The sequence below is a fragment of the Xenopus laevis genome, chromosome 7L, assembly GCF_017654675.1.
Source record: "Xenopus laevis strain J_2021 chromosome 7L, Xenopus_laevis_v10.1, whole genome shotgun sequence".
Lineage (NCBI taxonomy): Eukaryota > Metazoa > Chordata > Amphibia > Anura > Pipidae > Xenopus > Xenopus laevis.
This window is the reverse complement of record NC_054383.1, coordinates 123,665,563-123,737,651: the sequence shown is the minus strand read 5'-3', so window position 1 is coordinate 123,737,651 and position 72,089 is coordinate 123,665,563. Positions and strand designations below refer to the sequence as shown.

Below are 72,089 nucleotides of genomic sequence, written 5' to 3'. Positions count from 1 at the left end.
AAGGGAATGTTCCAAGGATGGGCCCTCTAGGGCTGGGCGTTCCAATACAACCGTGTCTATGGCCACCTTCAGCAAAGTGTCAAAGAACAAAAATATACAGAGAAGGCATGTTCTGTGTACACCTCCATACTGTATTGTCTGAGTAATGACAACTCCCAGCTATTTTTATATACACATCTATACAGGGATGGAATGTTCTGTTCACAAGCTAAGTTATTTAAAGAAAGAAAAAAGACTGAACTAAGCAATCTGATATACAAGGGTTAATCTAAAGGGGAAAGCCTGCGCTCCCCTGCGGCTGAATGGAAGAAAGCGCAACGCAGGGGAGCGCAGGTAAAACCGCCCGTGTGTAAGAGCCCTTAAAAGCGATACTGATTCCTTGCCATGGGAGCAAATTTGACCACTGTTGATGAATGACCCCCCATTGCCGTATCGCCCAGTGAAACAACCTATATAATACAACATTCATTCCCACAATTGCAGCCTACAAAATTTGTTTTTGCAACAACTTATATCTGTCCTGGTGCAAAAGTTGCACCTGTTTCATAACTTAGGTTCAAGTTCCTCTGTATCATGTATGTGGCTGTTACAGGGGGCATGCTGTCTATAATTAGGGATGTAGCGAACGTCGGAAAAAAAGTTCGCGAACATATTCGCGAACTTGCGCAAAAATGCGAGCGGTTCGCGAACGGTTCGCGAACCCCATAGACTTCAATGGGAAGGCGAACTTTAACATCTAGAAAAGACATTTCTGGCCAGAAAAATGATTTTAAAGTTGTTTAAAGGGTGCAACGACCTGGACAGTGGCATGCCAGAGGGGGATCAAGGGCAAAAATGTATCTGAAAAATCTGCCTGTGTGTGCTTGGAAGAGATAGTGTAGGGGGAGAGCTGTTAGTGATTTCAGGGACAGATGATAGTAAGCTTGCTGGCTAGTAATCTGCTTGATACTGCTCTGTATTGGAGGGACAGAAGTCTGCAGGGATTTGAGGGACATTTTAGCTTAGGTAGCTTTGCTGGCTAGTAATCTACTGTTCTCTTTAAACAACTGCCATACGTTGACCTTGTAGGCATTGTTTGCCCAGTTTTTTTGGACGCAGCCACTGAAGCACAGTTGCCAGAAAAAATATGCCATATAAATGCTGAAAATAGTAATTTTTCGCCATACGTTGACCTTGTAGACATTGTTTGCCCAGTTTTTTTGGACGCAGCCACTGAAGCACAGTTGCCAGAAAAATTATGCCATATAAATGCTGAAAATATAAATTTTTTTGGTTGCAGCCACTGAAGCACAGAGGCCAGAAAAATTATGCCATATAAATGCAGAAAATATGCATTTTTTTGGTCGCAGCCACTGAAGCACAGTTGCCAGAAAAATTATGCCATATAAATGCTGAAAATATAAATTTTTTTGGTTGCAGCCACTGAAGCACAGAGGCCAGAAAAATTATGCCATATAAATGCAGAAAATATGCATTTTTTTGGTCGCAGCCACTGAAGCACAGTTGCCAGAAAAAATATGCCATATAAATGCTGAAAATAGTCATTTTTTGCCATATACGTTGAGTCAACGTATGGCAAAAAATTACTATTTTCAGCATTTATATGGCATATTTTTTCTGGCCTCTGTGCTTCAGTGGCTGCGGCCAAAAAAACTGGGCAAACAATGCCTACAAGGTCAACGTATACACTACTACAGCGGTGGATACGGATTACGTAAAATATATTATGGCTGCTTGAAAAAAGTCACTCCGGTGTTTTTTCTGGAGACGGTAATATTATGGATATTTAGACAGAATGTGAACAAGGTCACACAGCTAGATGGCGGGTTGAAGAAAACAGTGTGCAAATAATGCCTACAGGGCAAATAATGCCTAAAAGGTCAACTTATACACTACTACAGCGGTAGTAAAATAAAAAAAAGTAAAATAAAAAAAAATGAATATTAAAAAAAAAAAATTAAAGTTGGTGCTGCTGAACTACTAGGAGCAGCAGATTAGCACACCAGTCCCACTCCCCAACACTGCTAGACTAATAGCACTGGGCTCTTATAGTAGTAGTAGTAGTAGTAGTAAAACAACAAAAAAATAAATAAAAGCAGTCCTTACAAGGACTACTGTTATTGCAGCAGTCAGCAGATGAGATCAGAAGCAGGACAGCTGCCCACTGCAGCTACATACAGAGCACTGCAGTAGAAGGTAGATTACTAGCCAGCAAAGCTACCTAAGCTTAAATGTCCCTCAAACCCCTGCAGACTTCTGTCCCTCCAATAACAGAGCAGTATCAAAACGATTACTAGCCAGCAAACTTTCAACTGTCCCTGAAATCACTAACAGGCAGCAGCTCTCTCCCTACACTATCTCTTCAGCACACACAGGCAGAGTGAAAAAACGCTGCAGGGCTTCGGTTTTTATAGGGAAGGGGAGTGGTCCAGGGGAGAGCTTCCTGATTGGCTGCCATGTACCTGCTGGTCTGGGGTGAGAGGGCAAAAAAAAGCGCCAACAATGGCGAACCCAAAATGGCGAACGTCGCGCGACGTTCGCGAACTTCCGGCGAGCGCGAACACCCGATGTTCGCGCGAACAAGTTCGCCGGCGAACAGTTCGCGACATCTCTATCTATAATGCTGTTTGCATGCAATTCATCTTGTGCAAGTGGATGCAATTATAGGTGCAACATGCAATGGAAGCCCTGTTCTTACTGTTTGCTCAAGTACAAGACTCCTTAGTGCAAGTGTACATGGCACCTTCCATCTTATTCTGCAAAGTATAGAGAAGTGCATACCGACACAAGCACTTTTCTGAATGGCAATTTGAAGGTTCTCTGCCCACTTTTGCACCTTTCACTGTGACTTGCAATCGTATAGTCTCTATATGTTCTTCATGGATTTATGTATGTTCTCCCATGGGATTCCACACTGATGCTAGAGTCCATGGCTGGACAACTGCCCTTTCTGCCCATATAAGGAATTCTGGAGTCCTTGTGTATGGTCTTAATGGGCATGTAAAGGCAAAACAATAAAATCCCATTTCTACTTTCTTTAATGAAAAAGAAACCTATCTCCAATATACTTTAATTAAAAAATGTGCACCGTTTTTATAAGAAACCTGACTGTATGCAGTGAAATTCTCCCTTCATTTACTGCTGTGGATAGGAATTGTCAGACGGTCCCTAACTGCTGAGCAGTGAAACAATCATACTTATGAACAGCAGGGGGAGCCCCCGCCTTACTTCTCAGCCATGCAGAACTCAAGCAGCTTTGTTTATGACGATCCCTAAGCAGCCCAGACCAAACTGAGCATGTGCACAGTCTTAGTCTTGCAAAGATGTTTAATAAAGTTACAAGATGGTGACCCCCTGTAGCCAACTATGAAAGCATAAATCATTTGTTTGATTAGGCTTGTGGTGCAGTAAGTTCATGTTTATATTTAGTATACAAAATAAAGCATTTCTAGCCTTATTCTATTTTAGACTTTACATGCCCTTTAAAATCTGGCTAATGTGCTTATCTGCAGCTGTCAGAGGATTATTGCTGGCTGTTTTGCCATTGGTGTCTGTGTATTTCAAGCTAATTTGGGGATTCTCAGGGGAACTGGAACACCAGCTGGGCCAACCCTTCTCTGATGCACCTCTGAACATGTGTTATGAGTTGTCACTCCAGCTCACTGCTCTCTGACCTGCAGATAAGACTTCACCCTCATGCAAACACATGAACAGACACTGGTATATCCCTTGGGAGAGCTATTTAATATCTGTGTATGTATGCGCTCATCAGAAGCCATTAAAGGGTTGGTACATCTTAAAGTTAACTTTTAGTACGTTATAGAATGGCTAGTTCTAAGAAATTGTTCAATTAGCCTTCATTCTTTCTTTTTTTTATAGTTTTTAATTATTTGCTTTCTTCTTCTGACCCTTTCCAGCTTTCAAATAGAGGGGTTACTGACCCCATGTAAAAAACAAAAACAAATCCTCTGTAAGGGTAAGGTCCCACTGGGAGATTCGGGTAGATTTAGTCGTCCGGCGATTAATCACCTTTTCTTGGGGCGACTAATCTCCTCAAACTGCTTCCCTCTATCTTCCGCCTGCACGAGGAAACTTCGGCGACTTTGGAAAACGAAGTGCCGTGAGTGGAATGCCGCAGGCAATTTTTCATTCTAGCAGGTGGAAGACGGGGGGAAGCAGTTTGGGGAGACTATCTGCCCCAAAGAAGAAGCCATTAGTCGCCGTGTGACTAAATCTTCCCGAATCTCCCCGTGTGACCTTACCCTTAGGCTACAAATAATGCACAGTTCTTCTAGGTCGTTGTCCCATTGAGATAATTCTAATTTTAATTAGAAAGACCACTGACCTGGCCTTTGAGGCCACTGGGAGCAACATGTAAGGGGTTGGTGAGTAAGATGTTGCTCACGAGCTACTGGTTGGGGACCACTGCCCTATAGCATGCTGTTTCTCCTCCAAACCCTTCATTTAAAAAATATTCTTTGGGGCCCCAATTTTTTTTTACTTGTATGGGGGGCCAAAAAAACTTTTATGGGGGCCCTGGCGCCAATGGGTTTTTTTTAACTTATAGGGGGGCCCTGGTCACCAATTATTTTTTTTAACTTGTAGGGGGGCCCTGATCACCAATTTTTTAAAGGGGCCCTGAGCATCAATAGCTTTTTATAGCTGGTGTGTGTGGGGGGGTTGCCTTTTTAGCGGTGATGTCTGTGTGGTCTTTAACTGTGGTGTGGGCGGGATCTGGGCTGGGGCTCGGGGGGGCCGCAGTGGACTGGGCCCAGGGGGCCCTGGAAATTTTGTTGTACGGGCCCCATGATTTCTAATGGTGGCCCTTCCCAGCAGAGAACCTAATATCCACAAATTCTCTCAAAACAATTAGATGGAAACAGAGCCCAATGTTATAGAAGTTATACAGATGTAAGGTGGAAAACGGGGCCTGGACTGGGGCCTGGACCCCCCAGAAGATCCTTTTGACAGATCCACTTGTTCTCATGTTGGTAAATGAGTCTTAATATCTTGAGTATGACGCTCAATGTATTCTAGGGTGATTGTACCCATAACGACAGACAGGGATAGTAGGAGCATACTGTACATATACTATCACCATTCCGCCTCCTGTATTGTTACTCTTGATATCTTAATAGCTCATTTATCTCCCTTGTGTTTCCCCCAGAGGTGAGAGGACATAATGTCTGGAAGTAATGTCTGCCAAGCGCTTTGTATGAACTCTGCTTTCATTTCTTTTTGCCTCCCTAATCCTAAATGTGTTGACAGTAGTAAGCATCACGATATGCTTTCCCAGGATGAAGCTGGACAATTATCTGCATTTTGTTGTGGAGTGGATCATAGAAAATATATATTGTGTAAGGACCCCCTTCAGTTATCTGTTTGTCCCAATCAGGCAAAGTCCAGCTGGTTTAAGTACTTTACAGTGGTGTAACTACATGTTATTGGTCCCCACAGCAAATTAATTTTACAGCCCCCAATACAGAGGTTGTCTTGTTTTGCCAATATATATTGAAATTGCTCATTAATAAGGGCCTCATGGGGCCCCATATACCTCCTGGGCCTCCCAGCAGCCGCAGGGTCTGCTTCCTCTATAGTTACGTGCCTGGTACCCTATACTTACCTGTATATGCCAGCTTTTCTATATATGACTTTTCCATCTTGGACTACACAAACAGAACGTACTATCCAGATTACTATCACATCACACTGGTAAACTCTTAAATTTAAACATAATGAGGAAAAAAAAGAACACACTGGACAGAACATGTACATCGAGGGCTAGAACCAAGAATTCCAAGAAAGTGCATGTGTGCCAGAATTCTATTGGATCATGACCTGGATACCTGAAGCCAGATTAGCCAGATTAGCTATACTGATTGAGTAGTAAATTCCTGCCAGCAGGCCCGGACTGGCAATCTGTGGGTTCAGGCAAATGCCAGAGGGGCTGCTATAAGGTGCCATAGAAAGTCAATATTTAGTGGGCTGATGGGGGCTGTTTGGGCCTCCTTGTGGGCTGATTGGGCCTCCTTGTGGGCTGATTGGGCCTCTGTGTACCTAAAATGCCAGGGCCTATTTTAATTCTCAGTCCGGACCTGCCTGCCAGTGAGGGTATTTATATTGCTATAGAGCAGTAATAAAGGGCATGAATCCGTGGCGTTTATTCTCTTCCAATTGACTTTTTTTTTAAATCCATGGGATTGTGAACTTTGGGAGTGGCATAATCAAAGACAGTATTAATGAAATATAATAAAAGACACAATGTTGACTCGAGTCCAGTAAGCCACATCAAGCACTGAGATGGTTGCTTTCACACAGCTGTTCAGTACACCAAATTGGAAATTCTGGTTCAGCTGTAGGCTCCAGGTTGGACACCACTTCCTTCTGTAGTCTTTATTTATCATCTTTCCTGCATTGCATTGGCCCCACTTCATTCAAATGCCATCCCTGTTTTCATTCTATGACCGGAAGCTGGCAAACTGGGAGACAGCCAATTTATCAGTATATCTGATGGTCACACTGGGCTCACCAGACCTCCATCCCTGTCTGTCAGTAATGTATAGAGCTCCACTATGTCGCCAGCTGGAGAGGCGACAACACATCACTCTTGTTTATAAACTCTTGCTGGCTTTCAGTTACAGTAGACAAGACATTTGTTTGTTTGGAGATGTTATGGGTCTCAGCAGGGCAGGCTCTCATTACGAGAATGACTAATGAATGCTCTTGACTTGCCTCTTCCCTTTCATTTGGAATCTATGAACTCTAACCAATCTAACATGGTCTGGTGAGATGTTCTGTGGAGACACTGCAATGAGGTTCCTTGGTAGGTTCTTCAAGGCCTGAACTAGAATTCAAAATAGGCCCTGGCATTTCAAGTACACAGAGGCAAAAAGTTCCTCTATGGCATTTACAACAGCCCCTCTGGCATTTGCCAGAATCTACAGATTACCAGCCCAGGCCTGGGCTCTACCATGGTTGTGACTGCAGCTGAAGCACTTGCTGGTATTCCCAATCTTTATTATATGTGTGTATATACGTATATATATATATATATATATATATATATATATATATATATATATATATATATATATATATATATATATATATATATATATATATATATATATATATATACGTATATATATATATATATATACATAGAAAAACGCTTGCACTCAGATCCAGTCTTGAAGATACTGTGGGTGCTGGGTCAAAGCTTCAGCATACAATCATTGGATAAGGACCCGCACTCCAATATTTCGTGAAAAAAGATTTTTTTATTTTAACTTGTGCATCCTGGATGCACAAGTTAAAATAAAAAAATCTTTTTTCACGAAATATTGGAGTGCGGGTCCTTATCCAATGATTATATATATATATATATATATATATATATATATATCTATATTTATTTATTTATTATGCTAGCAGTAACTATGGAGCATTCATGGGTTAACACTATAAAGCATTATTGCTCCAAATACAAACATATTTCTATTAGTGGATATTAAAATATTACCAATAATAAGTTCCAATAGGTGTGGGCAGGGGCGTAATTACAGAGGAAGCAGACCTTGCAGCTGTAGGGGGCCCCATGAGGCCTTAATTAACAAGTTATTTTCCTATATTGGTTTAAAGGAGAAGGAAAGTCGTTAACCACTTGGGGGTGCCAAATGTTAGGCACTACCAAGTGAATGGATTTACTTACCTGAAATCCCGGGCCAGTGCTCCTATCAGCAGAAAACTGCATTGGCCCGGGGTTATTCCAGTGAGCACCACGGAGAGCTTCTCTTCTGGCTTCTTCTGGCTTTAAATTTCCCGGGGCAGACGCATGCGCAGTAGAATGAAAAAGCTGATTTTTAGTTAAAGTTCGGCTTTTCACTCTAATGTGCATGCGCACATCCAGAAGAAGCTGGATTGGAGGGCTGTGTGTATGGATGCTGGGTTTCATTTGGAGGGGTTGAACTTGATGGACTTTGTCTTTTTTCAATCAGATTTAACTATGTAACTATGGAAGCTAAGCTCTCTGTGGTGCTCGCTGGTATAACCCCAGGCCGGTGCAGTTTTCTGCTGATAGGAGCACTGGCCCAGGGTTTCAGGTAAAAATACATTCACTTGGGGGTGCCTAACATTTGGCACCCCCAAGTGGTTAACAACTTTCCTTCTCCTTTAAGATGTTTTATCGTGTTAGCCATTGAAAAAATGCAGAAACTGTAAAGTTTGGTGATACCTTTTATTGGCTAACTGAATAATTGCAAGCTTTCGGAGCACCCAGGCCCCTTCGTCAAGCAAAATGTATTTTTCCTGTGTGCTCCGAAAGCTTGCAATTATTCAGTTAGCCAATAAAAGGTATCACCAAACTTTACAATTTGTGTATATATATATTGGTAAAACAGGACAACCTCTTGATATTTTTGGGCCCTAAAATTATTTTGCTGTGGGGCCCAAGTAACATTCCAAGATTTCAAAGAGCATCATCACTGTTAAAATCCCAGCATCCCTCCCATGGGTCTGCCTGGCGACTGTTTAATCAACCAGCTACATTACACCAAGGAGACAAGACCCTTAAAGCAACGTCTTCTGTCAATGCTCCATCTTTTCACTTAGCACTGCATTCATAAAGAATCCCCAATCCTGTTAACATGATGTAAAACGATACATATATATATACATAATTTGCTGCGCTGTGGCTGGCGGTGCGAATATGATCCCATCAACATGATAACGCTGCGTCTGTGCCAAGTACCTGCGCAGGCCAAGTCAAACAAACAGCAGCAGTGATGACATAATTACACACGCATTTATTAAAAATAAACAATGGGACGAAAACGACAGCCAGCTGGTTAAAATTTACACCGAAATAGGAACCAGGACACGAAGAAGGGATCATTTCCCCAAAAGAAGACATCTATTCTTAATGACAAATCCCTTCTTCCTCTTATGATCTTGTATAAATAGGTATGGGACCTGTTATCGAGAATGCAAGGGACCTGGGGTTTTCCGGAAATAAACCCAATAGGCTGGTTTTGCTTCCAATAAGGATTAATTATATCTTAGCTTGGATCAAGTACAAGGTGCTGTTTTATTATTAAAAAAAGTAAATAATTTTTTTCAAATTTGAATTATTTGATTAAAATGGAGTCTATGGGGCAGATTTACTAAAGGGCGAAGTGGCTAACGCTAGCGACTTTTCGCCAGAAATCTCATCCGCTGGGGTAATCGCCAATTCACTTACAGTCGCAGGCGTCAATTCACTAGCGAAAGAGACCTCCACTAGCATTCGTTTGCACTCTTCGCACTGGTGAGCGGTCGTTACTCTGCAAATTCTCTAAAGTGCGGATTTTACTGAACGTTATCTTTGTCACCTGAGTTGATTTCACCACCTCAGACCAGGCAAAGTGCTAAAAAGCAGCTAGATCCTCCTCAATCTTCTGTCACTTACATCATATCCAGTGAGCCGAAAATGCATTAAAGTTCCAAAAACGCTGGAGACTTATCCTTTTTTAAAGCGGAATTGCCTGCAAAAGTACTGACAAACTTTTTTTGGGTAACCGGTTTTCTCCAAACATTTCATAACATATGGAACATTCACTATACAGTGGGCTCATGTGTAGGGCATTATAATAACTCTCTTGTCTTCATTAAGGTTCCCTGGACTTGTGTAATAAAAAGTGGTAACTTCAAGCATTTGCACCAACATTTATAATAAAGACGTCCATACAACTTTAAATTACCCGCCGTATGCAAATTGACCTAAGCGCCAGGTCACTAGCGAATTTTCACTAGGCACAAACGAACGCCAGCGCATCTTCACTATGAAATGCTGGCACTGCTGAAGTAACGCTAGACAAAAGTCGCCAGCATTCGTTGCCCAGGGCGCAACTTGAATTAGCGCAGTAGTAGCGAATTTGTGCCTGGCGATGTGTGCGAATTGATCATTACCAACAATTTGCCCCTATGGGAGATGGCCTTTCTGTAATTTGGAGGTTTCTGAATAATGGGTTTCTGGATAATGGATCCCATCACTATAATTTTTATATACCTTCCCTATTAATCATATTGCCATTAAGGATCTTCTCTATGGGCCAATAAAATTCTAGTCAGGTGACAGGTAGCAGTTTATACAATGCAGCTGGTTTTCATTTTTTTTATATATTCTTGTTTACTTTTAATAAATGTCTGTGTAATTATCTCATTAGTACTGAGATTTATTTTACTTGCAGAAAATAACACAACCCTGTTCATCATGAAAAGCGTAACATGCTGCAATAATGCTTTTCTTTCAAGCACTTCTTGGACCAATTCCATTTTGTGGTCCAGTATTTGCAGAGATACAGAAAGATCTTCAATAAGACCATCATTAGGGATGGGCGAATTTTTTCAGTGCAAAAATGACGCCCATAGACTTGTATGACATCGCGCGACAAAATTTTTTTGATGCCGGCGTCATTTCGCCGGCGGCAAATTTTTGGCGAAACAAAACGGGTCAAATTCGCCCATCCCTAACCATCATGCTATACATATAGATAGAGAATATCAAGGGCAAAAAGAGAGAAGTCGTCAGAAATAACTGGTACATGGGGCATTTTCGCTGCTAATATAAAGCTCTTGCACAACTTAAAGTTTAAAAAATCATTTTATTATTCCAAATACAGGTATGGGATCTGTTATTCAGAAACCTGTTATCCAGAAGGCTCTGAATTATGGAATGGTCATCGATCACAGCCTCTATTTTATCAAAATACTCCAATATCTTTATAAATTATTTCCTTTTTCTCTGTAATAATAAAACAGTAGCTTGTACTTGATCCCAACCAAGATATACTGCAATTATTCCTTATTGTTTTATCTTTCATGTTTCAAACTTTGATCTTTCTGTAATTTGGATCTTCATACCTTAAGTCTACTAGAAAATCATGTAAACATGAAATAAACCCAATAGGTTTATTTCATTATTTCACAGAAAAAGGAAAATATTTTAAAAAATTTGGATTATTGGATAGAATGGAGTCTATGGAAGACGGCCTTCCTGTAATTTGGATCTTTGTGGATAATGGGTTTGCTGATAATGGATCTCATATCTGTAATACATATTTACAGCATTTTGTCTGCTGACTTATTTAAGCCACTTAAAAACTGATCTGCCTTGTTTAAAATATTTATTTGATTTTCACATAAACAAGAAAAATCAGTATGACAGCATATACCATGCAGACTTAAGCTGGCCATAGACGCAAAGATCTGATCGTACGAATCGAGGATTCGTACGATTTTCGGAACGTGTGTGGAGAGTCCCGACATTTTTTGTCCGGCGGAGATCGGTCGTTTGGTCGATCGGACAGGTTAGAAAATTTCTGTCGGCTGCCGATAATATCTCTGCGTGTATTGCCGATCGTACGATTTTCAGTGGGAGACTGTCACCAGCTTTGGTTGGACATAGATATTGTACGATTGCTGTCAGGGGCAGAACATTGCTGATCTGTTCTTTAACTAATCTGACTGGTAAGACTTTTATCTGAATGGTTAGTGGAGGGTCGGGAGATGGGAAAGTCCGATCGTACGATGATTCGTACAATCGGATCTTTGCATCTATGGCCAGCTTTAGAGGATGTGCTGTAATAAGTACAATGGCATGTCATTTTCAAAACCATTGACTACCAACCAACACCAGTAGTGATGGGCGAATTTTTCGCGGAAAAACCATGCAATCGGCAAGATTATGAAAAATCGTGAAATAAGACAGTTCACGAAAAAATCGTGAAAATCGACGCAGACAAATTTTCACAGGAGATTTGCAAATTTATTTGCCGGCTGCGAAACGCAGACATTCGCTGCAAATCCGTGCCAGGCGAATTTATTCGCCCATCACTATACACCAGCATTAGTCAGACAGTCAGTGGGAGGGGTCATCGGCAGTTTTGGGCATTTCTTCATTTGCTGATGTCATAGCTCTTAGAATGGGTCTCTCCATTTACTACTATGGTGGGGGCAGACTCACAACAAATATTCTACAGGTATGGGATCCATTATCCGGAAACCCGTTACCCAGAAAGCTCCAAATTACGGACAAGCCATATCCCATAGACTTTATTTTAAATAAATAATTAAAACATCATTAAGGGAAGGGCACACGCTACCATTCAGGTAGATACAGTCGCATGGTGACAAATCGCCTCTTCTTCGGGCGACTAATCTCCCCGAAAAGCCTTCCCGTCAACTAGAATCAAAATCGCCGGTGGGATGGCACTCGGAGCGCTTTGTTTTCCGAAGTCGCCTAAAGTTTCCTCGTGAGGCAACTTCGGAAAACGAAGCACTCCCCCGTCTGCGAAGTTTCGGGCGACTTCTGAAAACTAAGCACTCTTAGCACTCCCGCCGGCGATTCTGATTCTTGCCGACAGGAAGGCTTTTCGGGGAGATTAGTTGCCCGAAGAAGAGGCAAATTGACGCCAGGCGACTAATCTCCCCGATTCTTCTCATGGGTCTCTGCCCTAAACGATTTCCTTTTTCTCTGTAATAATAAAGAAGTACCATGTACTTGATCCCAACTAAAAATGAATCCTTTTAGGAAGCAGAATAATCCTGTTGGGATTAATAAATATTTAAATGGTTATTTAGCAAATTTAAGATATGCAGATCCAAATAACAGAAAGAGCCCTTATCTGGAAAACTGCAGGTCCTGAGCAGGTCCCATAGTTGTACAAACAAAATCTGATCTTCACTCCCATTTTTTTACCAAAAGGCTGATGTAATGTCAACAATGTCAGAGTGGGAATAAAATATGATAAAGATTGCAACAGACTGAGGTAAATGGTTTGTGGGGCCCTCCCTCGCCCCAAATTCATTGCATCATGTGACTGATCATACAAGCCCTTCTGAACAGGAATCGCAAGGTGACACCGGCAGCTGTTGGAGATCGCTGCAAGCTGGAGATTAGCAACAGATGGAGAGCCACATGTTTATAGATCCCTGTCCAACATCCATGGCAGTAATGGTGATATTTGATGTTACCATGGTAATTTGCGTGTAAAATATATATATATATAGATATATATATATATATATATATATATATATATATATATATATATATATATATATATAACACACACATATATATATATAAAACATATGAACATTTGCAAGCTCATTGGCACCCCTTAAAGGGGTGGTTCTAAGCAACTTTTCAATTGGTCTTCATTATATACTTTTTATATTTTTTAAATTATTTGCCTTTTTCTTCTGATTCATTCAAGCTTTCAGATAGGAGTCACTGGGGGTCATTTATAAACACTGGGCAAATTTGCACCTGGGCAGTTACCCACAGCAACCAATCAGATGTTTGCTTTCATTGTTTTGCTTGCAGCTATCTGGTTGCTATGGGTTACTGCCCAGGTGCAAACCCAGGTTTATTAATGAGCCCCACTGACCCCATCTAAAAACAAATGATCTGTAAAGCTACAAATGTATTGTTATTTTTTATTACTCTTCTTTCTATTTAGGTCCTCTCCTATTCATATTCTAGTGTCTTATTCAAATCAGTGCATGGTTGCTAGGGTAAATGGGTTGTTCACTTTTAGTATGTTAAAGAACGGCACATTCTAAGCAACTTTTAAATTGGTCTTCATTATTTATTTTGTTATAGTTTTTTAATTCTTCACCTTCTTCTTCTGACTCTTTTCAGCTTTCAAATAAACTGACCCCATCTAAAAATTAAATGCTCTGTAAGACTACACCTTTATTGTTATTGTTACATTTTATTACTCATTTTTCTATTCAGGAATCTCTTATTCATATTCCAGTCTCTTATTCAAATCAATACATGGTTGCTGGGGTAATTTGGACCCTAGCAACGGATTGCTAAATTTGCAAACTGAAGAGCTGCTGAATAAAAAGCTAAATAACTCAAAAAATACGAATAATAAAAAATGAGAACCAATTGGAAATTGTCTCAAAATATCACTCTCTACATAGTACTAACATTTAACTAATGGCAGAGACATACGCTCAGATTCGGGGAGATTAGTCGCCCAATAACAAATCTCCTCTTCTTCGGGGCGACAAATCTCCCCGAACTGCCTCCTGACAGCTAGAATGTAAATCGGTGGCGGGATGGCAATCCGTGCACTTCGTTTTCCGAAGTCGCCAGAAGTTGCCTCACAAGAAGACTTCGGACGACTTTGGAAAATGAAGAGCCATACTGTCGGCGACTTAGATTCTAGCTGGCGGGAGGCAGTTCAGGGAGATTAGTCGCCCCGAAGAAGAGGAGATTTATCGCCGGGCGACTAAATCTGCCCGAATCTAAGCGTGTGTCTCTGCCCTAAAGGTGAACAACCCCTTTTAAGTATATGAAAGGTCACCTGACAATTGTTCGATGGTTCATACAAAGAGCGGGAACGATCAATAAAGCAGAAAGGGAAGTGGAGCTGCAGAATCATTTGAAGTTGCTTCAAAAAGTTGAAGACCAGGTCCAAAGTTGCCAGGAATAGGTGGTGATTTCCAGTGTTTCGATGTCACCTTTGAGCTGGTAAAACATTTTTAGAGAGGAATGTGGTCACTTGGTACAAATTGATGTGGGAAAACTGCACTATTTTTGTAACTCATGTGGCTGGTCTCAAAGTACAAGTATGGGATCTGTTATCTGGAAACCCGTTACCCAGAAAGCTCAGAATTACAGGATGGCCACTTCCCATATTCGCAATTTTATCCCAGTAATCTAAATTTTTAAAAACTATTTCATTTTTCTCTGTAATAATAAAACAGTAGCTTGTACTTGATCCCAACTAAGATATAATTAATCCTTATTGGAAGCAAAACCAGCCTGTTGGGTTTATTTAATGTTTACATGATTTTCTAGTAGACTTAAGTTAGGAAGATTCAAATTACAGAAAGATCGATTATCCGTACAGCTGGTATAGGATCCATTATCCAGAAAGCTCCGAATTACAGGATGGCCATCACCCATTGACTCAATTTAAAATGATTTCTTTTAACACTGTAATAATAAAACAGTGCCTTGTACTTGACCCAAACTAAGATATGATTAATCCTTAATGGCTTAAAACCAGCCTGATTATTTAATGTTTAAATTATTTTCTAGTAGGCTTAAGACCCAAATTACGGAAAGATCAATTATCTAAAAAGCCACAGGTCCCGAGCTTTCTGGATAACAGGTCTCATAACTGAGTTTCTTGCATTCTAAGACTAAGGGGCAAATTTAGTAACCGGCGAAAATTAGGCTTCGCACTGATCAAACACTTCGCTAGGCGAACATTCTAATTTACTAAAGTGCGAAGTTTTGCTAGCGTTACTTCGGCAATGCAAGCAAATCAAAGCGAAGATGCACTAGCGTTCAATTCTGTCTTGCGCTCAGGCGAATTTGCATACGGTGGAAAATTTTAAGTTGAATGGACCTCTTTATGTCAGATGTTGCATCTAATAAATTACATTTACACTGATAACTAGACATGCCAAGGGAACCCTAATAAAGTCAATTGAGTTGTAATAATGCCCTACACATGCTCCCACTGTAAAATAATGTTCCATATGTTATGAAATGTCTGGGGGAAACCGGTTACACAAAAAAAAAACAATTTTAAGACTTTTGCAGGCTATCACCCTGAAAAAAGGAAAAGACGCCTGCATTTTTTGAACTTAGAAGTTTTTCCCAATATGAAGTAAGTAACTGAAGATTGAGGAAGATTTATGTACTCCAATGCACTTCGCCTGGTCTGAGCTGGCGAAGGCAAGTTTGGCGACAGAGGTAACGTTCAGTAAAATCCGCATTTTAGAGAATTTGTGGGGTAACGTCCATTCAGCAGAGCGAAAATTTGCCTGGAGATAGAGTGTGAAACAGCGCTATCGTCTATCTCCTTCGCTAGCGAAGGGACGCCTGCGCCCGTTATCGGTAAAATCAGTAGATCGGTGAAGTCCCTGTGGCCGGTAACGCTGGTGAATCGTTGCCAGCGCTAGTCACTTCGCCCTTTAGTAAATCTGCCCCTATAACTGTATCTAGCTACCAGTGTGGCCTTAGCGTAAGAAGAATTGCAGGGGTAAGAAGCAAGAACCCTCATCCCCTGCCTGAGAAACAATATCACTTATATAAATGAATAAAACTGATTGGGATGTGCAGAAATGCAGAATGACTTTCCAACTCACACTATAGCAATGTGCAAACTCAGACTCACTATTGCTAAAGAATGGCTCCTCTGTCTTTCTTCTCTTGATTGTATGAAATTTGGGACACGTCTGACGAAAGAATGTGACACACTTAGCCGCCCCGACACCCGCGCTGAGTGTTACTGCCCTTAGGGTCACTGGTGATGCTTTACTGATTATTCACTTTTATGTAATATTTGGGATTGAAAGCATATAAATGCAGGGGATTGTAATAACTATGCGTGATCAGCACAATGCCGGCCTTGTCAGGGACATTATACAAGTCGGGTAACAAACGTTGAATTGCTGTGCTGGTGTGTTACAATTCATACGGTTATATTTAATGCATAAAACATTTCTTTCAATTCCATTTGGCAATTGACGCAGGCAAAAAGCATATTATTCAAATGTCGACTACACAGTTACCATTTCATAGAACAAGGAAAAACCTGTGGATTTGCTATTGGCAACCAATCAGATTTTTTTGCTTTTGTTTGTAACCAGTAATAGACATATTTAAAGTAGGGATGCACCAAATCCAGGAGTCGTATCGGGATCAGGCCGAATCCTTGTGTCTGGACGAACTGAATCCTAACATATACAAATTAGGATTCAGATTCAGTTCGGTATTTGGCCGAATCATTAGCAGGGTCCTAGCGCCCATTAATTTTGCACGCCACAAATCTGGGCCTGCAAATAGTGGATTCGGTGCATCCCTAATTTGAAGCATATTGCTGATTGGTTGCTTGTGCAACTTAAGACAGTAACTAGATATTACTGGGCCCACAGCAAATTATTCTTCAGGCCCACAAAATGTCTAGAGGTTCACCTGTTTTACCAATATTTATTTATATTGTATATGAATTAGGGCCTCATGAGGCCCCTATACCTACTGGGCCCTCCTGCAGCCGCTGGGTCTGCTTCCTCTGTAGTTACGCCCCTGCTGCTGTTTATTATAACATTAAAGGAGAACTAAACCCTAAAGTTAAAAAAAACCCTACCCCCTACCATACATATACCTCCTGCCCGCAAGCCTAAGTAATACTCCGGGTAAATGCCCCTAACTTTTTACTTACCTCTCTCTGCAGATTTAGGCATTAGAGTTTGGCACCATCTTCAGCCACTTCGGTAATCTTCGGAATGAGACCGAAGTGAGTTTCGTGAGTTTTGGCACATACGCAGTTGTTGCAAAACAGAAAATTGCTCCAACTGTGCATGCGCCGCCACGCCGGTCTCATTCCGATTTTTAAAGAGAAGAAGATGCCGCCCGTGAACTCTAATGCATGAACTTGCACCGAGGGAAGGGTCGTACTGGGCCGGTGGGACGCCGAGAAAATACCCGGTGGGCCCCGGCTCTAGTGGACCCCGCTGGCCCAGATCCGCCACCTGGATCTCTTCCCGGGGCTTTTGCCTCAGGGCCTCCCGTCCAGCAACTACGAAGCTGCTCGTGTGTGCAAGTGCACACTCAGGCATGCGCGTCAGCACAGCTTTTTGCCACGACCAAGCAGTGCGTGCAAATATGCGCATGTGCGCACACGAGTGGTGGGGGAGGGTTGCGGGATGGGAGGCAGTGAGGTAGCATCCCTCAGAGTCTGGAGGGGGGCCCTGTGGCAGAAGTGGGCCCCGGGCCCCCCAGTCTGACCCTGACCAAGGGGTAAGTAAAACGTTAGGGGCGTTTGCCCGGGGTAACACTTAGGCTGGGGGGAGGAGGGAGGGGGCTCTATGTAAGGTAGGGGGGTAGGGTTTTTTAATGTTAGGGTAAGGGCACACCTGGAGATTCGGGGAGATTTAGTCCCCCGTCGACTAATCGCCTCTTCTTTGGTGCCATACATTCTTAGAAATCCTTGGATGCCATACAGCACCGTGATTGGATGAAGAAACTGTCGTTCATCCTCTGAACAAATCATATTATCATTTTCCTCTTGGGAGTATCTAGTCTTGTCTTGTATGCAGATGTACAGTATTTAGGAACAGACATTGGCACTTAGAGGGATTCCTGACGAGGCTGCCTGGGCATTCACTGTAGACTTGGCACAGTTTCAATGGCACCATCTGGCTTGGCGGCCATGCCTGTAGGAATGCATACATTACATGCGCTCGTTCCCACCATGGGCCCCGCTGTGTTTGTGTTAATTACTCATTGTATGTCTGAGCTGCACTTCTGTAGTTACTAAGGAGAATTATAGCCGTACTGTATTTATGTATTTAATGTGTTTGTCCATAATGTAGAGAAGACTCTTGCTAAAGTCAGCCATATACAAACTGACAGATGGAGAGCATTCAAGGGGCCACACACACTATGGCTGCCTTTCTATTGTCTCAACCGATTAAACCTGCTCGACCACCGCCAATACACATAGAGATAATCTTATCTGTATCTGTAAATTGTTTAAGTGGGCCTAACCCTCTTGAAGAACTCTAACTTCATGAAGGCTATTGACATCTTCAAATGGTTCAAGGGGCCTCTGCCATTGACTTCTACATGACCTTGACAGGTTTTAGATGGTGTTTTTTCAGACTCAAGCTATTTCCATGGTCGGGTATAAACAATCTCTTTTTAATTGATTTTTGACCAAAAAAAACATCGAAAACTCAAATTTTCATTTAAAACAGAACTTGACCATGAAGAGCTGCCAAATAAATAGTTCAACAACATGAGGAGGGCCACAGATTAACCAACCCTGAATAAGAAGTATCTTTATTTAAACCAAGCTATAACCTGTATAGGCAAACTAGGAGGTTACGGCAGCCATGAGGTTAGGTTTTAGGGCCCTAAAAAAATCAATGTGTTGTACTGTTTATTTACAAGCGGCCACTTTTATGCACAGAATGGTGTTAATTCATAGGAAAGGGAGCTGCCCTACTGGTTGCTGTGATTGAGGAACAGAATATATCAACAACTATAATGTTGGTGAACCACTTGTGTGTCTTTGCTAAGCATTAACCACAGAATGCAGCATCACTGACATAAGGAAGTCCCCTCTCGATAATCAGCAGAAAAAGATGTACAAAGCATTTATTGTTGTCTAAATCCGTAATTGGCCAATATAATGTCCCTTTAATCTTCCTGCGCAGGATAAGCTGAAATGAACATGATAGGCAACAATGAATTCTGTCAGCCTCCTTATCTTCTCCTGCCATGCTGTGGCCCTCATCATAATCGGACAAAAAAAGGACACAAAGGAGCAGATGCAATGGGCAAATCCCAGCGGGGCTCATCCTTGCAAGAGTGGTATCCTAGCTGGGCTATAGAGACTGGGCTTAGGCTGGGGCAAGTGCTGGAAGCCAGTGGTGCGCATCTTTACAAGACAGGTCTCCTAGCAGTACTACACAGACAATGCAGGGCTTAGATGGGGAGGCTAAGCAAAGGATTCGCCCAGGCGTGGCTACATGGGAGGTCTCCAATGGAACTGGGCTTCATCACCTTCAAAGATATCTTTTTCCATGGCTTGAGATGTACGTATAAGTGCATAATGACAAAGCTGGCCGTGCATAGGCCAATAAACGGAGCCTCCAGATGTAGTCGGCTGCTAAGTGGGGGCCCTTGCGTGGGCTTGTCTAACAGATATATGGCAGAAAATCTGCTAGGCATCTATCTGGCTGACTGACTGCATTAGCAAATTGATAGAGTCCTCGTCTGGTGTCTCCATATGTCCATATGTCATTGAACCTGGGCCAAACTAAACAAATGAGCAGAACTCAAGTGTGTATGAATTATAGGTTTTCCAAGTGGAGTGGATAGAACTTTTTCATCCTGGCCTACAGCATGGGAGCCCCTTGTATAGACCCCATCCTCAACCCTGACTTTTTTTCATCTTGGTGTCACAGCTGACTGAAGGTGGCCATCGCTGATCATACAATCAGCAGTTTAATGGCTTGTGTAGGGGGGGCTTCCCAACTATCTGCCAACCATCTTGCTGAACATCATTCAGATATCTTTAGGGCGAGTAAGACAATCAAGTCAAGTGAGGACCCCACTGCTGTAGTGATGCCGTCCTCTCCAGACAGGTCTGCATAGGTCCATAATGGGAACCGATCAGCCATATTTGGTAAAAACTATGAGTTGAGTGGGCAACCTCATATCTTCCAGAATATATAGAACAGAAAAAACATATTCACACTAATCTCACACTAATTGCCCTGCAGCCCTTCTACCAACTGTTATGTGGTCCCAAACATTGGAAGCCTTTTGTATAAGCCCAATCCTCAACCATCTGAGGCATCACTAACAAAATTAGAAATAGGGCAGTGACAAGTGGCATTTTGTCTTCTGTATTTGGACAACCTAAGACTCAGGTTACAGAGAAAAAATTTCCAATGTTCAGCTCTCCAGCTCTACAACTACAAGTCCCGACAAAAAGCCCTTAAAAAAAAAAACGGGCTGTCAGGGTCAAAACCAGACAGGTGGCACTGGCAACCCTATGCTGCAGACAAGTTGGGTCTTTTTTTAATTAACTTAAAACTGTAATGCTTGACTTTGCCCATGCTGTGGAGCAACAACACCAACATCCTATCCAATTGCAGTTGGTCTGTGGAAACTAAAAATGTCAAGTGCCGGTCTGACTCAATTGGGAGTCAGACCCTGCAACTGCTGGGTGCCCAGGAGATATAGGGGCCCAGATGGGCACTGACTGATTTCAGTTTCGATATTTGTTTCTGTAAAATAATTTATTCCCAAAATACATGGGGTTTTTAATATTAAAGGGGTGGTTCACTTTTTGTATGTTACAGAACGGCCAGTTCTTAGCAATATTTAAATTGGTCTTCATTATTTATTTTTTATAGTTTGTGAATTACTTGCCTTCTTCCTCTGACTCTTTCCAGCTTTCAAATGGGGGTCACTGACCCCACCTAAAAACAAATGCTCTGTAAGGCTACACATGTATTGTTATTGCTACTTTTTATGACTCTATTCAGTCCCTCTCCTATTCATATTCCAGTCTCTTATTCAAATCAATAAAAGGTTGCTGGGGTAATTTAGTTGACAGCAACCAGATTGCTGAAATTGCAAACTGGAGGGCTGCAGAATAAAAAGCTAAATAACTCAAAACCCACACATAATAAAATATTAAAACCAATTGCAAATTGTCTCGGAATATCACTCTCTACGTCATGTTAAAAGTTAATTTAAAGGCAAACAACCCCTTCAAATCATAAACCATTGGCCAAATGTACTAAAGTATCTGTATTGTCTGGTATTGGTCTGTATGAACCATCCTTTCTTCTCTCTGCAACTCAGACATGGGTCTGGGTTCAAATTGGTTAAGCCTGGGCTCACTATTGGAACAGAAAGTGTATAGTTAATATTTCTAATTGGCTCTTGGGTTCCAGACAGACACAACATACGCACATGCTTTCTCACACCTCTTATCCAGTCTCAGTATGTGCTGTTGGCGCCAAGCCATATACACTACTCTTCGTGCCATTCCTACTCTGGAACTTCCAAAAATGCCATCCGGCATAGGGGCAGATTCATTAACCAGTGAAAAATTGCCAGCGTCCACTTCGCACCCAACGCAACACTTCGCCAGGTGCAAATGCACTCAAACAATGCTAAATCACTAATATGCGGAGTTTCTTCCTGGGCGCCGAACGCTGGCGACTATTTGCTAGCAGTACTTTGGTAATGTGAGCATTTCAAAGCGAAGATGCGCTAGCGTTCATTTCTGCCTAGCGAAAATTCGTAGTGATCTTGCGCTCAGGTCAATTTGCATAGGGCGGCAAATTTAAAGCTGGACATCGTTATTGTCAATGTTGGTTGAAATACTTAACATTTCCACTGTTAAACCACATGCCCAGGGAACATTAATAAAGACAAGAGAGTTAATATAATGCCCTACACATGAGCCCACTGTAAAATTAATGTTCCATATGTTGGAAAATGTATGACGGAGGCCGGTTACAAAAAAACATTTTTTAGGACTTTTGCAGGCTATCACTCTGAAAAAAGGAAAAGACGCCAGTGTTTTTTGAACTTAATGCATTTTTGGCTCACTGGATATGATGTAAGTAACAGAAGATTGAGGAATATCTAGCTGCTTTATAGCACCTGTCTGAGGTGGCGAAGGCAACTCTGGCGAAAGAGGTAACATTCAGTGTTATCCGTATTTTTGTGAATTTGCGGAGTAACGTCCGTTCGTCAGAGCGAAAAGTCATCATGGCGATAGAGTGCGAATGACCGCTAGCGATGGTCCCGTTCGCTAGAGGATTGGCACCTGTGCCTGTTACTAAATTGGCGATGTCCCTGCGGGTGGCAACGCTAGCGTTAGCCACTTTGCTCTTTAGTAAATCTGATAGAATTACAGGCCTGGCACTATGGGAGTAAAGAGCTGGCCACACCCACATTCCGTAGCTGCTGCTCTGTTCTGATTGGAGGGAGACGGAGAATGTTATTTGGAATAGGATGTTTTCCTGGAGCACCTTTGTCTAAAAATGGGGATGCAGCCAGAGCTATATATCCCTAACCGGGACAATATCCGGTGTGAAGACCTATTATTTATATTATATTATAATATAGTCAATAAAGTACCCCCTCTTGTAAAATATAAGGATATTATAAGTTACCGAGGAGTTTCATGGCCATATAAAAACACGAGTGTTTTTATACAGGTCATGGAACTCCGAGGTAACTTCTAATATCCTCATATTTTACAACTGGGGGTACTTTATTTATTATAATACACAAACTTCAGTGAGTCATGTGTCAGAAATGACATCAGAACTCACCGTTTATAACTGATGACATCAGAATTCACCATTTATAAGGATATCATTTACAGGATATTCATGGCTTTTGTGTATTATATATATATTATATCAAGACCAGCATATATCACACTGCTTATAAAATCCTTATAACATAACCTGCCTCTATGTTTTTGAAGTGTAGGAAGAAACCAATACAGCTACATACACCTTGCAGATGTAGGCTCCTGCCTAGCGACTCCTCCACCATAGTGCACGCTGCTATTTTCCAGCTGTTACTGAACTACAACTTCCAGCATCCGCAGATAGTGTTTAGCTGCATATCAGAGATGAATGTAGGTATGTATAACTTTATTTGTAAAGAGCTGTTGAGGAGCAGCACCGCCGTACAATAGATAAAAGTACAATATAAATAAAAGTACAGACAGGGAGGACAAGTCAGACAATAAATATTAAAATTACATAGAGCTCGTACAAGGACATAGAGTTTAAGTGTGATGTGGTAAAAGACACAGTAGGAAGAGGTCGCTGCCACATGGAGCTTACAGTCTAAGTGGGTGGGGGGGGGGGTGTCAGTGTATTTTCCAGCAGCTGTATCTATTCTAGTTGCTCTATTCACAGTCCCTTTCCACTACATTTTTCCCAATCTCAATCAACCTGTTCTGTTCAGCACACGACTATGTGATACATTTGTCCAGGTTCCAATGGCACAACCCATTAGCCTGTATTCCACCCTAGTTTCCTAATGTTTGTCCTAGAATTTGCTTGCCACGCTCCTCTCTCAGATCAATTGCACCATCTAGTGGCAACATTTCATTACAGCCTTTCTGGCAATATATAAATGCTAGTGATGTGCAGGCTGACCTGCAGCCAGCCAGGCCTCGACTGGCAATCTGTGGGTTCTGGCAAATGCCAGAGGGGCTGCTATAAAGTTCCATAGAAAGTCAGTATTTAGTGGGCTGGTGGGATATGTTTGGGCCTCTGTGTGGGCTGATTGGACCTCTGTGTACCTGAAATGCCAGGGCCTATTTTAATTCTCAGTCCGGACCTGAGTAGCCAGCGGTGGGTTCCAGTCAACTTCTGCACAAAGTTTGCGGACTGTGGGCAATTTTAGCCTGCGCCCAACTTGCCAGCAGCCTCCTAGTGCCCCACTTCTGTCAGACGCGTTCCTTTTTAGATACTTGCGTGCCGGCGTGCCCCGTCCACTTCTGTGTCGTCACATCGGGCATATAAATAGGAGCGCACATCGGTTTAGGGTCGGGTGCGTAACGAGGTGTTTTGGCCCCACATATCACTAATAAATGAAAATGGAAAAAATCCAGCAGCACACTGTTGAATTTGCAAAAGTGCTCAAATGCAGAGTTTATTTAGCCCATAGCATACAAAAAGGCAACCGTTTCGAGCCTACCAGGCCCTTCATCAAGCCCTATTGATAAAGGGCCTGGTAGGCTCAAAACGTTGCCTTTTTGTATGCTATGGGCTAAATAAACTCTGCATTTGAGCACTTTTGCAAATTCAATAGTGTGCTGCTGGATTTTTTCGATGTACTGATGTGACCCTAGGATAGGATTGGGTCTTCCGGTTCAGCACCTGACACCTGACACAACAACAGTGTTTTTTCTGGGAGGTGAGCGCTCCATATTCTGTGGCTGTGTAATAAATGAACATGGGCGTGTACTTGCAGCAATGGGCTGTTTTATAGCAATCTGTACAGAAAACACTTAAAGTAAGTGAACCGTTGATGCGAGTGCTATTCAATGTACTTTTGCCATTGAGATTCATTATTTTTTTTACTTCCACGATATTAAAAGATACATGTACTGTTGATATAAATTTTGTTACAACAGTGCCACCTACTGGTCAGTTTCTGACCATTCTGACCACTAAGTATGTGTGTACACTATGGGGCAAATTCACTAAGTCGCGAAGCGCCGAACGCTAGCGTTAATTCGCTAGCATTTGGCATTTTCGCTACTGCGCAAATTCACTAACGAACGCTGGCGTAGTTCCGCTAGTGTTACTTCGCAACCTTACGCCAGGCGAATTTTCGCTAGCGACGAAACTACGCAAATTCACTAACTTGCGCAGTGTACTGAACGCTACCTTTTACGCTAGACTTCCTTCGCCACCTCAGACCTGGCGAAGCGCAATAGAGTAGATAAGGATTGTTTAAAAAAAAGTCAATTTTTTTTCTAAGTCCCAAAAAACGCTGGCGTGTTTTCTACATGATGGCTGATAGGCTGAAAAAGATCGAAATTTTTTTGGGGCTCCCCTTCCTCCCCCCTACATTTCCTGACTCATGGCAACTTACCTAGACAGTGGGCACATGTGTAGGGCAAAATAAAAATTTTATTTGCTGATTTGAAGGTTTTCTAGGCATTTGTAGTGCAGATACGTGTTCCTCCATTGAAATTTGAATTTCGCGCCGTATGCAAATTAGCCTTCACTAGCGTAACTTCGCTTTATATAGCGAATCAACGCTAGCGCAACTCCGCAACCTTACGCTACCCCTGTGCGCAACTTCGGATTTTAGTGAATTTGCGGAGCGCTGGTGAAACTACGCCTGGTGAAGTGCGGCGAAGTGCGGCGAAGTTGCCCCTATATCTTTATTTGCAAAGCGAAGTTAGGGAGCCACAGTGCCTTACAATGCATCAACGTACAATATATAGTGAATAAAGTACCATCTTTTGTAAAATATAAGGATATTATAAGTCACAGAGGAGTTCCATGACTATATAAAAAAATGACATCACTAGTCACCGTTTATAAGGATATAATACGCAAAAGCTATGAATATCTTGTAAATTATATCCTTATAAACAGTGAGTTCTGATGTCATCAATTATAAACGGTTAGTAGTGATGTCATTTCTGTCACATGACTCACTGAAACTTGTGTATTATAATAAATAAAGTACCCCCAGTTGCAAAACATGAGGATATTAGAAGTTACCTCGGAGTTCGGCCTTGTGTTTTTATATGGTACTGAAACTCCTCGTGACTTATAAAATCCTTATAATTTACAAGAGGGGGTACTATATACACTATATAATTTACAAGATATTCATGGCTTTTGTGCATTATATAAAAATACACACAGGGAGGACAAGTCACATGATAAATACAATAAATATGCACAGTACACAGAGCTTATAAAAGGACATCAAGCTTACGTGTCAAAGGAGAACTAAAGCTTAACTAAAGAAGTAGCTAGAAATGTTGTACATTATGTTTTGAGCTTCTGTACCAGCCCAAGGCAACCACAGCCCTTTAGCAGTAAAGATATGTGTCTCCAAAGATGCCCCAGTAGCTCCCCATCTTCTTTTCTGCTAATTCACTGCACATGCTCTGTGCTGCTGTCACTTACTGAGCTTAGGGACCCACTCACAATATACAGTACACATAGAATAGAAATGTCACAATATAAGGCTGATTAGTAATTAATACAGATAATTACTGCATGGCAGCACAGAAACCAGTGCAATTAGCATCAGAATTTAATAATCAGCAAACCTGTAGCATCAGCTTATATTACAGGGGAAGCTCATTTTCTGCTGGATAATTAGTGACGACCCCTAAGCTTAGCTTCTCAACAGCCAATCAGAGCCCACTGAGCATGTGAGTGTCACAGACACTTTCCAAGATGGTGACCCCCTGTGACATTTTTGAAGTCCTGGATCATTGCTGCTATTGACAAGCTGTTGCAATAAATTCAGTATATAAAACATGGCATTTTTAGCCATATTCATTTTTAGGGTTTAGTTCTGCTTTAATGCCATAAAAATATCCTCCTTTCTGGTGTAGGTCAGATAGATCATGAGCAAGAGGAGCTATAGTTTTATTCCAACACATATGAAGAAAGTTTTCCTGATGCCCCTGACCCAAGGCATTTTCCTTTTGAAAAGATATACCATTTGACACAGGCACATTAGTAGGATCAGCTCCATCTGCAGATACATGTTTTATTACAGATATTAATATTAGTTTGGCTCTGGTAACACATGGCTTAGAAATACATTAAAAGAGTTTGGAAGAGGTTAAAAAATAGCTCAAAATAGATGCAAAAGAAGGGATCCCAATTTAATCCATTTTAATTGCAGGTTGTAACACAATAACATCCAGAAAGGCTCCTCCGCACTTTTGCAATTTACAATCATTTTCTATTTTTAGCGGTTCCTGAAATATTAGCAGTTTCAGGCTTTTCAGCAAACAACTCTCTCAAAGTCAGCACCCCTAGAGTTAAATGACTATACAGATTTGCTGACTCTGTGACCTTCAAAACGACCCGTTCAGCTGAAAAATTTGTAAGACCAGTGTAATATTGCTCAAAAAGTACTAAAAATAGAAAAATAACGCACATGAGTCCTCAGAGGGCCACTTTGAATAATTTTACAATAATTAATTTTTTGGGGTTTCGATCCCCACTAATCATTTGCCATTTTCTAAACCGTCACTGCCGTTTTCCCTTCCCAGGAGCAAGTTTGTTGAACGACTACCAGTGACCATTTTTAAAGATCCAGAGCCAGGGCTGCCGTTTAAAATGACGGGGCCCTGTACAACAAAAATTTTTGGGGCTGCCTGGGCCCTGCCCATCCCGGGCCCCCAAGCCCCACCCCAGATCCCGCCCACTCCACATCATAGTTAAAAGACCACACACACACACACACAAGTTATAAAAAGCTATTGAGGACCAGGGCCCCTCTATAAGTTAAAAAAAAACATTGGCGCCAGGGCCCCCCATAAAAGTTTTTTTAAAAAAAGCATTGGTGCCAGGGCCCCCTTTACAAGTTAAAAAAAATTGGGGCCCCAAACAATATTTTTTAAAAAAACGTAGGTGCCAGGGCCCCAAACTATTTTTAGACTATTTTTTAAAAAAACATTGGTGGCAGGGGCCTATAGAGTCTTAAAATAATACATTGGTGGCCAGGGGATTAAAAAAAAAAAAAAAAAACACCCATTGGTGTTCGGAGGAATTGAATTTGCGGCTACAGGACTTCAACTTCTCCTCCTTTTTGGGACTTCGGGTCTTTTTGCCTTCTTTTGGGAATTCGGGTCTTTTCACCGCTTCGGGACATTGGGTCTTTTCACCGCTTCTGGGCTTCAATACAGCTGTTTCCATGACTTTGGGTGTTTTCGCCACTTCAGGACTTCAACTTCAAGTGTTTTCGTGACTTTGGGTCTTTTCGGTGCTTCTGGACTTTGGTTTCGGGTCTTTTCGTGGCTTTGGGTCTTTTTCGCTGCTTCGGGACTTTGGAACTTTTGGCACTTCCGCATTCCGGCTATTCGGGACTTCGGAAAAAGGCAGCATGGCATCGGCGCTGTCAAGAGGGGCCCGACTCTTTCGAAAAGTTAAGCCTTGCCGGGCCCACTTCAGGCCTGGGCCTGGTACACTTGTACCCCCTGTGCACCATGACGACGGCCCTGTCCAGAGCTACAGGCTTTGCACTGCCAGTTCTCAGAATAAGTTCCTAGTTCAGTGCCCGTGTGCAGGGAGCAGGCACCTAATCTGCACAACCAAAGCCTATTCTATAAAGTTTTGCCTTTACATTCTTGCACTATATAAAGTCTACAAAAGTAGATCAGAACATATTCATTCTCCACCTATGTTAGAAAATCAGACCCAAAATATCTTATATTTAGAACCAATATGTTGTAGTCTATTTTGACCAGTAGATGGTGCTGCTGTTCAGAGCTTTTACTATACAGTATTTACGTATTTTTATTATTATATACCGTTCTTATATAAAAGAATAAAACTGTCCCAACCAGGGGCGTAACTACAGAGGAAGCAGACCCTGCGGCTGCAGGGGGGCCCAGGATGTATAGGGGCCCCATGATGCCCTAATTCATATGCAATTTCAATAAATATTGATAAAACAGGTCAACCTCTAGACATTTTGGGGGCCTGAAAAATGATTTGCTGTGGGGCCCAGTACTGTCTAATTACGCCACTGGTCCCAACAGCCTCATTGTTTCTCCGGAACTTGTTACCTGTTTTGTCAGTGTCGACCCTTAGTTTAAAGAGTTAGTTAAACTGGATGCCACCTTCTGACTCTACACCCGTGCCAATGAGCTCTTATTTGGCCATCGTGCAGGCTGTTTAGTTCTTTCAAAATTGTCCCAAATTTATCTTACAGACCCAAAATATCATATTCAGAACCAATATGTTGTAGTCTATTTTGACCAGTAGATGGTGCCGCTGTTCAGAGCTTTTGCTATATTTACATACATTTGATTATTATATACAGTTCTCATATAAAAGAATAAAACTGTCCCAACAGCCTCATTGTTTCTCCGGAACTCGTTACCTGTTTTGTCAGTTTCAACCCTTAGCTGAAAGAGCTAGTTAAACTGGATGCCACCTTCTGACTCTACACCCGTGCCAATGAGCTCATATTTGGCCATCGTACAGGCTGTTCAGTTCTTTCAAATTTGTCCCCTAAATAAAGCCGAGAAATATAAACTGGAACATTTCCTCACCCTGTGCTTTGGCTTGTCTTCCTACACTTTAATTAAGAAATGTTTCTTCCTAAGGATGTTGTCATCTGGCAGCTGGAAATATACCATTTCCATGATTAGTCAGGAGAAGAGGGGGCCCTCCTATGAAAAGGGGGTGATTGATAAATCAGGAAATGTCAGATTTGCAGTTTTAAGATGATCTACTGCTCCCAGAATCCCCCACAGCTCGGGGAGCTTAAAGGTTAAAGAGGTCACATTGTAGAGAGTGATATCCTGAGACATTTTAAATTGTTTTTCTATTTTTTTTTTTTTTTTTAATATTGATGGGTTTTTGCTTTGTATTGAGCAGCTCTCCAGTTTGCAATGTCAGCAATCTGGTTGCTACGGTCCAAATTACACTAGTAACAATGTATTGGTTTGAATGAGAGGCTGGAATATGAGTAATAAAAGCAATACAAGTAATAATAACAATACATTTGCAGCCTTACAGAGCATTTGTTTTTTTTTAGATGGGGTCAGTGAACCCTATTTGAAAGCTGGAAAGAGTCAGAAGAAGAAGGCAAGTAATTCAAAAACTATAAAATAGAAAAAATTAAATCCAATTGAAAAGTTGCTTTGAATTAGCCATTCAATAACATACTAAAAGTTAACCACCTCTTTAAAGAACCCTAATATACAGTATATGTAATACATTTTTGGACTATCCAGGCCAATGGGGTTAACAACCAGCTAGTATACTAGAGCCTGGGTTACACTAGACTCTATCATTTAAGGCAGGGCCTTCGCAAAAGGGAAGTATTGAAGGTGCAGTGTAGAGCAATTAGCATATATGCATAGAGAAGGGACATACTGCAGATCAATTAAAATTTATGGTATTAGAAACGATACCTCCGTTAAAAAGAGGGGGAGATGGAGAGCTGAAATTGAAAAAAAGGGAGGTGTGGTGGATTAACAAACTTAAATCGTTACATCCAGCAGGTCTAAATAAAGATTATGACCTCCTTTTGTATTTATAAATGCATATATGCTAATTGAGTGTGATACAAGCTATGAGGTCATTTCCTTTCCACTGTCTTAAATATGTTTCACCCGTGTAATGTTGTTGTTCATTTGGCTTGAGAAAGGGCACATAGTTTGTCCGAAACGTCGCTTTGTGATGTTCTGAATTTTAATACACTTTTTGCATTAATCGAGTGCTGCTTCATTCATTCCTATGGTGTGTGTATATATATATATATATATATATATATATATATATATATATATATATATATATATATATATATATATATATATATATATATATATATAGACAAATACAAGAGTCCTCAGCACTCAACCCATTATCAATATATTTAAGACAGAGACATTTTGTGCATACTGCTACTGAAAAATGCCTTACCCTTTAAACAAAACAGGGATTGTTTGTCCATATATTGCAATATATTTAAGCTGGTCAAATACGTCAAAGTCATCCCATATCTGGCAAGTCCTATGCTTAATTTTATCTGATTCATTAAGAATTCTATTGCTTCATTATACATTTTACAAAAGGGACTAAGTTCTACCTGCAACATATATATATATATATTTTACATTTTATTCAGGCATTATATCTCCCTACTATACCTGCAACACTTACAGAGACTAATATCCCACTGTTACTATAGGCACCATCTCTCCCTACTATACCTGCTATCCCACAGTCACACTCCCTTCCCAGAGACTATTATCCACTGTTACTATAGGCACCATCTCTCCCTACTATACCTGCTATCCCACAGTCACACTCCCTTCCCAGAGACTATTATCCACTGTTACTATAGACACCATCTCTCCCTACTATACCTGCTATCCCACAGTCACACTCCCTTCCCAGAGACTATTATCCACTGTTACTATAGGCACAATCTCTCCCTACTATACCTGCTATCCCACAATCACACTCCCTTCCCAGAGACTATTATCCACTGTTACTATAGGCACCATGTCTCCCTACTATACCTGCTATCCCACAGTCACACTCCCTTCCCAGAGACTATTATCCCACTGTTACTATAGACACCATGTCTCCCTACTATACCTGCTATCCTACAGTCACACTCCCTTCCCAGAGACTATTATCCCACTGTTACTATAGGCACCATCTCTCCCTACTATACCTGCTATCCCACAGTCACACTCCCTTCCCAGAGACTATTATCCACTGTTACTATAGGTACCATCTCTCCTTACTATACCTGCTATCCCACAGTCACACTCCCTTCCCAGAAACTATTATCCCACTGTTACTATAGACACCATGTCTCCCTACTATACCTGCTATCCCACAGTCACACTCCCTTCCCAGAAACTATTATCCACTGTTACTATAGGCACCATCTCTCCCTACTATACCTGCTATACCCCAGTCACACTCCCTTCCCAGAGACTATTATCCCACTGTTACTATAGGCACCATCTCTCCCTACTATACCTGCTATCCCACAGTCACACTCCCTTCCCAGAGACTATTATCCCACTGTTACTATAGGCACCATCTCTCCCTACTATACCTGCTATCCCACAGTCACACTCCCTTCCCAGAGACTATTATCCCACTGTTACTATAGACACCATGTCTCCCTACTATACCTGCTATCCTACAGTCACACTCCCTTCCCAGAGACTATTATCCCACTGTTACTATAGGCACCATCTCTCCCTACTATACCTGCTATCCCACAGTCACACTCCCTTCCCAGAGACTATTATCCACTGTTACTATAGGTACCATCTCTCCTTACTATACCTGCTATCCCACAGTCACACTCCCTTCCCAGAAACTATTATCCCACTGTTACTATAGACACCATGTCTCCCTACTATACCTGCTATCCCACAGTCACACTCCCTTCCCAGAAACTATTATCCACTGTTACTATAGGCACCATCTCTCCCTACTATACCTGCTATACCCCAGTCACACTCCCTTCCCAGAGACTATTATCCCACTGTTACTATAGGCACCATCTCTCCCTACTATACCTGCTATCCCACAGTCACACTCCCTTCCCAGAGACTATTATCCCTCTGTTACTATAGACACCATCTCTCCCTACTATACCTGCTATCCCACAGTCACACTCCCTTCCCAGAGACTATTATCCACTGTTACTATAGGCACAATCTCTCCCTACTATACCTGCTAATCCATGCCAAAATCCCTTTTCAGAGACTATTGTCCCCACTGCTACTATAGGTGCTGGTGTATTAAGATGTAATTATGTAGTGTAATGTTTACTGTATTTTACTATTTCATTTTTGTGCTGTTGATGCTGGTCCTTTAAGTATAAAAAGGGAACATGAGAAAATATTTGTGCAATAATAAACAAAGAATTCATTCTACAAGTATAGAAAATCATTCTTTTCAGAATTCTTCATCCTTGACAAGCAGCGTCCGTGTGAATGTGCCCATATAGTACAATATGTGTCCTATAAATGGCCTCGGGCTGAGTCATTGTGTTGCTTTGTGCATGGAATAACCCTGCTGACAGAATACTGTGTAACTAATTGTACCTGCATTTTATCCCTTTAATGCCGGGAGGGCCAGAGTTCAAGACTGTTTGTTTACACTTTTCAATAATGGAACCTGGATAGAGGAGCGGCTGCAGCAGTCATAATGTGTCTAGCAAGGTGAGATACTTCCCTATAGGTATCAGACTGATTCACACAGTAGCATTTTATCACTTATTACATGTATGGCTGGGAGAGGATGGAGAATAGGCTCTTCTACTTGTCTTTCTGAAGCTTACTAGACTACAACTCCCAGCAGCCTCTACCAGTTAGCAACTGCAGGATAGTGTGCATAGTAATACAGGATGGTGTCAGGGGAAGGGGCTACAACAGTGGTATAATGTGTATAGCAAAACACAGGGTGTTGGGGGCAGGGGCCATATTGTGTAAAGTAAGACAACATTTTGTCAGACATTGTGTTGGTGTGGGATATTGGGGCAAATTCACTAAGATTCGTAGTTGCGCCAGCGTCCGCTTTGCCGCGCTTCGCCACACTTCGCCAGGCATATTTTCGCCAGCACTACGCGAATTCACTAAAATCCGAGTTGCACTCAGGGGAAGCGTAAGGTTGCGAAGTTGCACTATCGTTAATTCGCCAAGCAAAGCGAAGTTACGCTAGCGATGATAAATTTGCATACAGCACCAAATTGAAGTTACAATGGAGGAATATGTAGCATCACTACACAAGCCTGGGAAACCTTCAAAACAGCAAATTAAATTTTTATTTTGCCCTACACATGTGCCCACTGTATAGTTTAGGTGCCATGAGTTAGGAAATGTAATTTTCGATGTTTTTCAGCCTATCACCCATAAAAAAAAAATTTAACTTTTTTTGAAGCAATCCCTATCTACTCTATTGCACTTCGCCTGGTCTGAGGTGGCAAAGGAAGTCTCAGTGAATTTGCGTAGTTATGTCCGTTGCGCAAATTCACCAGGCGTAAGGGTGCGAAGTAACACTAGCGAATTTACGCCAGCGTCCGTTAGTGAATCTGCGAATTAACGAAAATGCGCTACGCAAGCGAATAATGCGCTACGCCAGGTGCTTCGTCCTTTAGTGAATTTGCCCCATAGTGTATAGTAAGGGGCTGCAGTGGGAGGCAGGATCAGAGGTGTTCTTTGTTATACCTGCAGCACAAACAATGAGCTAAGGCAGATGATACTCGCTGGTGCCAGTATATACACCACTATATATATATATTTTATAAATCACACACTGATGTTTATGCATGCGGGCACTGAATCACAGCGGCGACACACCTGTGCATGTATTCTCCCTGTCCCACTGCACTCGCCCATAAAATGGACAGACTGGTTGTGTGCGATGCTGGGAATGGGAATATATGACCACATTTGGGTTACACAGTTCCAGTTAGACAGGAAAACCTGAAGTGTTCTCTAACTTCCCTGTCTTCTAATTACAGAAAGAGCGGGCATGTGATATTCAGCCCTGATCTGCACTGAGAGCTCTGCTGGTGACGTCACAATGTAAATGAGGCATTTTCTGCTTTCTTGTAAATGAGGGGTTTGTGAAGCTTGGGTGCTCAGGTATTAATGACTCAGAGACAAATTGCTGTTTGTAAATTATAGACTCAACACTGGAACAATGAGAAGCCACAATACAAGAATGAAATCATTTAACATCTAAAAACTGTCCCCTCAGTGGGACCCTATACCAGTTTCTGAGACGGTAACAGTTCTCCATCACTGACACCTCAGTAGAGTAATAAACCCGTGTACCCAAGTGCAAAGGCCAGACTGAAAACGATCCTCTAAAAATATAGCAAGGCTCCGAAGCATGACCAGACAGAAGTCTCCAAACACATTCAGACCAAGTCAGTAGCCCACGTATGGGGCCCTCTCAAAATTGGCCAGATGTTGACTGATCGGGTTTACAATTCCCGTTGCGGTGAGGGCCGAATCTGATGATTCATGTAGTTCACACCCTGGTGGCCTGTGATCAAATCGTTTAGGTCTCGCCCAATATCAAAACCGAAAAACCTGTCAGGTCAAAACCGAACAGATGGCAACCTTACATATACCAGTCCCACATGCCAGACCAGCCAGGAGCCAAAATAAACAAACAAGATTCACCCTTCATGTACCCCGGCCCAAAAGCCAGACCAAACAGAACCCTATAATTATGCATCCGTGCGCAAGAACCAGACTGAAGAGAATTCTCCTAGAGACCCAGAGGCCAGATTGAAGAGTATTCATACCAGTTATCCAGATTCAGAGGCCAGTCTAGACAGAAATGACTGTCCATGTTATTGACACCCAAGAGCCAAATTGGATTCTTTAAAGGAGAAGAAATGTCCTCCTGCACAGGGGGGTGCCAAATGATAGGCACCCCATAAGTGATTGTATTTACTTACCTGAAACCCCGAACTGTTTGGGGAGCAACATGTTGCTTACTAGCCACTGGTTGGGGATCACTAATATATAGAGAACTTAAGTGGCAGGTCGGGAGATGGGGACCTGCGATCATTCGTCCGATATCGGCCACCTTTAGTTTAAACTTTGCCAGCCTGCACCAAATTCATAATCCATAAATAGTTTGACCTATATATATATATATATATATATATATATATATATATATATATATATATATATATATATATATATATATATATATATATATACACAAATTATCGATCTGGAGCACTCCTTATATATATCAAATGCCTAGGTGCAGGTTATATAGTAAATACAAAAATAACAAATGAACCGCACTCTGGGTCTTTATTGCTGTTTATTCCAACGTTTCGGCTCCTAACTCAAGCCGTCGTCAGGGAGTGATTACAACACAAAAAAACACAAATTTAAAGCTTGAGATGGCGCCAAATCACATGACGTCATCCTCAGGAAGTGCATCACATTAGTAGTACATTCTATGAAGTGGAAACCATAGTAGTGCAGGGAAGTATGTAATGTATAACTGATCCAACTCATACTGTCCAAAATAGTATATTTATCTGTGATCTAAATAAAGAATCTTTAGTGCCTTTATTAGGTGAATAAGTGTCATTAAGATCAAACATGTGGCTTAAAATCATTGCTTACCGCAATCTTCATCGTTCATAACCCCTCAGGACCTTACGCATTGTTTATTTATCTTATGTCGCCTATTTCGCGGAACTTGAGCAGGAGATCTGTGTAGGAGTAAAACCCGTTAATATCCATTTCCATCTCCAAGCGCCCATTAGCAACAGGCAGGTACGGTATTGTAGCGTCATATGTGTCCTCTCATTGGTGCGAAACCCTATGTCACTCAAGTCGACCGGCTTCTTTTAGCTCTATTAGCCTATGTTAGCATTACCATATTCCGACAACTCATCCCGTATGTAGAACCGATTAGTGCTCAGCCCCGGATACCTACAGGCACCAGCACTCCACACCATTTAGTCCATTCTGGGGGTATAATTAGGTCAATATGTATTGCGGTCATTTAGACTTTCTAGTGACAGGCACCTAGTCATACTTCTGGACGTTCGGGAAGTACCATCGCTGGAATATTTCACTTGGCGCTCGGATAGGCATACCACTCTCTGACCTTCAATGGGGGGGGGGTTTCTCTTTTTTCTCCTACTCGGCGGCACTTGTTTCCACTTTAGGCCGACCTTCAATCGCAACCCTTCCTGGTCCATCAAGGGGAAAAAATTATAGAACCTGAGAATCAGTTAACTCACCCTCGCTACTGGTACATACACTGTATCCATTTATGTGTATCGATCTACAGCCAATTATCTTATACTAATGTATCATTATGACTCAATCTAATCAAAAGATAGCCCTGTAAAGGGAAATGAGCCTATTCCAAATATTGTTTCAATAAAAAGAACGTGACAAAGTAGCATCTTCAAGTGTCCTGTTGTTAATTATAAAGTTGCTTATACATAGTACTTTTCTATCTCCTTTATAAAGGAGTCACTGTATGTGTTGTAGAACTTTAATAAAAGGGAGACATAGGAAGCGTTTAATTCAATCCATAAGGCACTAGCGTGTCCAATTTGTAAATCCACGTGGCCTCTCTCTGTAACAAAAGTAAGTCTCTGTTTCCACCCCTCCTTGGTGCAGGTATATGGTCAATTACCATATGTCGGAACTGTACTTTATGAAGTAACTAGTGTTTAGAAATGGGTTGGTCCGCCTTTCCAGAAGCTAGGGCCAGCCTGATGGCACTCCTATGGTTATTCATCCGTTCACGGTATGATGTAGAGGCTTTTCCTATGTAATGAAGTCCACACGGACACCATACCATATAGACCACATGGTCTGTCGTGCATGTCACTCGATGGGTAATGTTAAACCTGTGTCCAGTTCTTGGATGAATAAATTGGGAACCCTGTAGCATCCCATTATACATGAGGCAACTCCCACATTTAAAGCAACCATTTTTTAACGGTCTGTTCAACCATGTTGTTCCAGCTTTAGAGGTGTCTGTTAGATCTTTTTTCAACAGTAGGTCGCTTAAGCTGCGGCCCCTCCGATATGCCACCAGGGGTACCTTCTTCCCAAAAAACGGTAAACTGGCATCAGACTGTAGAATCTCCCATCTGTTCCTCAGGGATTCCTTCACTTGTGCACTTTTATCAGTCCACTCCGTAACAAAGATTAAATCAGGATTAATTCTAGGACCAGGATTCTCTTTATCCAATAAATCCTTCTGTGTGTAGAGTTTAGATCTTTGTAACTGTTCATTGATCAATTTTATTGGATAGCCTCTGGAAACAAATTGTGACACAAGTGTAGAGAGTTGTAGTTCAGCAGTCAGTCTATCAGAGTTGTTCCGAATAACTCTCAGAAATTGTGAGAACAGGACCCCTCGGGACATGTGTGGCGGGTGGTGTGAGTGTGCATGTTCAGGGTCCCCAACCTTTTTTTTTACCCGTGAGCCACATTCAAATGTAAAAAGAGTTGGAGAGCAACACAAGCATAAAATAGTCCCTTGGGTGCCAAATAAGGGCTGTGATTGGCTATTTGGTAGCCCCAATGTGGACTGGCAGCCTACAAGAGGCTCTACTTGGTACTATACTTAGTTTTTATGCAATAAAACTTGCTTCCAAGCCTGGAATTCAAAAATAAGCATCTGCTCTGAGGACACAGAGAGCAACATCCAAGGGGTTGGAGAGCAACATGTTGCTCACAAGCTACTGGTTGGGGATCATAACTAGACTATTGCGATCAGTGGGTTTCTTGTACAACGAGGTGCCCACCTTATCACCCTGTTTGAAAATATTAATGTCTAGAAAATGTATCTGTTTAGAATCAAAATCAAGACTCAATTTAATAGGCGAATCCAAATTGTTTAGTGTTTCATGGAACGTTCTGAGTGCCTCTTCCGTGCCCTGCCAAATGATAAGCAAATCGTCAATGTAGCGTTTGTAAAAAAAATATATTTCTTTTGCCAATGGGAAGGTGGCTTCAAACTGTTCCATAAACAGATTGGCAAATGAGGGGGCGACATTCGAACCCATGGCGGTCCCAGCTGTTTGCAAAAAGTAGACACCTTTGAAGGTAAAATAATTGTGTGACAAAATTAAATCAAGTAAAGAAATCAGAATATAGGAGGTGTGTCTTGATGGGTTCTAATTAAAGCCTCTCTACATGCCAAAATGCCACTATCGTGAGGAATCACCGTACACAGACTTGACACATCCATCGTGACCAATAAGCATTCATCTGGTATTGTCAAGTCATTTAGAAGCTTCAGCAAATGAAGACGTATCCCTGATGTATGATTCCATGGCTTGTACTGCAGGTTGTAAATAATAATCTAAAAATTTGGCCACAGGTTGAAATAAGGATCCCATTGCTGAAATGATCGGGCGACCAGGGGGCGCACAGAGCGATTTATGAATCTTGGGCAAAGTGTATATGAACGGAAGTCTGGGAAATTCAGTGGTCAAGAATTGATATGTCTTTTCATTAATCCACCCTGAATCCAGGGCCAACCTGTTTAGAGAATCTAAAGTTTTTTTTATAATTGCTGGTGGGATCACCTCTTAGTCTCGTATAGGTATTAGTATGAAGATTGCGGTAACCAATGATTTTTAGCCACGTTTGATCTTAATGACACTCATTCACCTAATAAAGGCACTAAAGATTTTTTATTTAGATCACAGATAAATATACTGTTTTGGACAGTATGAGTTGGATCAGTTATACATTACATACTTCCCTGCACTACTATGGTTTCCACTTCATAGAATGTACTACTAATGTGATGCACTTCCAGAGGATGACGTCAGGCCCGGATTTGCGGCAAGGCCGCATAGGCCCAGGCCTAGGGCGGCAAAAAAATAGGGGCGGCATGCCGCCCAGCCGCATTATGGGGACGTGTGCATCCCCATTCAATTACAGCAGCTGCGCCGCCATTTTTTTGCCGGCGCGCTGGGAAGGGCAGGTGAGGTGGGCGCTAGGACCACGCGGCCTAGGGGCGCCCATCATTGAAATCCGGCGCTGGATGACGTCATGTGATTTGGCACCATCTTAAGCCTTAAATTTGTGTGTTTGTTGTGTTGTAATCACTCCCTGAGGACGGCTTGAGTTAGGAGCCGAAACGTTGGAATAAACAGCAATTTTTTCAGCTCAATGTAAATGCAAGGCTGTCTGCCATATTGCATATCTATTCTATTGCTGATCTTTGCCTGGGGCTTGGCTACGAGTGCAGAAGCCAGAGTAAGAAGCCATAGGCAGCAACTTTGTTTGCTTTACTCAGTGACTTCTAATGCCTTTGGAATTCACAGTAGGTTTCCTTATTTCAATAGTGTCACCCTGTGTTGTTTGACAGTTGGGCTGAGTTGTTTGTTCTGAATAGGAACACTTAATGGGAGAATATTTTCACTTTTTCAAATTCAGAGAGGGAGCTGTCATATTGCTTGCTTCTCCTAAGACTTTCTCTATAGGCTGCAAAAGCCACACCTAAAGTTTCCATATACTTTTACATTAAGCCTCTTAAGTCTATTATTAAAGTTATTGGGGGTCATTTATCAAGACTGGGCAAATTTGCCCATGGGCAGCAACACATGACAACCAATCAAATTGCTGCATTCATTGTTCTACTTGCAGCTGGCATCAAAAGCTAATCACTGATTGGTTGCTATAGGTAACTGCCCATGGGCAAATTTGCCCAGTGTTGATAAATGAGCTCCAATTATTCACAGCCAACATGCTGTTTGCAGCCAACTTTATTAGCAAACCCCCGAGTCTGAACTGCTGCATGTCACAGCCAGCCAATGGCATATCTGCCTTGTGGTCTTTATTCTTTAAAGGTGGTGACTTACCTTTACAAATACAAATACTTTAGTACATTTGACCAATGGGTTATGACTTAAAGGGGTTATTCGCCTTTAAATTAACTTTTATTATAACACAGAGAGTGATATTCTGAGACAATTTGCAATTGGTTTTCATGTTTTATTATCTGTGGTTTTTGAGTTATTTAGCTTTTTATTCAGCAGCTCTCCAGTTTGCAATTTTGGTCCAAATTCCCCCAGCAACCATGCAGTGATTTGAATAAAAGACTGGAAAATGAATAGGAGAGGCCCGAATAGAAAGACAAGTAAAAAAAAAAAGTAGTAATAACAATATATTTGTAGCCCTACAGGGCATTTGTTTTTAGATGGGGGTCAGTGACCCCAGTTTAAAAGTTGTAAAAGTCAAAAGAAAAAGGCAACTACTTCAAAAACTATAAAGAAGAAAAAAATGAAGGCCAATTGAAAGTTACTTAGAATTAGCCATTCTTTAACATACTAAAAGTGAACTTAAAGATGAACCACCCTTTTAAGGCTATTTGGTATAAGATATTATTTCTGTGCCCTATACTGGGGCAATTGTTCATGAGAGAAAGTAGACAAAGAAGCCCCCTAATAAATGTATAAATGAAGTGAATAAATATCGAGTGATAAATGACGTGACTGTGACAAGAAAAGTGATTATTAAACATAAAATAACATTTACGTTATGTACAGTAAAGCTGGCCCTGTACAGGTTATTTTCTGGACCCTACAACGAACACAAGTTTGTAGTTCAGGTATGGGACCTATTATCCAGAATACTTGGGACCTGGGTTATTGCAGATAACGGATCTTTCCGTAGTTTGGGTCTTCATACCTTAAGTCTACTAGAAAATCATGTAAACATGAAATAAACCCAATAGAGTTGTTCTGCTTCCAATAACTATTAATAATATCATAGTTGGAATCAGGTACAAACTACTGTTTTATTACTACAGAAAAAAAGGAAATCATTTTTAAAAATGTGAATTATTTGGCTAAAATGGAGTTTATGGGAGACAGCAATCCCGTAATTTGGAGCTTTCTGGATAATGGGTTTCCGGATAATGGATCCCATACCTGTATTGTTGCTCTTACCCTTTGCGCAACAGAAATGATCATCTATCAGGCAGGTAGGTGCTGCTGGGATAAAAGGTTGAACTGGATAGATGAGTTTGTGCAACTATGATACTGTAAACCCACAAATTGTTTTACTGAAAGTATAAGTATAGGGGAAACAGTCCCTGCAGTGCAGGAGGGCCCTGGAACCTTAGGGGATCCATTGGAACTGCGGGTGACTTCGGAAAACGAAATGCCGCGTGTAGGGATGTAGCGAACGTCGGAAAAAAAGTTCGCGAACATATTCGCGAACTTGCGCAAAAATGCGAGCGGTTCGCGAACGGTTCGCGAACCCCATAGACTTCAATGGGAAGGCGAACTTTAACATCTAGAAAAGACATTTCTGGCCAGAAAAATGATTTTAAAGTTGTTTAAAGGGTGCAACGACCTGGACAGTGGCATGCCAGAGGGGGATCAAGGGCAAAAATGTATCTGAAAAATCTGCCTGTGTGTGCTTGGAAGAGATAGTGTAGGGGGAGAGCTGTTAGTGATTTCAGGGACAGATGATAGTAAGTTTGCTGGCTAGTAATCTGCTTGATACTGCTCTGTATTGGAGGGACAGAAGTCTGCAGGGATTTGAGGGACATTTTAGCTTAGGTAGCTTTGCTGGCTAGTAATCTACTGTTCTCTTTAAACAACTGCCATACGTTGACCTTGTAGGCATTGTTTGCCCAGTTTTTTTGGACGCAGCCACTGAAGCACAGTTGCCAGAAAAAATATGCCATATAAATGCTGAAAATAGTCATTTTTCGCCATACGTTGACCTTGTAGACATTGTTTGCCCAGTTTTTTTGGACGCAGCCACTGAAGCACAGTTGCCAGAAAAAATATGCCATATAAATGCTGAAAATAGTAATTTTTCGCCATACGTTGACCTTGTAGACATTGTTTGCCCAGTTTTTTTGGTTGCAGCCACTGAAGCACAGTTGCCAGAAAAAATATGCCACATAAATGCTGAAAATAGTCATTTTTTGCCATATACGTTGAGTCAACGTATGGCAAAAAATGACTATTTTCAGCATTTATATGGCATATTTTTTCTGGCCTCTGTGCTTCAGTGGCTGTGGCCAAAAAAACTGGGCAAACAATGCCTACAAGGTCAACGTCGTTGACCTTGTAGGCATTGTTTGCCCAGTTTTTTTGGCCACAGCCACTGAAGCACAGAGGCCAGAAAAAATATGCCATATAAATGCTGAAAATAGTCATTTTTTTGGTCGCAGCCACTGAAGCACAGTTGCCAGAAAAATTATGCCATATAAATGCTGAAAATATAAATTTTTTTGGTTGCAGCCACTGAAGCACAGAGGCCAGAAAAATTATGCCATATAAATGCAGAAAATATGCATTTTTTTGGTCGCAGCCACTGAAGCACAGTTGACAGAAAAATTATGCCATATAAATGCTGAAAATATAAATTTTTTTGGTTGCAGCCACTGAAGCACAGAGGCCAGAAAAATTATGCCATATAAATGCAGAAAATATGCATTTTTTTGGTCGCAGCCACTGAAGCACAGTTGCCAGAAAAATTATGCCATATAAATGCTGAAAATAGTAATTTTTTTGGTTGCAGCCACTGAAGCACAGAGGCCAGAAAAATTATGCCATATAAATGCAGAAAATATGCATTTTTTTGGTCGCAGCCACTGAAGCACAGTTGACAGAAAAATTATGCCATATAAATGCTGAAAATATAAATTTTTTTGGTTGCAGCCACTGAAGCACAGAGGCCAGAAAAATTATGTCATATAAATGCAGAAAATAGGCATTTTTTTGGTCGCAGCCACTGAAGCACAGAGGCCAGAAAAAATTAAACCAGTAGGGTTTGCACCCTAGTTTGTAACGGTGGCGGAGGGAGGAGGAGGACGCTAAAGGACAGCTGTGTGTGGAGTCATGAGGCTTGAAGAGAAGGACAGCTGCATAGAAGTCAGAACAAGTCTTCCGGCGTGCAGTAACCCTCCGAGATCCACCCCTCATTCATTTTAATAAAGGTCAGGTAATCGACACTTTTGTGACCTAGGCGAGTTCTCTTCTCAGTTACAATCCCTCCTGCTGCACTGAAGGTCCTTTCTGAGAGCACACTTGAGGCTGGGCAAGACAAGAGGTTCATGGCAAATTGTGACAGCTCTGGCCACAGATCAAGCCTGCGCACCCAGTAGTCCAGGGGTTCATCGCTCCTCAGAGTGTCGATATCTGCAGTTAATGCCAGGTAGTCCGCTACCTGCCGGTCGAGGCGTTCTTTGAGGGTGGATCCAGAAGGGTTGTGGCGCTGCCTTGGACAGAAAAACATTTGCATGTCTGACGTTACAGACTGGCCAAAGGGCTTTGTCCTTGCAGGTGTGCTCGTGGCAGGATTACTGGCACCTCTGCCCCTGGAATGTTGATGAGTTCCTGAAGTGACATCACCCTTAAAAGCATTGTACAACATGTTTTGCAGGCTGGTTTGTAAATGCCGCATCTTTTCGGACTTGTGGTATGTTGGTAACATTTCTGACACTTTATGCTTGTACCGAGGGTCTAGTAGCGTTGCGACCCAGTACAGGTCCTTCTCCTTAAGCCTCTTGATACGGGGGTCCTTCAACAGGCATGACAGCATGAAAGACCCCATTCTCACAAGGTTGGATGCAGAGCTATCCATCTCCGCTTCCTCATTATCAAGGACTGCATCATCCACGGTCTCCTCCCCCCAGCCACGTACAAGACCAGGGGTCCCAAAAGGTCACCACTAGCCCCCTGGGAAGCCTGCTCCTGTTGGTCCTCCTCCTCCTCCTCCACAAAGCCACCTTCGTCCTCTGACTCCACTTCTGGCACCTCTCCCTGCGTTGCAGCAGGTGCCTGGGTTCGTTCTGGTGATTCCGACCAGAAATCGTGCGCTTCCAGCTCCTCGTCACGCTGGTCTACAGCCTCATCTGTCACTCGTCGCACGGCACGCTCCAGGAAGAAAGCGAAGGGTATTAGGTCGCTGATGGTGCCTTCGGTGCGACTGACCATATTTGTCACCTCTTCAAAAGGTCGCATGAGCCTGCAGGCATCGCGCATAAGCACCCAGTAACGGGGGAAAAAAATCCCCAGCTGTGCAGATCCAGTCCTACCACCCAGTTCAAAAAGGTACTCGTTGACGGCCCTTTGTTGTTGCAGCAGACGTTCCAACATAAGGAGCGTTGAATTCCAGCGAGTCTGGCTGTCAGAAATCAAACGCCTGACTGGCATGTTGTAGCGCTGCTGAATGTCAGCAAGGCGTGCCATGGCTGTGTAGGAACGTCTGAAATGGGCCGACACCTTTCTGGACTGGGTGAGAACGTCCTGGAATCCTGGGTACTTGGAGACAAAACGTTGGACTATTAAATTTAACACGTGCCATGCAGGGCACATGTGTTAAATTGCCTAGTCTCAACGCTGCCAACAGATTGCTTCCATTGTCACACACCACTTTTCCGATCTGCAGTTGGTGTGGGGTCAGCCACCGATCGGCCTGTGACTGCAGAGATGACAGGAGTACAGATCCGGTATGGTTTTTGCTTTCCAGGCACGTCATCCCCAAGACAGCGTGACAACGGCGTACCTGGCACGTCGAATAGCCTAGGGGGAGCTGGGGGTGCACAGGTGTGGAGGAGGAGAAGGAGGACCCAGCAGCAGAGTAAGAAGAAGAAGAAGACGAGGTAGAGAGCGATGGAGGAGTAGAGGTGGTGGCAGAACCGCGTGCAATCCGTGGCGGTGACACCAACTCCACTGTTGTTGTTGAGCTACCCATTCCCTGCTTCCCAGCCATTACCAAGTTCACCCAGTGGGCAGTGTAGGTGACATACCTGCCCTGACCATGCTTGGAGGACCATGCGTCAGTAGTCATATGGACCTTTGGCCCAACACTAAGTGACAGAGATGCGGTAACTTGGCTCTGCACATGTTGGTACAGGTGTGGTATTCCCTTTTTAGAAAAAAAATTGCGGCTGGGTACCTTCCACTGCGGTGTCCCAATTGCTACAAATTTGCGGAAGGCCTCAGAGTCCACCAGCTGGTATGGTAAAAGCTGGCGGGCTAAGAGTGCAGACAAGCCAGCTGTCAGACGCCGGGCAAGGGGGTGACAGTCAGACATTGGCTTCTTACGCTCAAACATGGCCTTCACAGAAACTTGGCTGGTGGCAGATGACTGGGAATGGGAACAGGTGGTCAAGGTGGAAGGCGGAGTGGAGGGTGGTTCAGACGGGTCAAGGAGAGCAGAGGTAGAGCAGTAAGATGCTGGACCAGAAGGAGTGTGGCTTTTAGTTTGCCTGTTGCCTTTGAGGTGTTGCTCCCAAAGTGCTTTGTGCTTGCCGCTCATGTGCCTTCGCATAGAAGTTGTACCTATGTGGCTGTTGGGCTTACCAAGGCTCAGTTTCTGACTGCACTCATTGCAAATTACAATGCTTTTGTCAGAGGCACACACATTAAAAAAATCCCACACTGCTGACTTTTTGGAAGTGTGCGATCTGGCGGTAACAGTAGAAGTTGGCGGTATTGGCGGCAATGGCGGGTGCGTTGGCCGGCTGAACACAGGTGCCGATACATGTTGTTGCCCTACTGATCCCTGCGGGCTGTCCCTCCCTGCTTCTTCTAAGTCTTATTCTCCTACTGCCTCTCTGACTCTCCGTCTCTCCATCTGAACTACCCTCCTCTTGCTCTCTTCTACTAGGCACCCACAAAACATCAATCTCCTCATCATCATTCTCCTCAGATGCATCAATTTCTTCTGACACATCACAGAAGGAAGCAGCAGCGGGGACCTCCTCCTCATCACTCATTATGTCCATCTCTATCGTGTTCTCTGCCAGAATTAAATCTGGTGTAAGGTCCTCATCTCATTCATCTTCTTCTGGCAATAATGGTTGCGCATTACTCAGTTCAAGAAACTCATTGGAAAATAACTCCTCTGACCCCAGTGAAGAAGGGGCACCGGTGGTGGAGGAAGTGTTACGTGGGGTGGCCATAGCAGTGGAGGATGAGGAGGATGTTGTGGTAAAGTTAGAAACGGTAGAGGATGGGGTGTGCTGTGTAAGCCAGTCAACTACCTCTTCAGCATTTTGGGAGTTCAGGGTCATTGGCTTTTTAAAACTGGGCAATTTGCTAGGGCCACAGGATTGCATAGCAGCACGGCCCCTAGCACGGCCTCTGCGTGGCGGCCTGCCTTTGCCTGGCATTATTTTTAAAAAAACAACAACAACAACAAAAACTCAGTTGGTTTTTCTGGAAACGATAATACACACAGCTAGATGGCGGGTTGAAGAAAACACTGTGCAAATAATGCCTACAAAGTCAACGTATACACTACTACAGCGGTGGATACGGATTACGTAAAATATATGAATGCTGCTTGAAAAAAAGTAACTCAAGTGGTTTTTCTAGAGACGATAATATTATCAATATTTAGACAAAATGTGAACAAGGTCCACACAGCTCGATGGCGGGTTGAAGAAAACAGTGTGCAAATAATGCCTACAAGGTCAACGTATACACTACTACAGCGGTAGATACGGATTACGTAAAATATATGAATGCTGCTTGAAAAAAAGTAACTCAAGTGGTTTTTCTAGAGACGATAATATTATCAATATTTAGACAAAATGTGAACAAGGTCACACAGCTCGATGGCGGGTTGAAGAAAACAGTGTGCAAATAATGCCCTACAAGGTCAACGTATACACTACTACAGCGGTGGATACGGATTACGTAAAATATATGAATGCTGCTTGAAAAAAAGTAACTCAAGTGGTTTTTCTAGAGACGATAATATTATCAATATTTAGACAAAATGTGAACAAGGTCACACAGCTCGATGGCGGGTTGAAGAAAACAGTGTGCAAATAATGCCTACAAGGCCAACGTATACACTACTACAGCGGTGGATACGGATTACGTAAAATATATGAATGCTGCTTGAAAAAAGTGACTCCGGTGTTTTTTCTGGAGACGGTAATATTATGGATATTTAGACAGAATGGGAACAAGGTCACACAGCTCGATGGCGGGTTGAAGAAAACAGTGTGCAAATAATGCCTACAAGGCCAACGTATACACTACTACAGCGGTGGATACGGATTACGTAAAATATATTATGGCTGCTTGAAAAAAGTGACTCCGGTGTTTTTTCTGGAGACGGTAATATTATGGATATTTAGACAGAATGGGAACAAGGTCACACAGCTCGATGGCGGGTTGAAGAAAACAGTGTGCAAATAATGCCTACAAGGCCAACGTATACACTACTACAGCGGTGGATACAGATTACGTAAAATATATTATGGCTGCTTGAAAAAAGTGACTCCGGTGTTTTTTCTGGAGACGGTAATATTATGGATATTTAGACAGAATGGGAACAAGGTCACACAGCTCGATGGCGGGTTGAAGAAAACAGTGTGCAAATAATGCCTACAAGGCCAACGTATACACTACTACAGCGGTGGATACGGATTACGTAAAATATATGAATGCTGCTTGAAAAAAGTGACTCCGGTGTTTTTTCTGGAGACGGTAATATTATGGATATTTAGACAGAATGGGAACAAGGTCACACAGCTCGATGGCGGGTTGAAGAAAACAGTGTGCAAATAATGCCTACAAGGCCAACGTATACACTACTACAGCGGGTGGATACGGATTACGTAAAATATATGAATGCTGCTTGAAAAAAGTGACTCCGGTGTTTTTTCTGGAGACGGTAATATTATGGATATTTAGACAGAATGGGAACAAGGTCACACAGCTCGATGGCGGGTTGAAGAAAACAGTGTGCAAATAATGCCTACAAGGCCAACGTATACACTACTACAGCGGTGGATACGGATTACGTAAAATATATGAATGCTGCTTGAAAAAAGTGACTCCGGTGTTTTTTCTGGAGACGGTAATATTATGGATATTTAGACAGAATGGGAACAAGGTCACACAGCTCGATGGCGGGTTGAAGAAAACAGTGTGCAAATAATGCCTACAAGGCCAACGTATACACTACTACAGCGGTGGATACGGATTACGTAAAATATATGAATGCTGCTTGAAAAAAGTGACTCCGGTGTTTTTTCTGGAGACGGTAATATTATGGATATTTAGACAGAATGGGAACAAGGTCACACAGCTCGATGGCGGGTTGAAGAAAACAGTGTGCAAATAATGCCTACAAGGCCAACGTATACACTACTACAGCGGTGGATACGGATTACGTAAAATATATTATGGCTGCTTGAAAAAAGTGACTCCGGTGTTTTTTCTGGAGACGGTAATATTATGGATATTTAGACAGAATGTGAACAAGGTCACACAGCTCGATGGCGGGTTGAAGAAAACAGTGTGCAAATAATGCCTACAGGGCAAATAATGCCTAAAAGGTCAACTTATACACTACTACAGCGGTAGTAAAATAAAAAAAAGTAAAATAAAAAAAAAATGAATATTAAAAAAAAAAAATTAAAGTTGGTGCTGCTGAACTACTAGGAGCAGCAGATTAGCACACCAGTCCCACTCCCCAACACTGCTAGACTAATAGCACTGGGCTCTTATAGTAGTAGTAGTAGTAGTAGTAGTAAAACAACAAAAAAATAAATAAAAGCAGTCCTTACAAGGACTACTGTTATTGCAGCAGTCAGCAGATGAGATCAGAAGCAGGACAGCTGCCCACTGCAGCTACATACAGAGCACTGCAGTAGAAGGTAGATTACTAGCCAGCAAAGCTACCTAAGCTAAAATGTCCCTCAAACCCCTGCAGACTTCTGTCCCTCCAATAACAGAGCAGTATCAAAACGATTACTAGCCAGCAAACTTTCAACTGTCCCTGAAATCACTAACAGGCAGCAGCTCTCTCCCTACACTATCTCTTCAGCACACACAGGCAGAGTGAAAAAACGCTGCAGGGCTTCGGTTTTTATAGGAAGGGGAGTGGTCCAGGGGAGAGCTTCCTGATTGGCTGCCATGTACCTGCTGGTCTGGGGTGAGAGGGCAAAAAAAAGCGCCAACAATGGCGAACCCAAAATGGCGAACGTCGCGCGACGTTCGCGAACTTCCGGCGAGCGCGAACACCCGATGTTCGCGCGAACAAGTTCGCCGGCGAACAGTTCGCGACATCTCTAGCCGCGTGTGCTTTAGCGCAGGCAACTTTTCATTATAGCGGATGGAAATACACGCGGAGGCATTAGTCGCCAGGTGACAAAATCTCCCCGAATCTCCTTGTGTGAACTAACCCAACAGAGCCATACACCATTGTCCATATGTTTATTGGTGGAAAGAATAACCTGCAACCAGAGCAGGAACAAGGCCCGACGCTCCAGTAGGTAGCAGATAAGCTAAGTGCCTTGCACCCCCCAGCGCTAGGCACATGCCTCTTCTGCTACCCCTAGTTCCGACCCTGCAAAGAAATCATAGAAAGAAAGGGAATACGGAGCCCATCATGGCTTCCCAATGGTTCAGCTCCTTTAGTCTCCAGCAGGTAAAGCTCCCTCTCTACTGCTCGGGTTAATAGCAGGGCAGGCAAATTTAAACCCTTTCATTCCACATCGTTAGCTGTTTAAATACCTTTAGCTCTATAGGGCGATGGCAAGGCAACAAAACACTCACACTCCCCACCTTTGCTAACACCCATATGCAGCTTTATCAACCCACACCCTACCTAAAACTAGCAGGTAACCAAATGGTCACATGGGGGAGGGATGATAACAAGAGAGACCCCACCTAACCCCACCCTAACCCTGAGAATGAAAATTCCTGGGAAACAGGTTCTGTATTAATGTACCTGTAAATATATATATATATATATATATATATATATGTGTGTGTGTGTGTGTGTGTGTGTGTGTGTGGTTATACATGAAATAACACTCTTTTCAAGCACAAGAAAATTCCTGGTATTGCTGGTCTTCTTTTGCATATATATATATATATATATATATATATATATATATATATATATATATATATATATATAAAGCAGTCTGGAAGCCGGCACAACTCGTATAATAGTCAAAAATTGCCTATATATATATATATATATATATATATATATATATATATATATAGAGATTTCACATAGAGCCGCACACCAATTTCTTCTTCATAAATCAAGTGATATTTATCTATGCAAATAAATATCACTTGATTTATGAAGAAGAAATTGGTGTGCGGCTCTATGTGAAATCTTTACATAATATTTGAACCAGCACCCACGACTACAAAATCCGGATCCGAGTGCGGCTGCTTACAGAAGAATTATATATATATATATATGTAAATATACCCACTTTATCCGTCTCTATGGCCACAAACTGTGTGTATATATATATATATATATATGCAAAAGAAGACCAGCAATACCATTTTCTTGTGCTTGCAAAGAGTGTTATTTCATGTATAACCACACACACACATATATATATATATATATATATATATATATATATATATATATATATATATATATATTTACAGGTACATTAATACAGAACCTGTTTCCCAGGAATATACTTTCTCAGATATATACAGTATATATATATATATATATATATATATATATATATATATATATATATATATATATATATATATATATATATATATATATAAAGCCCCAAATAATAAAAAATAACAACTAATTGCAAACTGTCTCAGAATATCACTCTCTACGTCATCCTAAAAGCTGAATAAGACTTTTACAGTCCATCTGCTCTTCAGAGAATCTGTGCATTTCCCACCATGGAGAGCAGAGGCAGTTTGGAGGGTGAAGAAATCTTCCTGTGAGTCAGAGACAGACTAGTGTGTCTAGACTAGACTTCCTTTTAATCTGAGGAATCACGTTTGTGTAATATATTTTGTGTATTATCACACAACACAATACAGTAGAACCCCCATTTTACGTTTATCAGGGGACCAGGAAAAAATTATTTTTATGTGTATGTTAAAGGAGAAGGAAATGCTTGGTGCACTTGGGGGTGCAATATGTTAGTCACCCCCAAGTGCTTGAATTGATTTACGTGAAACCCGTGGGCCGGTGCTCCCATTAGCAGAAAACTGCACCTGCCCCGGGTTTATACCACTGCTTCTTCTTTCTTCAAATTTCCCAGGGCAGATGCACGCGCAGTTGAACAAAATAGCCGACTTTTTGTTAAAGTTTGACTTTTCGTTCTACTGTGCATGCGCAGTCACGCGAAGAAAGACCAAGGGGCAAATTTACTAAGCGGCAAAAATTCGCCAGTGACGGCTTCACAGGCAGCTCGACACTTCGCCAGACGCAAATTCGCTCAGACAATGCTAATTCACTAACATGCAAAGTTGCGTCCAGGGCACCGTACACTGGCGAAGTTGCGCTAGCGTTCCTTCGGCAAGCAGAGCGAAGTTGCACTAGTGTTGGCTAATTTGCATACAGCGGGAAGTTAAGATGGCCATATGTCGCCAAACGAGTGGATCTCTACCCGATATGCCCACCTTGAGGTGGGCAATATCGGGCTGATCCGATCGTCGGTCCTAGGGCCCAACGATCGGATCCTAACGCATGGGAAACGGGGGTTGGATCGCGGGACAGCATCAATGAACAGATGCGGCCGCGATCCGACGGGATTTTTCGTCCCATCTTTCGGCCAGATCTCGATCGGTGAAGCCCGTCGGGGGGCCCCATATACGGGCCAAAAGCCTTTAAAGTTGAATGGACATATTTCATGTTTAATTTGAAAAGGACTTTTATTATACAGATTTTTGTGTTTGGATAACAGGTCCACTCTAAACATTGCAGAATTAATGTTACACTATGGGGGGGGCAGGTGCAAGACTCTCTGTCAGTCACATACACAAGCTAAAGCAATAAGTGATTGGTGCAGGACTGTATAAGGGGCAGGCTCATTGCAATTGACCATTTACAGGCAGAACCAGGCCCGGACTGGCAATCTGTGGGGTCTGGCGAATGCCATAGGGGCTGCTATAAGAAAGTCAGTATTTAGTGGGCTGGTGGGGCTGTTTGGGCCTCTGTGTACCTGAAATGCCAGGGCCTATTTTAATTCTCAGTCCGGACCTGGGCAGAACCATGGCAAAATACATCTGGTTAGTATGTTAAACCCCTTTATTTCACAAATAATAACATTCGTAGAGGGAAAAAAGCTGTTTTGGATACATCAACACAAAATTTGGATGCAAAATCCGGGAAAACAATACTTAAAACCAGTGACATGCGCCCATTGAAATGCATTATAAACTGGTGGGACCACAAATAAAAAATGTAAAATCAGGGTTTCTTGAAAATTGAGGTTTCTTTCACTGTATTATTATTATTGTGTATTATAAAAAGCCTATTGTGGTGGGCCGGATTGGATCAGTTGATGCTGTAACATTGAAATCATTCTGTATTGTATATAATCATCACCATTTATTGATATATTTCATCAGCAAGTAATCCAGCCTGGCGTCTGCCTGCGGTCCAAACGATTGACCGATCTCTCACTGGAAATTGATTGGATTGGTCGGAAAACCCTTTTTGTAGGGCAGGCAGGACACAGTCACTCAGCTGCGCACTATGGCAGCAGCAGCAGCAGCGGTGGGGTTTGGTGGCTTTCTACTCTGCTGCCTCCCAATGACTCCCAGGGGCATGAAAAATGTCAGATTTCATATAGTCATTTCTCTATGGATTAGCTGCATTAACTTGTTTATTACTGGAGCACTGGAGAAATACTGGATCAACACCCACAGGAGATGCAAATGATGTCCTATAATATATATCTATATGGGACACATCTGGAAAGCAGCATTTCTTTATTACCTTGTGTGATCATTGCCTGTGTAATTCATTTCATCCCCCCAAGCACAGTCACTGTGGTTGAGCTTTGTTCCATTATAGATAAAAAAAAATTTGGTGGCTTAGATTTATACATTTTGCAATATTTTTACTAAAAATGAGGCGGATAAAGAGAATTGCCATACAAAGGGGCTGTGCTAAAAACATATCCAGGCACAGCAGCACAATGGGAGAATGGTTTTCCCTAGCTGGGAGAGGTACAGCTTTTTATCTTGGCTCCCAAACCCAGTGGATGTGGGGTAATGCCATTCCCAAAAATTCAGGCGCCTTTGTTGGGGAAAGCTCAGACTGTCTGGCAGCTGGAGCAGCAGAATAGAGAGAAAGAGGGGCACCTGCAGGTCAGGACTGGAGCACAAAGGAGGGTCTCGCTGGCAGTTTGTGTATGGGGGGGACAAAGGTGCTTTGGCTGCCAACAGGCACTTATAATAAGCCCACCCCCTCCCCTGAACATATAGTGTAAATAAAGCATTTTGTCCCTTTATTCTCCCTTTAAACCCACAGATAATAACAATAAACAATGGCCATTAAATATGATTAATTGTATTTATCTCATCAGCAATTAACAATGGTCATTGAATATGATTAACTGTATTCATCTCATCAGTGGATACACCTAGGACTTGTTCTCTTTGGGGTGGGGGAGGGGCAAAAAAAAATATATATATATATTGTTCTCCAGGAGTTAATTGGTTCCAGGAAAGGGTTAAATATGTCTGTTAGGGGGAAAATCCACGAATTGATTCCTCTATCCACTGTGGTAGTATGAATGAAGAGTCCTTAGCCTTCCAATATATATTTTATTATTATTATTATTATTAGCAATATAAAAAGAAGTATTTGATAATGATAAAAGTATATATATATATATATATATATATATATATATGTGTGTGTGTGTGTTTAAGCGCAGCCTCCTCGAGTGACAAGAGCTGATTGAGGGATCCGGGAGGGAAAGGGTTACACGCGTGTCAGTGGAAAATCCACCGCGGGATTGTTTTAATCAGTCTATAAGAGGTGACATCACAGTTCTGGCGGAGGTGCGCTCTGATTGGCTGGAGATGACATCAACCTGAGTTATTTTTAACCCTCCCCTAGCCCCCCTCCTTGCCATTACCTCATCCCTGAGTGCTGGCTCCAGTCATCATAACAATATAGTACAGAGCACCTGGGACTCCGCTGCCTCCGCTGCGTCTTTCCGTCCCGCCTGGCCGGCCCGCTGATCCTGCTGCAGGTGCTGCTGCCGCCTCGTTAGCTTTCCTCGGAGCCGGTTTCCGAAAGGGATTGACAAGGTAAGTAAGCTCTGCGGCTCCAGTCGGTGTCTGTCGCTCGCCCTGTCGCTCTCCTTGTCTCTCCCCGCTTGGCTGCGGCAATGTCGCAGGGACTGTCGCGGGTGGAAATCAGTGGGTCCCCAACTGTTAGGGATTTGGGGTGCTGGAGGCAGAGCACCTTGGGGTGCAGCTGCATTCCTTTGTATCCCATCGACCTCTTTCTTGCTATTTATACTGCAGAGGCAGATTAACATGGCAGGGGACTGGGTGCCTTGGGGTTACTATATAGGGTGCTATAGTCTCTTTATTATTGCATGCGGTGCAGGGCTCCCCTCTCTATCATTTCTGCATAGGGTGCAGGACTCCCCATTATCTCCTTATTATTGCATAGGGTGCTAGGGCTCCCCTCTCTTGTTATTTCTGCATAGGGTGCTAGGGCTCCCCTTTCTCTCCTTATTATTGTATAGGGTGGTAGGGCTCCACTCTCTATTGTTATTTCTGCATAGGGTGCTAGGGCTCCCCTTTCTCTCCTTATTATTGTATAGGGTGGTAGGGCTCCACTCTCTATTGTTATTTCTGCATAGGGTGCTAGGGCTCCCCTTTCTCTCATTATTGCATAAGGTGCATGGCTCTCCTCTCTATCATTATTTCTGCATAGGGTGCAAGGGCTCCCCTTTCTCTTTTTATTATTGCATAGGAGGCTAGGGCTCCCCTCTTTATCATTATTTCTGCATAGGGTGCTAGGGCTCCCCTCTCTATAGGGTGCCAGGCTCTTTAGGATTTAAATGCTGATGCAACATATTCTTGATGATATGAGGGTGCTCATTAATAGTATTCATTATCATTATTGAACCATGATCCTTCTGAGAACTCATTGCACCACCTTCATTTCTAATATAGGTTGCTGTTGCCTTCGATTCTCTTGCACCCGGTTATTTGCTATTCTGGGCTATTTTTTTTATTTGCTATTCTGGTGCCTATAGCCGGGGCGCCATGTTCATTAATAGTGCACCATGTTCCTAAATATTCTGCATGATATTCTGTATTTATACATTGCTTGTGCTTCATGGCCAGTACTGCTCATGCATTTTAGATTCTTTAATACTAAAAGGTGCTGGTGCAGCATTCTGGTGCACTGGATTCCCTAGGATTATTATTGAGTTCTGCAACGCCATGTTATTTATTCATACCTATTGCTAGTGCCGTAGTTCCCTTAGAGCTCTAGTGTGACTGCGGATAATATTTTAAATTTCATTTATTAAAATTGCCCCGTGTTCCTTCGTATTCCGAGCTGCAGGCACGCCATGTTCTTTAATACATTGCTCATCAACCATGTACTGTAGGATGTAAGGCTGCCAGTGCAACATATTATATACAGCATTGTAGCTTGCTAGCAATAAGCAGTAATAGGAGGTCTTGCTATTCTTCTGTATTCTGCATTAGTATAGGATATTATTGCACTATATTTATTAACAGAATATATAGCTAGTGCACCATAGCTGCAGGATTATATATATATATATATATATATATATATATATATATATATATATATATATATATATATATATATATATATATATATATATATTATTATTGTTGTTTTTTATTTTTTATTAAAATTGCAACTCAGTTTTATAGACTACAGCTAGTGCACCATATTTTGCAGGATTTTAGTCTGCTACCATTGATAGGGTGCTGGGGTTTAGTGGAAATTAGGGATAATAGGGGGATTAGGCTTCAGAAAATGTTTGGTGCAGGCATGGTGCCCTTTGAATTTCAGTGTATCCGGTACCATAGGATTAAACAGGGTTAGTGCCCTGTGGGATTCAGGGTGTTAGTGCTTGGAGTTCTTTGGATGTGAAGGTGCTAATGTGGCTGGTTCTTTTGGATTGCAGGGTGCTAATGCACCGTGTCCATTGGGAGTGCAGGGGTATAGTGAAGTTGAATGGGTTCAGATGTGGGTGTTTGGGTTTTCGGGGGCCTGACTGTCCCTGCAGAGGGGAGATACAATAGTGATATTCACAGGACTGGGAGGTCTGTGTGTTATTACTGGAGGAGGCCAATTGGAGAGTCATTATTTCTATAGCGGTGTGTGTGCATGTATGGATAATGTTACATATTACTGGAGCCTGCGCCCCTTCTCCTCTCTCCTTGCTTGTCTTCCTTCCATAGCATTTTCTGCATATTTTCTAACCGCTTCCCACATATTTAACCTCCTCTGTTTCCTGTGCGTGACGGATATGTTGGAATTCCATCACATTCCCATTACTGAGCGCAGGGGGAAAAATAACTTTAAAGCCCATTAGTATCCCTGCATTCCTTCACCGTGGAACAGTTTGTACTGGACCAGCAGGGTGGGATGGCAAAGGCTTTAACCCTTGGCTGGGAGGTTCCAGGTAACACACTGGAGGGGGGTGTTATTATATGGGGTTTAAATAGATCAACAACATCAGCAGAAAGCTAGGCTTGCTTTATAATGCATCAATATATATATATATATATATATATATATATATATATATATATATATATATATATATATATATATATGTGTATATATGTATGTGTGTGTGTATATATATATATAATCACTTGCACTTTATCCTTGACAAAGGCCCCAATGTGTGTGTATAAAGAAGCCTGAAAGCCTTTACAGGCCCAGATGCATTATAAAGCAAGCCTGGCTTTCTGCTGTTGTTGTTCACATAGAACTCAAATGAGATTTGGGGTGAATCCTAAAGCAGATTTGGCCACCCAACTATTTCTCATAAATGAAATAGACCCAACTGTTTCTCATAAGTGCATAAATTATTGCAACTATGTATTTATCATCATATTGGGAGCTGCCATATTGCTTATGTCCACTAGGGGCAGCCTTGTATTGTCGCCTAGGCAAAAACACAGCTAAAGCCAGCAATATGCCTAGGGTTGCCACTTTGCCCTTTTAAACCAGACACATTCTAATGGCTAATTAGGAGCTCACTTTAGGTGCATGCTGCAGACAGATTTCAGTGCAGCAATGCAGAATAAATTAGTTATTGGCCATTTGTAATTGCTGCTGCATGTATTGGATAAGTATGTATTTTGTACTGTATATTTAAGCAGAAATACAAGATATTGCACATGAAGGCAGATGAACATTCCCAAGGCAGCCGGGAGCTGCTGTTCCATATTTAACTGCTGCGGTGGTGCCTGTATATTTCAGGCCTATAACTCATCTCTCTGGTATCCCATTACATCACATGAACTCATCGGCAGTCATGACTTTCACGTGTGACCTAATGCCTAAACCAAAGAAGGCTGTTGTTCCGCAGTCGGTTATCTATAGTGCACCCAATCACACAATAGAAAATAGCTCCCGACCCTGGGTGCTTGCACAAACATACCGACTGGTACAATGGATACATTAACCCCAAAGATAAAAATACATTGTGTAACAATGTTATGTCATTCACATACAGGGAAATGTACATCAGTTGAGAAATCTATCTATTTATTATTTTGGCATTGCGAAAGTGGCTTTGTGGGTGCTGGGATTTGTCGGACAACCCTGATACAGCATTAGCCACTTTGCAGGTTTAAGTTGTAGTTAGTTAGTCATGTGACACATGCAGCTGAACTTCATTTCCCAGCATCCTCAGTTGCACGGCCGTTCTCTTGGAAAATCCGGCAAGCTCAGCACCCAGTGTTTCCTGTAGAAACGGCCCGGGGTGGGATTGGGTTATCGACCCGTCTGTCAGGGCTGAGGACATACATACTAAGCAGGGAATGATTCAGTGGCATTTGATACAATTCCATCCGGAGAGAAATCAATAGACCCCTAGTAGTAAGTGATCCTTAAAATGTGATTGGTTTACCATTAAACTGCCCCCTTGTCAGCTGGGTATTGTGGCAGTTAAAGAACCAGTATGAGAATGGATTTAAATATATAATGTACTGGTGTTTTCAGATTGTTGGATTCATTTGATAAAAATAAGGTGCTATGTAGCAAGCTGAAATAGGGGGCATGTTTACAAAGCAGAACAAATAATACAATTGTTTTAGTCCGGTCTGGACTGAGACTCATGGGCAAGAGATCCTTGATGGGCCTGGGCATGGGCTTTTCTGTTTGAGGTCTGGAGGACAATATTGACTCTGTGTTTTCTTCATATACAGGCTGTCCCAATGGGTGGAGAGAGGAAGCCTCCCCAGGCCATGCAAGCCCAAAAACTGGCAGGAATACTGAGGGAGGACAGTGAAGGCGTCTTGGTCATTGACTGCCGACCCTTCACCGAATACAACAACCTCCATGTGGTCGGCTCAGTAAATTTGTGTGGATCCAAGTTGGCTCGCAAGCGCCTCCTGAAGGAACTGCTGGTCCTACCACAGCATCCCAAGGTCAGTGGCTCTGCAGGAAAACATGGGGAAAGCTATGTATGTAAAATTATAGGAATAACCTTGTATGTAGCTGGCCTCGTCTTGAAGGGGATGTAAACCCAAAAATAGCCTAATGAAAGAGACTGTGATTATTTATAATTGCTATTGAACGTGGTATCCATCTGCCCCTGTACTCACTGCTGGTGCTGACTATTGAAACAATATAGCCAGGTCTCCTCCAGCCAAGACTTCAATTCCTTCTTCACAGGCCTTTTAATCGTTTGGCTTCTGCTACATTGCTTCAGTAGTCAGAACCAACACTGAAGGTCTTGCTACAACTGAAAGAAATCTCCCCCTCCCCTCAACCGGCTTTGATTGTAATAATAACTATCCCTTCTTTTCCTCGGCAATGACAGGTTGATGAGAAGCAAGTGGTGGTGTATGACCAGGGCAACCAGGAATCCTCTGCAGGGCACTTTGTGTCTCTGGTACTGGGAAAGCTGGAGAAGAAGTACAGCTCTGTGTCGCTTTTAGAAGGTGAGAGCTTGGTTAATCTAAAGGCAGGGGATCTAGGGTGCTTACAGTTATTTACGTGACTCCTACAAGAACCAGAGGTAGGGTCTATCTTTGCAGTGGAATAACAGATGCAGGTGTAGTTCCCCTCACTGCCAGCCAGTGACTTCTCTTCTCTTTAAAAGCAAACATTTAATTGGGGCAAACTTTGCACCCATTACTACATTGCATAGTATAGCCAAATAAGAGTTCTATACTAACTCCTGTTCCCTGTATGTTGTGGAAATGCAATTCCCAGCATACCTCAACGGCTTGCTGGGAGTTACAGAAGAACAGAGAATGCTAGTTGCCTAGAAAACTCTACCTCCTGCCCTGATTGATATTCCTCCATTGAGTAACACCAAGCTTGACTTATGAATGAGCTGTCCGAGTCGCCCATATTGCTGCACAGAGGCAGAGTGGGGATCAGATAACTCGCAGTACATTGAGAAAATCTCGCTAACCACTTCATTGATTTTTTCTTCTTCATTAAGTACAAAAATGTCCTATTGACTAATTTCTCTGTTTCCGAGTGATATCATGTTCTGGAAGACTCAGCTACAGTGTGGGTACTGGGTTTCACATGCTGATGCAGGGCCTATGTCATCCCCTGTTAGGTCATTGCTTCAGTGAGTAGCGTCAAGCCAGGGGATTTAATGGCAAAATCATGCCAAGTCTGCAGCTCTCCTCTTCTTAGGAAACTACACTTACCAGCATCCTTCATCTAACAGAGCGCTAGTAGACCTTATGGAGTGTCATGGCATATATTGTGGTGGGGCCCAGGAATACAGAGTGCATTTTGTAGGCAGCAGCGTGTGTCGAGGGGGAGAGGGTCCCTTGGACTTTGTTATTGTACATGGGGTGCCTGGATATATCTGGGGGTGCTAGTGTCTTTATCTGTGCCTGGGGGGTAGTGATGTGGGAGCCGGGTACTGCAAAAAAATCTTCGGGTCGCAGGCAGGTTCGGGCCAGGTTAGGGTTGGCAGGGTGCGGGGCAGGTGCAGATGGAGGAAAACTCGACCTACACATCTCTACTGGGGGTTGCATAAGGCCAATAACTGTGTAGGATTTGTGTATACAATTGTGTGTGTGTGTGTGTGTGTGTGTGTGTGTGTGTGTGTGTGTGTGTGTGTGTGTGTGTGTGTGTGTGTGTGTGTGTGTGTGTGTGTGTGTGTGTGTGTATATATATATATATATATATATATATATATATATATATATATATATATGGTCTTTCTGTAATTTGGATCTTCATACCTTAAGTCTACTAAAAACTCATGTAAACACTAATTAAACCCAATGGGCTGGTTTTGCTTTGAAAAATGATTAATTATATCTTAGTTGGGATCAAGTACAAGCTACTGTTTTATTACAGAGAAAAAGTAAATCATTTTTAAAAAATCTGGATTATTTGGATAACATTAAAGTCTATGGGAGATGGCCTTTCTGTAATTCGGTGCATATATACATATATATATTTATTTATTTATTTATTTATTGGGTGCCTGTGTGTGTTCCAGCCTGTGGACATGGTGGTATTGCTTCTTTTCCTGTTGGCAGAGCCCTGGATCTGTGGTTCACATTAAGTAGTGGCATGCCGCCAGCTTTTGGGCTTGGGTTCAAAATCACATTTTCTCACACACACATCAGTGTGTTCCCGAGAAACCCTCCATTACTCAATGCCATCATCCTGCTCTAAAAGCTCAATGCCGTGATCCTGTCATTAAGCCCTTCCAAATTAGGTAACTTGCCAAAAATAGCGAACGAGGGGAAAATGAGTTCTGACTTAGTACAGCCAGCAACTAGACATGTCCCATATCAGAAACACAGATGGCTGGTTCTTTTTCGACAAAAAAAAAAACTGGTTCTGGGGAAACCTGAAGGGTGTGGAGGGAGGTGCTGCTTAACTTGACCTTTAATGTGCCACTTTGCATATCAACAACTTATTCGGGCTCTTCTTCTTATTCCACAGGTGGCTTTGCAGAGTTCTCATCTCAATTCCCAAACTTGTGTGAGGGCCGCACGTCCAACATCTTGCACACCAGCATATCCCAGCCCTGCCTGTCTACATCTTCAGTCTCCGTCACCCGAATATTGCCTCATCTCTACCTGGGCTCTCAGAATGATGTCATGAATCAGGTACATGTTCTTCCCATCTCCCAAACTGGCCCCGTCATCCATATTATCATTATTGTGTCTATATTAAAGCTGGACTGGGTATTACCATTACTATTTGCACCCCCCAAAAGGCATTAATAGTAATAATAAGCAAAGGCATAGGAACCACATACTAGAAAATAAAGGGCATTTTGTAATGACTGTATAAATTGAATTTGCTCATTTTCTGCATTTTCCTCTTTATATAATGAATGTTTTCGGCATTATTCAGCCTAATCACGCTCCATTGAAGAGCGTGGGTGTGTTGTGTTGTGCCGTTTTGTTTTAAAAGGTACATGTTGTCGTATACCCCCCGCCCTCCCCTGTTACTGGTCCTCATGTTGACAGTAGAGCTTTGTATTGGAGTACAACTGGCTCCATCAATGTAACAACACAGCTTTAAATTTAAAGGGCCAGTACAGCCTAAAAATTCAAATTTATTTTATGTTTTTAAAAGCTGCTTTTTGCCTGCGGCTGAACACCCAATAAAAATGAAACTTGGGTAAAAGCGCCCATACATAATTGTTCCTGTGGGATCACTGACCTTTCTGCTGAGGGGCCATAGATGCGCCCATAGGTGAACAAGTGAAAAGCCACATTGGTACACAAGGCTGCCATCAGTAACCCTAGGGCCCCATATTTCAAATTAGCAGGGCCCTTCAGGAGCCACAATTATTAGCCCTTTGATCACTTGGACCCCCAGGGTGGTGGTGATGGGCCCTTTTTTTAAGTGAGTCCCACTGAAGACACAATATATCCAAACTTCTCCCATTACCTTGAAAGACATGGCTCCTTGCAAGCTTCAAATTGCACCCTCTGTTCTTTTGGGGGGACCTCTCTATCTTGGGGCCCCTGACTGGAGTACCCCCTACCCCCAATGGCAGCCCTGTTGGTACATCTATGGGCACCTGATTGGATGACAGATTTAGCATTTCACCCCTGTGAGCGCTTTCAGTAAGTATTAGAGTAACCTAAACACCAATTAATAGCAACTAAACTTTCAGGAAGGAGCCCTTGTTTTTCTTGTTAAGGATTTCAGCTGGCCAACTGCCACAAACTATATCTACTAGCCAGCTAGTAAATAAATATAGCGGCTGGCAGGTTGGTTACAGCAGGGCTAAACACGGTAGAAATCCAGACGGATTTATATTATGATGCAGCTCCTTCTTGTTACTGTGCATCAACTTCTATTTTTTCTCGCGTGTCTTCATAGGAGGTGATTACTCAGAATGGCATCACCCATGTCCTGAACGTCAGTCACAGCTGTCCGCAGCCAGTCTTCATTCCCGACAACCACTTCCTACGCATCCCCATCAATGACAGTTACTGTGATAAGATCCTGCCTTGGCTTACTGCAGCCGTGGAGTTCATAGGTAACGAGTGATTACACGCACTGCAACTCACATACACTTGCATTAGCCAGTCACACTCTACTTCTAATTTCTTACAGTGCCCTTTAGCTCATGATTTGTGAGCAAATCCACTCACCTTTGTTATTCATGTATACATGCATGGCTAAGGTCAGGGCTGGTAGACTGTGGTCTTTGGGTTGAACTTGGCCCTCTTTGAAGCTCTTGAGATCTTTAGAAATCATCATTTTAGTATAAGTTGTATATTGGTTACTTGGTGCAGTGGATGGGAAAAGATGGACCTCATTGACTCAGGGTTGGTCCTACAAATGCTTGGTGACACTGCATAGGTTGACCGGGTTCCTTGGCCCTTCTTCTCATGCAATACAAGAACTTCAAGTTCCTGTTCCGTAATTGGTCCTAAACTGATGACCTCCCTGTCCTATAATTAATTGGGTTTCATTCAGATACCAGAGCTGCATATTCCAAGGCCATATATATTGCAGTGAATGCTTCCATGTTTGACAGTTCAGTAGTTCACCTTAACTCTTGCATCAAAACCATATATTATACTGTACCAGCAAATAGGTTTTTTCTAACCCAACTCTATTGTACTTTTTACAGAAAAGGTTGAGTTGGTCAATGGGAAAGTATTGGTTCACTGTCTGGCTGGCATCTCAAGATCGGCAGCTGTCGCCATTGCTTATATAATGAGGTCGATGGGTCTAAGCCTGGATGATGCCTACAGGTAACACACACTTAGATGTACAGTTGCTATTTGCATGTGCTTGGTGCTAAATGCAATCTTAAAGTAGTGATGGACGAATTAATTTGCCAGGCATGAATTTGTGGCAAATTTCCACATTTGTCACGCGTAGTGTGCATCAAAATTGTCGCGCAGCAAAATTATTCAGACGCCCATTGATTTTAACGCATTTGGACGAAATAGTCGCTCATTTAAAATTTGTCGCTCGAGTCAAGATTTCGCAATTCAAAATTATTTTGACGTCCATTGACTTCAATGTGTTTTGCTATTTTTTCGCCGTTTTTGCAAATTTTTTGGTAAATTCAGAAATTTTACTTGTGAAAATGGCACAGATTCACCCATCACTATTATTAAGAGGTTTAACACCAAGAATGGGGGTTGCAGGCCAAGCACTGGCTCAACAGTCTTAAGAAATGTTCTTATAACAATATATTTTCCAGTGCTGTTTATGGCGTTGTGGTATTATATAGAATAATTGTATTAGTCAAACTGAATGTTTGGGCTCATAAAAATGTTTGGGGAAATATAATATTTAGCATTATTTTTCACCCTACCCACTTAGGTTCGTAAAAGATAAAAGACCCACCATCTCTCCCAACTTCAACTTCCTGGGACAGCTTCTCGAGTTTGAGAAGAGCCTTGCAAACGCCGTGCCCTCTAGCCCTGTTAAAGCTTCTCACACGGACAGCCTGGCAGAGAGAAAGTTTTCTGATCATCACTGTGTTAAAGAGCAGACAAACAAGGACACGTCTTGCCAAAATAACTGCAGCGACACCGCGAGTACTCAGGAAATAGAAGTAGCTATCGATGCCACCAAACTGGATGACGGCCATACGAAGTCCACTTCCACCTCATTGGAAGGCAGGTTTACTTCAATGGGGATCTCTTCAGACCAGCGTCGGGAAATAAGCAGTTTGAAACGCTCCTTCTCTCTGGACATTAAATCTGTATACACTCCTCTTTCCTCTTCTGTTGACACACACATGGACTTTTGTCAGCACTCCAGGTCCCAGCTGGTACCGTCCCTCCCTGTTGCTTCAAGGCCTTTGGGACTCTGGGATCGATTTATTGGCTTTGGACTTAATTTTATATATTACTGTTCCGAAGAGGAAGAGGTCCAGAAAAAGCTGGGCCAGATAGAAAGACCAATGGGGGCCTTTCAGCAACAAGATGTGCCGGAAAATCTGAAAAAGCGAAGGGCAGGTATGAAAGACCTGGATGAAGTAGGCCAACGTCCGTTTACTCTGAACATTCCCAGTTGCAAAGGCCAAAAATTTTTGCAAGAAAAAAGCTTGGATGTGGGCTCAAGCACAAGGACAATCTCTCCTGTACCTCTGTGAGGGACCAATCAGATTGCCCTCAGAATGCACCACTTCCACTGGCTGCTGTGTTTATGGGGAAGATGAAGAATTTGTAAAACCTGTTTACGCAACCCCCGCCACCCTAAGGAAAAAAAAACATTCTTTTCCAAAGCATGTTAAAGACTTCTGACAGACTTGAATAGCATGCTGACAAATAACTGTTAAATGTTTCTTCATATTGAATGAACAAAGGTGGACTTTGGGTACTTTTTTATGGTGACCAGTATTTGGTTTAGTGCAGTGTGTGCCAAAGAGGTCCTAGAACACTCTTTGGCTGTTTGGTGAGGTAGGAATTTGCAGTCAGACAGCATCAAAGTGGTCAGCGGTCTCCCCACCCCCCTCTTTTTTTGGGTTGTTTAAGGCTTATGCAAGCCAGCAGTAAGTAGCTCTTGTTGCAATATAATGGACTGAAGAGACTTATTTGCTGTAACTCTGCTGCACTGTTCAGATGTCCATCTTATCACCCTCTGCCATAAGCTAGAAATGGGTTTGTTTCAGTTGGCTTCATCAGTGGAGCTCTCCAGAACACTGGGGTTGCGAGAATATGTTATCCCCTCCCAACGCCCATCTTTCAAAATTTTTTGGTTCTCAAGTGGTGTATTGTGATCATCCTGCTTGAAACGTTGATCCTTTCTTGGTCCTTTTCCCCGTCCAATTACATGGAGTATTGTAAGGTTCTTGCGGAGAATGCTCCTCTCTACTTCACCCTTGTGTAACGTAGATCGACGTCAAGGGTTTATCTTTGGTATATTTTATATTCCTCTAGGTCCTACAGGCCTAGAAGCCAAGACGTGTCTGTGAAAATATGTGACTGCCCTTATAGCCCTTCATTTTTTTTTCTGTTTATTGATGTGAAATTATTTAATGCTCTTCTTGCTTGCTCGGGGGCCAGCCCCGGCATACAACTCAGTTGGTGACCCACCTCTCAGGATCCAAGGACAATGAGATTGCCCTTATTTATAAAGTAGGTGGTACAAGAGCTTTTCTCTTTATTTGTTCATTATTTATTTATATAAATATATATAAATGTGTTTTATTTCCTCTTGCTTTGGTCAATAACCATTGAAGCTGCTAGTCTTTTTTCTTTACTGTTGTGATGGCATGCTAAATTGGCTGAACCTAAGGCTTTGGTATCTGCAGAAGATAGGCGTGTATATATATATATATATATATATATATATATATATATATATATTGAAACCTGGCAACTTGAGAGAAGCATGCCACTGTATATAAATGGCATTTATGGAGTGCCAAGCTATAGCTGATCTGGACTAGAAGAAATAACGTGGGTTGGAATATTTTCTATAGATGCAACCTATATCTATTGGGCAGTAAGTGGCCTTCAGTGAGCCCCGGAAGCATTTATTTCCAGGTAAAGAGCATGCTGTAGCATTCAGAGTGAACTGTTCTCAAACACTGCTGAAACAGCCATATATATTATTGCATGTCTGGTTTTGTTGGCAGGTCAGGAGAAGCGTTTTATCTACATTCGCTTGGTTTCTAGGTAGAATTAATACTTGATGAACTTGGATAAATGGAGTACAGGGAAACATGGATACACATGATTAGTGATGGGCAAATTTGTCCCGTTTTGAAACGTGAAAAATTTGCGAAGCGAGAATCTTGACATCAATCAATTCTGATGTTTATGTCAATATTGACGCTGGAGTTAGTCAATTGGCATCCGAATAATGGTTATGCGAACTGATTCGGACGCAAGCAACTTTTCAGACGAGTGTCCAAAATCTTTTGACGCCTGCAGCAAAACGTGGCGATTCTGCGCAAATTTGCCCATCACTACACATGATGGCTACAGTAGATGTGAAAAGTCGCCTCCATCTATTATTGGCTGTTCGTAGATGACATCTTAGCTTAATTAGCCAATGGCAGCATCCAATCATCTGTATAAATGTGAGGTATGGGGGAATAATGAACTGTACACACAATAAGCGATACCCTTACCTTTTCTGTTGAGTTGAAGTGAGTGCAATACAAGACCTCCTTTATACATAGGGTACGTTTTCCCTTTTGGCAATCGAATCACTGAATTCATGGTTACGCCTAAAATATGTCCCATCTCTAAGGCTTTATAGCATTAATGGTCCCATACTCAGGTCCTGGTTAGAGTAGAATTATAGCCATTATAATTCTTGGGTACGCTACTAGCATTATAATTCCTGGGGACAGTATGATGTCTAATGGTTATCAACTGCTGGAGGGTTCAACCCTATGGGACTAACTATGGATAAAACACTTAGGGGCAGATTTGTTAAAGGTCGAGTTGTATTTTCCCTGAAAAAGGTAGTTTTCAGTCAAAACTCGAATTTTACTGGTTTAAAAAAAAAAAACTTGAGATATATCTTGCCCTGAAGCTGGAAATGGCTCAAATCCAAAAATACACCGGCTAAAAACTGTCAAGGTCATGTAGAAGTCAGAGGTAGAAACGTCTGAAGATGTTAATAGCCTTCATGGTGTTCAGGTTTTTTTTTCGGTAGGTTTCACTTGAAATCTCAATTAACTTGAACAATTCGAGATATTTCCGACAGAAAACTTTCACTCCCAGTTTGCTGATTCGAGTTTTTTTTTTTTTTACATTCAAGTTTTTCATAAATCAGAAAACATTCGAGTTGGGAGTTTATTGGAGGTATAAAAAAAAAAAAAACACACGCTCAACCTATGGCAAATAACCCCCCTTAATCAGGTTAACGCTACTCGTCAGCCCCAAATGTTCTTGAGTCGAAATTGTGCATCAATCACCTTATATAACCTTGTGAGTTGGGTGCAAAGCAGTCCAGGAACCCTTGCCAGGGGTTACATAGACATACAAGAATAAAATGCTGCTGCAGAACCTCTTTGTTGCAAAAAGTGAAAAATGTAATTTATTAGATCAGACAACATCTCGATTGAAAAAGGACGAGATTCAGCCCAAAACGTCACCTGGGTGTCTGATCTTATAAATAAAAATGTTCACTTTTTGCAACTAAGAGGTTCTGCAGCTGTGTTGTTTCCCCCCAAATGTTCTTGATGTTCCATCGTCTTAGAAGCCATTCATTGAAGATCATTGAAAGGTGATGATGCAAAGGCTAATAACCAAGCATGTTCTTCTCCGGTAGCTTAGCGTACCACCAAGCCAGCACTTTTTTTTTTTTTTTCCATAAAGAACAGCTTTGATGTAAAACAAACCAGGATCGCTAAAGCCGAGGCCAAAGAAACTGTAACGCACTGTAACTGGCCGGAAATCTGAGAAGGACCATCGACTTTTTAATTTTTTTTTTTTTTTTGCTGATGGATCCTTAAATACTGAATGAGAATTCTGGCCAGTGGGTACGAAATCACAGCATTCGTTCTCCTTTTCTATGTATACGTATACTCGCCAACTGTAACCAAATACCATTCTGATTCTGTCATTGAGAAAATAATGGGTGTCCTTTATTTATTGCAATACCATGTTATATCGTCTTCTTCTGTTGGCTCTCTCTCTTTATTTTGTCACTGTGCAGGTACACAATAGTCCTGAGGTTCTACCAGGTGAATGTATTGCTCCCTAGCACTTCTCTGGTTGACGGTAATAAAGATGTGAATCTTTTCTTTTTCCTTCCCCTCTCGTTTCTTGTTTACTGCGTTGCTAATAAACACTGGCCTATGTTTGGCAGGAAAGAGGGAATCTGGGTCACAGCTGTTGTTGGCTTCAGGTCTCTGCCCGGCCAACAAGGATCAACAGATGGGAGATAGGTTTAATTACTTGTTGTGCACTGTTGCCCTCATCCACTGCTTCATGGCACAAACTCATTTTCGCTAAAGTTTTGGGCCGATAATATTTTCAGTGCCCAGTGTCTTAGTACCTCCATGTTTAGGGGCAGATTTATCAAGGGTCGAATTTCGAGTTTTTAACTCCCATCAACTCGAAATTCGAATAAAAAAAGACCAACTGAAATTTATTGAAAATATCTAATTCTTTAAATAGGCTGTATTCAATAATTCTAATCAAATTCAGATCGTATTCAATTGAATTTTAAAGTCCGTCAAATGACTCCAAATTGGTTCTAGGAGGTCCCCCATAGGCTAAAACAGCAATGTTTTAGATGGCGAATAGTCGGTCGAATTTTTAAAGAGACAATACAAGATAAATTTAGATAATATTTTTTCTAATTTAATTAGAATTTGGGCTATTCCCTAGTCAAAGTACACTAAGGGGCATATTTATCAAAGGTCGAGGTGAATTTTCGAATGAAAAAAATTTGAATTTCAAGCTATTTTTTGTGTACTTCAACTAGGGAAAAGTCCAAATTCAATTCGAATTTGAAAAAAATTAGAAAAATCAAATATCGAAATTTATCATGTACTGTCTCTTTCAAAATTAGACTTCGACCATTCGCCATCTAAAACGTGCCGAATTGCTATTTTAGCCTTTGGGGGACCTCCTGGAACCTATTTGGAGTTAATTGGTTAATCTTTTTTTTTTGGGGAAAAACTTCCAATCGAATTCGATCGATAGTGCTTGTAATTCGATTCGAACTAATTCGCCCGAATATGAACCTATTCGATTGAAAACTGACCTATTCTACCCAAAAAAACTTCAACTTCATTTCGTTCGGTCTTTTTTAATTCGAATTTCCAAGTTTTTTTTAATTCGAAATTCGACCCTTGATACATATGCCCCTTAAATAACCTTGAAATTCTATTTTTCAATTCAACCCTTGATAAATCTGCCACTACTATATAAATATTTACAGGCAAAACCTTTATATAAGGAGGGTCTTATGTAAGTGACCTAAACTGGAAACATAAACCAGTGGGGATGGGAAACATTTTCGTGACGATATGGAGGTTGTTATTTAAAGACCGAATGAAAAAAACTAGAAAAATGTGAGTTTTTATTAACTGTAAAATACGAATTTTTATTGGAAAAAAAACTAGAATTATTCGCGATTTATTATACACAGAAACAATTTAGAATCCGGCATCTCAGACCTGCTGAGGTTGTATATAAGTCAATGTGGGAGGTCCCTATCCTATTTGGAAGTTTCTGTGGTCTGTGCTGGATTTAGCCTGAAAATCCAACTATTTCGGGCAAAAAACTTAAAAATTCAGACTTTTCTGGAAAAAGCACAAAAAAATGCAGTGATTTGGGAGGAAGATCTAAAAAAATCATATGATTCAGATTTTCACTCAATTTTGACGAGTTTGTCCCCGATCCAATTAAATCGTGATTTTTTTAATAATAAATAAGGTCCAATCGTGGATTCTAGTTTGGGCAGACTTTTTTTTTTTTTTACTTAAATACTCTGATTTTGATAAATAAGGCCCTTTGTGTCTCTGAAATAGGGATTATTTATTCTGCAAAAGTACAGAAATAGATTACAAAATACATTAGGGGACTGAAATATTTCTAAACGCCATTCTCTGGAGAGATTATTACGGTCAGGTACATTCTGTACGGTAAACAGGCAAGACTGTTCTGCGTCTTTCTCAGTAACAGGAGCTTGTTGGAAAAAAATATAAAGGATCAGCCTTCCTGGAAGTTTGTGACCAAACAGAAGAAGAATGACAGGATTCCGCGTTACAGCTAATTCTACTGAACATATGTAAATGTGATTGCTACTTTTTATTACTCCTCTTTTTAGTCAGGTCCTCCCCTATTCATAATTCCATCATTCAAACCAATGCATAGTTGCTAGGGTAATTTGGACCCTAGCAACCAGATTGCTAAAATTGCAAATGGGAGAGCTGCTGAATAAAAAGCTAAATAAATCAAAAACCACAAATAATAAAAAAATAACAACCAAATGCAAATTGTCTTAGAATATCACTCTCTAAATCTAAAGTTAATTAAAACGTAAACAGCCCGTTGGAAGTTCATAGAGGGTTAGAATAAAATGTCAGATTTACTAAGGGTCGAAGTGAATTCGAGGAAATTTTCGAAGTAAAAACATTCAAAATTGGAAGTAATTTTTTGGATACTTTGACCATAGAATAGGATACTACGACTTCGAATTTACTTAGACTTCGATTTGAAGTATAACTCGTTTGAATATTCGACCATTCGATAATCGAAGTACTGTCTCTTTAAAAAAAACTTCGACTTCAATACTTGTGCTATGTTAGCCTATGGGGAGTCTCTACACATCGAATAAAAATCCTTCGATTGATCACTAAAATTGTTTGATTCGAACGATTTAATAATTCGATCAAGCAATTTTTATTTGACTGCAGGATTGCCAAATTTGTTGAAAAAACTTCGAATTCGATATTCGAATTTGACGTTTTTTAATTCGATGGTCGAATTTCGAAGTTTTTTGTACTTCGAAATTCGACCCATGATAAATCTGCCCCTTAGGGGCAGATTTATCAAAGGTCGAGGTGAATTTTCAAATGAAAAAAATACAAATTTCGAGCTTTTTTTTGTGTACTCCAACTAGGGAATAGTCCAAATTCAATTTGAATTTGAAGAAAATTAGAATATTGAAATTTATCTGTACTGTATCTTTAAAAATTTGACCATTCGCCATCTAAAACCTGCTAAATTGCTGTTTTAGCCTATGGGGGACCTCCTAGAACCTATTTGGAATCAATTGTTGGACTTCGAAAAATCGAAGTTTTTTTGGGGGGGAAAAAAGGAAGCTATGGGAGATGGACGTCTCATAATTCGGAGCTTTCTGGATAACGGCTTTCCAAAATACAGAATGAGCATCACACACAACAAACAAATGGTTTATGAGGGATAGTTTATCATTGAAGGATATGGAAGCGCCGTATTAACTCTGAAACTAGGTTGTTGGTTGTTGGTGCAACCAGCTCCTCTTATCGATGGTATTAGTCCCCCAAGATGTGCCCAGTAGTCCTCATTTTTTTGCATGGGTGCAACAGATTATTTTATTATTGGGGTTGACTTTCTGGAAGCCATCTTGGCTGGTCTATTTTAAAGGAGAATTCAACCCTAAAGTTAAAAAAAACTCTACCGCCCTACCCTATATAGACCCCCTCCCTCCTTCTCCCCCAGCCTAAGTGTTACCCCGGACAAATGCCCCTAACGTTATACTTACCCCTCGGTGCAGATTCAGGCATCGCAGTTCACGGGCGCCATCTTCTTCTCTTCGGAATCAGACCAGCATGTCGGCGCATGCACAGTTGGAGCAATTTTTTGTTTTGCGACAACTGCACATGCGCCGAAACTCATGAAAATTGCCGAAGCGCCGGTCTCATTCCGA

At 41.8% G+C, this 72,089-nt stretch overlaps 1 protein-coding gene across 1 annotated transcript; it reads left to right on the top strand.

Moving 5' to 3' along the window:
• Nucleotides 1–54,175: 54,175 nt before the first annotated feature.
• dusp8.L (dual specificity phosphatase 8 L homeolog) lies at nucleotides 54,176–68,474 on the top strand. Its single transcript, XM_018226433.2, has 7 exons — nucleotides 54,176–54,355; nucleotides 58,493–58,714; nucleotides 59,110–59,230; nucleotides 61,218–61,384; nucleotides 62,616–62,775; nucleotides 63,376–63,499; nucleotides 64,080–68,474. The coding sequence occupies exons 2-7, from the start codon at nucleotides 58,502–58,504 to the stop codon at nucleotides 64,855–64,857; spliced, it is 1,563 nt and encodes a 520-aa protein (XP_018081922.1). The 5' UTR covers nucleotides 54,176–54,355; nucleotides 58,493–58,501; the 3' UTR covers nucleotides 64,858–68,474.
• Nucleotides 68,475–72,089: the final 3,615 nt, after the last annotated feature.

Excerpts from the sequence above, each read along its gene's own strand:
- dusp8.L (XM_018226433.2), top strand. The coding sequence starts at position 58,502 with ATGGGTGGAGAGAGGAAGCCTCCCCAGGCCATGCAAGCCCAAAAACTG. Across the intron at positions 61,385-62,615 it reads AGAATGATGTCATGAATCAG|GAGGTGATTACTCAGAATGG; the intron begins GTACATGTTCTT and ends GTGTCTTCATAG. Across the intron at positions 63,500-64,079 it reads AGCCTGGATGATGCCTACAG|GTTCGTAAAAGATAAAAGAC; the intron begins GTAACACACACT and ends CTACCCACTTAG.